This window comes from Neopsephotus bourkii, unplaced genomic scaffold, assembly GCF_033783945.1.
Source record: "Neopsephotus bourkii isolate Nb327-2 ecotype Australia unplaced genomic scaffold, CSIRO-AGI_Nbou_v1 NB_234, whole genome shotgun sequence".
NCBI lineage: Eukaryota > Metazoa > Chordata > Aves > Psittaciformes > Psittacidae > Neopsephotus > Neopsephotus bourkii.
The window spans coordinates 4,649,705-4,710,755 of record NW_026900744.1 but is presented as its reverse complement, the minus strand read 5'-3'; the positions used below and the strand labels follow the sequence as shown (position 1 = coordinate 4,710,755).

The 61,051-nt window shown below is 46.0% G+C and overlaps 1 protein-coding gene across 1 annotated transcript; it reads right to left on the bottom strand.

Moving 5' to 3' along the window:
* Window positions 1–1,480: 1,480 nt before the first annotated feature.
* On the bottom strand, window positions 1,481–23,741 carry DMBX1 (diencephalon/mesencephalon homeobox 1). Its single transcript, XM_061344725.1, has 6 exons — window positions 23,633–23,741; window positions 23,355–23,473; window positions 8,310–8,475; window positions 3,929–4,107; window positions 2,413–2,767; window positions 1,481–1,931 (listed from the first exon to the last, which is right to left on the bottom strand). The coding sequence occupies exons 1-6, from the start codon at window positions 23,637–23,639 to the stop codon at window positions 1,531–1,533; spliced, it is 1,227 nt and encodes a 408-aa protein (XP_061200709.1). The 5' UTR covers window positions 23,640–23,741; the 3' UTR covers window positions 1,481–1,530.
* Window positions 23,742–61,051: the final 37,310 nt, after the last annotated feature.

Here is a 61,051-nt window from a genome sequence, read left to right as displayed (position 1 = left end):
GCTCTGCCCAATGTGTTAGTGGCAAACCCAGATGATACCCTTAGGATTCAAACCTAGCACCTGCCACAGAGTCATTCTGGATGTTTGGTCCTAAGCAATACTAGAGATTAGATCTGGATGTCATCCCTGCCTAATGCTCAGGATGACAGCAGTGGGTTCAAAGGATTTATTTGGTTTGGCAAAAAAAACCCAACCGTGATTTGAGTTGGCAGAAACATTGCTTCTCAACAAGGAAAACCATCCTCGGTTGCATGACAAATCAGCCAATGAAAGCGTTCACTGAAATAATTGTAAAGATGGTGATTTTGGTTACCTGCAAGTCTGTCATTTTTGGCAAGTTCATCTCAGCCCCAGTGGCTTCAGACCCATGGGCTTTATGTTCCAGAAGGAATATAAAGCCCTTGTTTATCACCTGCTTTGCCTCCAGCATTTCAGCATTTTTCACTGGTTACGTTTTCGCTTGCTAACCAGTTTCTGAAGCTGCAAGGCTTGAGGGTAGAATTTGGTGATCAGAGCTTTTTTCTAGACGCAGCTTGCATTAATCAAGTTTTTGTCAAAGAACCATATAATTCATGGTGTATGAACACACCAGGAGTTCATACAAAGCTTTTATTATTCTCTGTTGTCAAAGTTAGACTGAAATGCTGTCCAAAAAGAAAACTCCATAGTTTGTAAATAGAGTTTACACTCCACTGAAGATCAATAAGCAAACAATCTAGATCAAAAATGATCCCATGAATTTGGCTTTCATTTTTCTCCCCAGCCAGCAGTATTTGGCTAATATTTTGTCATCTGTCTTTGAACAAGTGCTATTAAAAAAATACTTGCCTCATAGGAAGTGCTTAAACAGGAAATTCACCTTCATATTATTTCCCAGGTGTTACAAAATTAGCCTTAGCAGAGAAAGAAGTGGAGCGGTGAAGTGCATGATTTCTCTTTGTCATAGACACCTTTAGGATGCTGACCCAAGAAGTGCAATTAGCTACGAGCTGAGGTTGGGAGGATGGTTGATTTGTAACTCTGATACTAGCGACTAAAACTGAGAAGGAAGGGGGGAATAAAAGCAAAAGACGTCACAGTTCTGTAACACTGACAGTAACACACAGGTGATGGGTGCTGTCAACATTATAAACTATATACAAGACAAAGCAGGACTCTTTCTTTTCCCAAAGAACGCAACAACAACAAAAAACGGTGTATATAACACAGTTGGCACATTATTGTGGGGATGAGGAAAGGGGGCTTCTCCTGAACATTACAGACTCAACTCATGACAGTCCAGAGGACAGTTCATCTGTCTAAACATACATCCTCTCCCCCTTCCTCCTTAAATATTTAGTGAAGACCAAGCCAGTATCAATGTCTGATGCAATCATGGTGCTAAGAGGACATTAATAGATGCAGAGTTTTCCCTGAAAGGGAGCACCTTACTCCAGGAAGAGATGAGGGTGGGTGGAGGCTCAGCGAGTGACATGTGTAGTGCCAACCTCTGGTGCATCTTCTCATGGGCACTGGTAGCTCATCTGGCAGTCAGTTGGGTAGGGTGTCAAGCCCAAGAGATGCTGCATGCTGCTTTGCCCGGAGCCTTAGGTTCTCAATGCTTGTAGTTTTACTGTTCAGGCTTGGAAGGGAGCTGGAGGCCTGCAGGATGGGTGAGGACCAGACCTGCTGAGCGTGGGAGAGCGACTGGTAATAGGACTGACAGTGCAGGGAGCTCAGCGGAGCCATGTTGACGTTCATGCCCAAGTAGGGCATAGCAGATGGTGTCCCCATTTCGAAGGAGGAGTAATGGACCAAGTTGTTGGTGGCTGCCATGTGCTGGCGGAATTGCTCCTGCAGGCGGAAGAGGCTCAGGGGTGAGGATGAGTAGGAGTGAGTCTGAGCCAGGCCACTGCTGGATGAAGGCGTCACAGTCACGCTGATAGGGGACTCTGTAGCGGGAAACAGAGGGGATGGGGGTTATTTCTACAGGCTGGATGCAGGTGCTGACCCACTCCCCAGTAGGGCTTAGGCTGCACCATTGGCTTCTTTTTTGTATCAGAGGGGAAAATAAGAAGGGTTGTGTTAGCTCAGGAAAGCTAAACTTGTGTCTGTTCTATGCTTAGCATCTTACAGCATAAAAACAGGGGCTGACTTCTTTGCTATGAGGCTTTCTTGCTGTATTATTTCTGCTGCCGCTAGGCACTGGTCTCCTCAAGCTCTAACCTGAGGATAAGGTCTTTGCTCTCTATACGCTGCTGCTACAGGAGACAATGCACCTGTGTGGGTTCCATTTAGTGCTGAGGACAAGTCTGGGCAGCCTACATACAAGCACTCACACCATAGGGAATAAGGACCTATACCCAACCACCATCATCCCCCTTGGAAATGCCAGGTCCTGACACCAACCCCCATCAGGATGCTGCCCCTCACCTGCTTTTGGGCTTGCTCTCTTGCAGTTCAAAGCCTTGTTGTCCACACTAGGGCTCTTGTCCACTTTAACCTCATCCAAGGTGCTCTTGAACTCCTCTTCTCTGTCGGTCTGGTCCTCCGCCGCTGACTCGCTGGCCGACTGCTCCGACAGGGTTAGGTTGAGGTCCGTGCCTACCTCGCTCGGGAGGCTCTGGACCTTCTCCGTGTCTGGGGTGGTGGGCTGGGTCTCCAGCATGGGCAGCTCTGTCTTTCCCTCACTGTGGCTCCCTTCACAGTCCTTCTGCTTCTGCAGCTGCTCTTTCTGCAGGCTACGCTGCTTCTTACGGAATTTGGCTCTCCGGTTCTTGAACCAAACCTTCAGTGCCACAAACAGCAAAGGGGAAAACTGGTGAGAATCCTGATTAGTGCCAGATTAAGCATTAGTCACCCCAAGTAATGAGGTACTGCAAGCCCACTGTGACCAAATGGCATGCCCCTTGGCTGGATCTTAGAGCTCTACTTGTTTTCAATGCTTCGACACATGGCACAACAATATATTTTAGCAAATGACCGTTCTTTAAGACACTCCACTGGTGGTGTTCTTATTGGGTTTTTTTGTTGCCATTGTTATATTTCTAAATTGATCAGGCATTTGCATCCAACCAGAATGTCTCATATCTGAAACCGATGACATTACATTTGCTTACAAGACTGTGCTCTGTTAGTTCAGAAAACAGTCTGGTTATAGATGTACCAAAACTATGGCAGGAACACTCAAAATAATTCATTACAGACATATGCTGCTATCTGGGAACTGCATTTAAGGAAGGAGGAAAGAATCCGTGTTTTTCTAACCTCAATCAGTATAGTGGATTGGAAGCAATAATTCGCAAATCTTGTTAGTGTTGTTTGGTTAGTTAAATGAGGAAACGAGAATTTTGGAGATCAAAATGTCTCGACATTTGTATAAAAGAACTACTTTTTTTCACTACTTATCTACTTCACACTAAAGAACTTGCTATTTAATCTTCTAAAGCCCAGCAGTGCAAGAACCTTCCCACCAGCAGGTTATGAAGCATGTTGCACTAGTTGAAATTAAACAAAAAAAACCATACAACGCAAACCCAAACCTTGGCCTGAGATGTTACAAATATTGACACTGGTGGAAAAGAGCAGCTGGAATTACTTGGGTTTCTGCTCTTCTGAGAAAGCCAGAAAAGCCTTGCAAATAAATAAATAAGTAGACTTCTGTTGATGTTTCTAAAATTTCCCCCAAATAAATGTGAAAGAACAAATGAAAACCAGTGTGCACTTCAGACAATCCTAAATCTAAAAAATGTGCGTGTGAATTAAGGATTTCTTTAGCAGATGTATAACTACAGATGATTTCACCCCCTCTGCCTCCACCCTCCTCTTTCTTTGACAACTTCACTGCCCCAGAATCTTTAGTTACACTTGAAGGATCTTGAAATGCCCCTGGGATCCTCTCTATATTCTTTTAAACATCCCCACTCATAGACCCACACAATATCAGCACCTGGACTCTGGCTTCAGGCAGGTTTGTGCACATGGCCAGCCGCTCTCTCATCACCACATCTGGGTAGTGAGTCTTCTGGAAGGTCTTCTCCAGCGCCTCCAGCTGTTGGGCGGTGAAGGCCGTGCGGCTTCGCCTTTGTTTGCGGTGCTGGGATCCATAACGTGCCTCCAAAATGATGTCTTGAAATGTACAGCCGTTGGAAGACAAGAAAAGTGGCCAGTTTAATTATTGGAATTTGTATGCTCACAGTTGAATAAAGCACTGGTGAACACCAGAACCTTCCAAACATTTTTTTCATGGCTCTAGATCTAGTAAAACACATACACACATTTTGTTGGTTAATTGAGGTGTTGGAGGTGATAAAACCTCTCATTAGAAAGCTTGTTCTGGAGGGGGAACCTCTTTCTATGGCAGCTATAGAAACTGTTGAGACTCCAATGCTAAATTTGGTTGAAACAAGCCAATCTGCTCCAACAGCAGCAGAGCAGGACATACAGATGCCCAGACCTCACTGTGGCATAAATAAAGCCTCTTTCATTAAGAAAGACAAAATAAGGTGGGGATATTCACCACTGTAATCAGAAAAGGGGCCCGATATTATATGACATGCTCTCCTTAAAGCCAGAGGCTAAGCTTCTGCAGGCTTGATCATTGCCATGAGGTGCTGATCAGTGGGAAGAGTACATGCAGCTTGAACACAGCTGCCTCTGGCTCATTTTGTTGGCTGCAGCTGCCTTAAAAGACATGCATCTTCCCAGAAACCAGGCTGAGTTGGCTCTTCTTTAGTGTCTCATATGTAGCTCACTGTAGTTATCAAGGCATAATATTGGAGTTCTGTTCTGGGTTACCGAGAGCACTCTCCAGCATCTGGGGTGGAAACACTAGCCAGGACCAAGTCCAACTCCATTGACTGCACGCCCAAGACTCATGTGCTGGGCTCTTCTCAGTAGAGGAGCCACTCACAAGTCTGACTTTGCAAAGTGTGCTTGCAAAATCACAGGCAGAGAAGAAATTCAGTCTGGGGAAAATCTGAGGCCAACAGTAGAGGGCTTACTATTTTACCAGAGACGTTATTATTGCACAACAGTTAGTGGGAGTAGAAAGATCCCAAATCAAAGAAAATAAATTACTTTATTTAAAATGAAAGAGAGAAGAGAAGAGAAGAGAAGAGGAAAAGGAGAGGAGACGGAAAGGAAAGGCAAAGCAAAGCAAAAAAAAGAAAAAAGACAAGACCTTTATTATGCAAGTTGGGACATGCTGTGCTACAGCGTTGGAATGAAATAGTCTGGCGAGAAGTTTGTTCTCAAAGAGGAAATGCAGAAAGAGCAGTATCTGGTATCATTTTTAATTCAGTTAAGAATGTGACTTCCAGTAGAAAGGAGGAATGAACACCCTACAAAACAACCTAACAGGGAGGAAAGTCGGCATTATCAGCCTGTGGAGCCAGATGAAGGCTCTTGCTGCTGTTTATTTGTGCTTTTGTCATGAGCACTGTGGTATGAATCTAAGCAATAAAACAAAACCTGCTGTCAGGCCAGCCCTAGAACCACACAGCCAGGTTCCAAATACATTGTCTAAAGAGCGCAGCAAATCAGCTTTGCACTGCTCAAACATTCCTCTTCCAAACTTCCAGCTGTTTCATTCTAGGCCAGCATTTGCGGCGCCTTTCTGAGCGATTGCCAAAGCCACGTGGTTTTGGCAAGCTGGAAAAGACATGATCAGGCTAAAGGTCTTCAGCCAAATACGATATAGTGTTGGTTACCTACAAGAGACTTCTGTGTTCAAGGTATCGGAGCAACTCAGGGAGTTAAAAATGCTGCTTCTTTGAAGGTAAAGAGACCACCCTTGATGCATTCAGACGCAGCACACAGTGCATCCAGAAGAGAAGGGATGAAGAGGAGAAGGGATGTTCCAGCACAAGAAATTGAAGCTACTCTGCAATATTTTGCAAAGCTAACATTTGTGCTTTGAGTACAAGACACCAGGAGAAAGGACACTGATTCAACGCCCTACCTGAAGGCTGGAATATTCCCGAATTCCTAGAACAGAGGTTAGACCTACGAGTTCCCTAGAGGCAGCAGCTCATGCATTAAGTTTGGCCACTCCAACGAGAGCCAACCAGCAATTATTTTAATGTTTTAACTATGTTTTCAGGCTTTGTGCACTAAGGAGAATATAAATTGCAGGTGAGGCTTTGCAGTAACAATCAGAAACCTCGGTTTTCTGACTTAAGGTCATTTGCTTTTGTGCTGCTTTATTCTGACTGTCCCTGGAAGGCAAATGAGATGTATAACCTGCACTGAAAGATATTCAGAAGTAACAGAATGTGAAGCAGCTGCAAAAGAATCAGCTCGTAGGTATATAATGCCTACCCTGGCAATGATAAGCAGAGAAGGGGACCGTAGGATTTAATTTGGAAAGGCTTCCAGGTGGGTTATTAATTTTAAAGATAAGAGGTCAGGAAACCGATTGAATCTCCCAGTCAAGAACATGAGAATAGCTTTTTTATTCTTTTCTTTATCTCCCTCTGCTTTACCATAGATTGGGTCAAAGTCCTCCACGCTCTGCTGTAAATGATGCAGATGATGAAAAAAATCTGTCAAGAGGAAAGGGGCATTTTGAGACCAAAGGCCTGCAAGACATATTGCAGAGTTCAGGACCATCTACTCCCATCTGACCACCTACATGCTGAAAGGATGAGGGAAGCAGGGGATGGATGACCAGGACAAGGAAACTGCCCAGCTGTCATGACTCCATAGCCCAGTAGTAGAGCCAGGATTAGAGTCCAGATATCCTTGATCCCACTTTGATTCTTTCTTGATGAGGACAATGACTCCCAGCTCTGCTCTACAGCCCCCCAGAGATCCCACATGCCACAGTGAGCGATTTAAGGAGCTGTGTTAAGGAGGTCACTACTAGCAGCTGGGTTGGAGAACATTGTTGGCATGAAGATTTGAGAGTTCACTGATCCAAAGAGTCTGAGACCTTCATCACCATGCCTTTTTGGGCTACCCACCTAGAAGGACAATCCCAAAACTTCTGCATCCTTATTCTGGCTTAAGCCCTGACACTTAAATTTAATCCACTAGAGTTGTCTGAATATATGATTATTTTCCACCTACTCTGGGTTGGAAGGAGTCACTCCACAATTTTGTTTTCCTTTAGTATCAGACAACTTTAGAAAGGTATCTTAAAGCAGATGTGTAACTTTCAGACAGCCAGGGAAGATTATTCCATTCTGGGGAGGCCTCTAAAGTCACACCTACGGTAACTTTTTGCTTTAGCTTCAGTAAACTGGTTGTCAGGACTTCTCTAACACACTGCATCCAAGCCATGACCAAAATGGTGATGGTGCAGCTGTTGACCTTTTGCATTGTAGTAGCCTATGATGATCTCAGCCAGATCTGGGTGTTCGTGTTAGGCTGAAATCTAGAGCAGATATGTTTGCCCTACCATATCAAATAGTCTCAGGTCTCCATCAATTATGTTTGAACAATTCCACCTACCAAATGATAAAATACTATCTGGACTTTGCACTTCTTTATTATGACAATATTGACGCAGTTCCTGCCTAACTGTCCCATCATCAACAACACTGTATAAATAACACCCTCTTTGAGCCTAAAAAACCTCTTATGGAAGGCAAAATACAAAAGCAACAGAGAAGGTGCCAACAGGACCTGCAAGAAAGCATTACCCACGCCAGGGTCTAGGATCCCCAGGAAGAAATAGGTCAAGGTGAGACCCAGGGAAGATCCAAATGAAGATGATTTTCCAAGGTGCTTGGTAAGACAAGAAATAGAAAATAGTTGCAAGAAGGGACAACAACGAAGAACAAGCTGCGGCCTGGGATGGCAGGAGATAGCTGCTAAGGGATGCAGGTCCCAGGCCCCTCGATGGGGAAATCTAATTCACTGCATGCTTATATTCATTGTGCTCTTATTTTCCAACAAGAACATGAAATATTCTGCTATGTTTTTGTTCACCTGTTAAAACACATTCCAGTGTGGTTTTAATTCTCCCTTTTCAATCCCACATAGTGGGGCTGCATCCCTTATCACCCCCAGGCTCCCCAGCCAATCTGCAGTGAGGTGCAGCAGTCCACTGGCAGCCAAAACAGGAGGGCACGTATCACATGCAGGTCTTGGCTGTATGGCCAGCATTGAGGTGCACACTATGCCAGTGGGCTATGTCACACCACATGGCCAGTATTGTGGTGCATGCCATGCCAGTGGGCTACGTTGCACCACGTGGCTAGTATTGTGGTGTGCACCATCCAGTGGTCTATGTCACACTCCATATCCAAAGGAGAGTTTCACTCAGCACAAGCAACAGGGGTTCTTTTCCCCAGGGAACAGCAAAAGCCATAAGTTGTTCTTACCAGCCAGTCTCTCTGCCAGGGTGAGGGCATGCACGGAGGGCCTGTAGTCAGGGGCATGCTGGGCTTGCTGAGCTGCCTGCTGGTGGAGGTTGTACATGGCGCTCAGCGAGTTCATGGCGTGGAGCGAGTAACCGTTCACTCCATAATGCTGCATGGTGACATAAACCTGGAAAACAGCAGTTACAGGAGAGAGATGCTTAAGAATGTGCAATTCCAGTCTCCTGGTGTATCAGCAAAGCTTTGGAAATGCTGAGCTCAAACTTAAGACTGCTGCATGCGAGGCTCAGTTCCAACCTCCCAACTCCAACAGGTTCTGGGACAGGAATCAAAATACCTCCTGTAGACCTAAAGCAACAACAGCACCTGATTGGCTTCCAAGCTAGAGACAAGTGTCTGCCTATATCCCACTCATGATATGTTGAACAAAAGATGGGAAAGGATTTTTTTAATATACCATAATGATATTTATCTTATTATTGTGATTTTCAATGAACTTGTGATTTTCATCTCAGGACTAGCTGGAATTTTGTCCTTATCATTGCCTACAATGGGCTGTTCCTTAATCCCATCACTGTAATGTCAAATAACCTTTCTTACCGGAACTCATTCGTATGTAATTTGTTTCCATCCATTCTTCTCAAAGTTCCTCATAACGAAATACAAATGGTACAGGGAAAAAAACCCACATGTGGTGTAAAAGAAAATAAATCTGCAGCATAATAGGACCACAAATGTTATGACTAAAGAGGGAATTAAGGTTTGCAATAAATACTGATGTTTCATAGCTCAATAGCAAGGAAATTATTTCCAAAAACAAATGGCTTTTTTTTTTTTCTAGTGTGGGCTCTGCGTGAAGCTTCAAGCTGTTTTTCCTCACAGACCATCTGTAAAACTGAGCTCATATTGATCTCAAAAGCTGAGTGATGCTTCAAAAATCCCTGTTATAAATGAGTGAGGGCCTCCAGGATGCCGTTTCTGCAGCTTGTAAGACATCGGAAAGGAAGTTGTGAAATACTTGCCACAAAATGTAATTCTTAAAACACCATTTACATCAGCAACTCATCATCTGGGAAGTCCGTGCAATGAATGAATGAACATGCAAAGAAAGATGTCCAGCTGAACTAAGCTAAGGAAAGCAGATGGGTTATCTAGGCAATCTCTTAGAAACCACCGATCGCTGGAGGGAGGTGGTTCAACTCCTGTGATTTCAGGAGAAACCTGATGCATTGAACAGCAGAAATTTGCATAAACAACTATCTGCTGCTTTTTCTACACAAATGAGGAAAGACTTCCATTTTGTCCTGTGGAGGATTTACACCATGGAGGACAGACTCTCATTAAAGAGGAAGGAATGGAAGCAAATTGGTCCCACTACCCCTCCTGCTCTGAATTGCTGCTCTCTCCCAAACCACCTTGATGTAGGAAGCGCAAACATGGAGTGACTTTGTTTAACATCCAGAGACCAAGCTGTAGCTCCTGGGAAAAGCAGCTAAATTTTGTCCTATATGGTCTGGCAATGATCTGGGGCACCTTGTGGCTTCACCCTCTCAAGCATCTCTTCAATGTGGTACCCAGCAATGCAGAAGGAAGGTATACAGTTAGAGTTTGGTCATTCTGCCAGCTCAGGGATGGTCTTCATTGCTCTGGGATGGGTTTCTGGTTTAGACTGAGGGATTATATGATCCTGTGTCATAAGTGACAGCATTGCCTTTGGGATTGTCTTCTCAAAGAGGCTGCAGTAATTATAAACCAATAATTTGGGAATCTAGCACTCAGCCTCATTCCTATTTCCTGAAGTCCCTTGTGCTCTGCCACCACATCATTTCAGTGCCACGAGCACTGGTGGAAGGCAACAGATCCAGGTGCGTTTACATCATAGAGACCTGATACACACCCCAGTGCCATCTTCATCTGTTTTGTGTCTCCCCATTCACCCACCCTGGATTCACTCCCCAATCCCTTAGTTTTAGATTCAAAGAGAGATCAGTGGCTATCCAGTACCTACATAAAAACATAGAATATCTCAAGTTGGAAGTGATCCACATCCCACCTTGCTCTGCACAATGCCAGCCACATCCTTATGGCCCATGGAGAACATTACTGGTCACATCACTGACTACCACATCCTATGTAGAACTATAAGGAAAAAACCTACCTCCTAGCTGTCCTACAGGCTGACAATTTTTGTGTGAATAGCTGATATATTGAAAAATGCATTTAACGAGATGTATTGTAGCTAGTTCTGAAAAGCAGGGGAAAATCAGATCTGCTTTGTTTTATGGTATCCAGGCAATTACTTTTGAATTCAAAATGCTTAATTTCAAATTTTGCCCTAGTTTTTAGAAAAGCAAAGACAACCCCAAACCAAAATAATAACCTTCATCTATATCCTATTAAGGATTTATTCACTCTAAGAGGAGAGAAAGTCCATACTATTCTAAGCTGAACCACTGTGAAAACAGATATTTTTGGCTCACATGCTGGCCTAAACACAAGAATGCCATAGCTCTGCTCTAATCGAGCTTAGGGAAGATCTGAGCAATGCCAAAATTGTCTTTTTGTTCTCTGCTGAAGGTGAGGAGGGACTTCACATGCCAACAGATTGTTGGCATTTTAGTTTTCCCCACAGTGGGTTCACAGCGAGATTACAGCAGGGATGTTGCTTTGCTGCTGGTGGAACATGATAAGGGACCAGAACCTGACCCAGTGACATGTGCCATTGATGTGGCCACATCTTTCCATGATACCTGGGGAAGACCTGCAGGTCTGTGACCTGGACACTACCATGGATGCTTCTGGTGGTGTCTGTGGAGCAGCCTTACCCCATCCTTGGCATGCTCATTTCCAAAGAGCATCATCCCACCCCAGCCTATGGCAGCATAGCATTCAGCGCACACCAGTCTGGCCCAGCGGGCAGCAGTGCTCAGCCAGACCTCATCATCAGCAAGACCACTACAGCCAGCTGGAGAGTTGTTTGCTGCTTTGTTTTCGCAGTCCAGAAGCAGACTGGCTTTTCTGCCTAACACAGGCAGTGAAACAGAGGTTTGCAACTTCGTGTTGCCTCCTCCCTTCCCACCCCTTAACTAGTGAATCAGCTGGCTGGTTCCACCAGCTTTGGCCAGCAGGGTGGGGAGCTCAAAGCTTAAGTTCCTGCATGCTTTGTGGAAATCATTTGAGGACACAGAACCTACTAACTGCCCTGGGCTGCTGCCAGACCTCTGTCCTTAACAGACGTTGGAGAATCCACACCAGGGCTCAGCCTTGCCAGGAGACACATGGGAGGCCAAGTCTCTTTGACTCCCAACTCACAGAAACGCCTGTTTCTTTTCTACTCCCCCTTGCATGACGTTGGTTGTGTACCAAGCTGGCACACTAAGGGACAAATGAAGAGGGAGAGGAGAGGAATTTTCCCATACTATACAGTCTTCAGAGGACACTGCCAATGATGTTGTGTCTGGAGCTCAGTGTTTCCACTGAAACACTTGCTCCGGGAAGATTGCTGTTTATTTGATTGTTATAAGATGCTTTTGTGTGTACATGTGTGTCTGAACAAACTCTTCTGGGTGGCCTAGAAGAGAGTGCATCACATAAAGAATAAAGAAAATAAAAAGCAGGGGACTTAATGGTGGACTCAGGACGGGAGTCAATACCCATCACAGTTTGGTGATGACTCCCTGGCATGCTGTGGCGCAGACAACAGGCAGAACTTCCTACTCACTTGTGCAGCAAATGTATCATCCCAGATTCAGTATCAAAAATGAGGGAATTTACTGAGCGAGACTGTTCAGCCTCGTAAGCAAAGTTAACTGAGACCACAAGCAGCTCCTGTTTAACCATCAGCTCCGAGCACACTTCAACCCCAATAAATTAAATATTTAAAAGACATCATGCAGCAATTTTTTTAATGGAGAAAGCCATTCATCAAGCCACTGCCGTGTTTCACAAGCTGTCGAATAGTGCTTACACTGGTTAAAATAATCTTTATATTTCATTAAGCAACCAAATAAGCTGATCCCTTCCCACTGGCTGTATAGATGGTTTTAATTTTCAAACTCCGCAAATGCATCTTTTATGTCTCTGGGTGGCTGGAGGGCCTCAGGAACAGCCACAGCTGGGAGGAGGATGAGAGCAAAGTTTGAGCTTCTGCTCCATGGAAAGGTACAAGCTAAGAGCAGCTGGGAGAGTAAGGTAAGGTCCATCCCAAAAGAAAGGGGATGCATTGACCTGATTTTCTGCATCAGAGGTCATTGGAGAGTTGGGAGCGGTGTAGAAAGGAGTTTGGAGCTGAGAAAAGGTGCAGGAAAAACACTACGGAGTGAGGCTAGCCTGGGTTTGCCCCTGCCGAAAACAGAGGGCTGGTCCTGCGGTATTTGCTCAGCACAGGGGGATGGATGTCTCCCTGCAGCACCTGGGGCTGGTGGTTTCCTTCTGCATGGCCCCTCTGGACCTCATCAGTGACATTCCCGGCATCAAAAGACTTGCTCTTTCCCTGTTAACCATGTTTCGCAGCACCACGCTGTGAGATCTCTGCACCATGCCGTGTGCTGGACCCTGCCGGGGTTCCCACTCCTTCTGCCTTTGCAATCCTGGCATTACTACCTCAGTCCCAAAAACTCTCCTGTGGCTTTTACCTCACACTTAAGTCTTCGCCATGGAAGTCACATGGATGCTGAGACCATTTTTCTTTCTAAGCCTATAGGGAAGAGATAGGTCCTTCTAAGATCTGTCCCCACAGAGAGGACTAGGGGTTCCCGTTAGCTTTAACTGCTGCTGGCTGTGAGAAACCCAGGTTTCTGCATCATCTGCATTGCCTAGAAGCCAGGCAATATAGGTCCCTGCCCATCCCAGACTAATCCAGAGAGCAGATCACTCTTTATTCCACAATTGCTGCTTAATCTAACAAAACAATTCACGCATTTGCCAACCAGGACTGGGAAACCCATTATCCTGCAGCAAAGCAGCATTACTCCAGTTGCAACGTGGCTCCCATCCACCGCTTCCCAACACTGGCCTTGAAAACCTCAGGTTTCCATAAAGTCATATAGCACAAGAGTATTGCAATTTATTGTATACCACTTAATGGTATAGTATATAAGCAGAATTTGGCCATGGGTTTTAATATTATCAGCTTTGGCTTCTCAACTTTTGCAAAAGGCTTTAAATTTCCCTGTTTAACTGGTAATTCATTTTGTATCCAGACACATAATGTTGTCCTCAGACAAGAAGAGGAGAGAATCATGCATTTCCTCACCAGGTAAAAACTCCTGTTCCTACACTGCAGCTTGTGTATGTGTGGAACTGAATCAGATCTGGGAATAATAAAATGTCTTTTCAAAATGAGATATTGAAGTTTTCTTGTAACAAAACATCTCTATTTTCCCTCCTGTCAGGGAAAAACAAGAAGACAAAACCACAAAACCCAACCTGCAACTGCAGTAACTGCACCCAAAAATTTGAGATCAGAGGCATTTTCTGCTCACTCCTCTCCTCACTTCACTCCCTTACTCCACCTCTCAAGACACAATCACTCTGTACCTGGCTTCATCTGCCAGTCACACACAAGACCTTTAACAAAGAACTGACAAAACTCATTCAAGGAGAATCATCTATCACTGCATCCTGCAACCTCAACTGTCACTTGTGATGGGCAAAGAGTTTGTCCCTATGCTAAGATGCCCTAAATAAGGACATCAACGGCAGCTCCCTGTGCCAATACTGCTTTAGGGAAAAAACTTTAAACCAAGACGGTGGTTTTGCTCAAGTGCATTATGCAGTAGTAACACACCCTCTTCCCCCCAAATCTAAACTGAGTTGAGGTGGAGGAATTTTCTTCAATAGCATACTCTGACCAGTTTTCCCAGGTAGAAGTAAAATAATGCCCAGGGCAAGATGTGTGTCCTCCTCAAGCAAACACTTGGGTGAGAAGAGTTTGAGGCTGGATGTAGAACTCGAAGCTTTGCAGGGGCTTTGGCATCTTCTCTTTTCCCTTTAGTTGGTCCCTCAAAAAACTGAATGATCCCCCAAAGAGTGCTGAGACTAAATTCATTGACCTATACAAGATACTCAGTTGCCATCATGAAGAATGGGGTAATAAAACCAATGAGTTAAAAAGGCTTAATTTCCTAGAGAAGTCGAGAAGAGGATGCCAGAGTCTGCTTTTGAATGGTGGGCACTGTGGGGTGTTATGTTATCATCTCACTAAATCTGTCCAGAAACTGGGAGGGTTGGTGATGGAGTGGAGTTTATAAGGACTACTTCATGTGGGAAATAAGTTGTACTAAAAAAAGCTATATGCGGACTTTGGCAGCTCCCTGGTAGAGTGAATTTCAACATCATAGTTCATTAGTGATAAAGAGAGACTCGCTAGAGATGCATTTGAAATTTGGAAGAGCTCAGCACTGCCTTGAGTGCGTGCCCTAATGCAAGACACAGCTTGAGCATAGGGAAAGCATCCGTTAAAAAAGATAAATCATGAAAGAAAAGTCTGTTTCTCTTGTCTGGTGTTTGGGGTCCTGCAGGTGATAGAAATAAAGAGAAGCAGCCCTGTCACGTAAAAAGAAAAGTTGTGGTTCTCCAGGCCGGGAGCTGCTCAGGCGGTACAAATCACTACTCGTGTTTATGCAAAGCACAGGAACCCGTTGTTCGTTACTAATGGGGAATAACAGCAAATGGTTTGTGCTAACAACATCCCCCTTATTACCGCTGGCAATAATCATCATCAAAAATAAGATCACAACAAAATATTTCTCCCCCCCGCTCCTGGAGCTGTTCTGCTTTATGATTTTATGCTTTGAGTCCTTATTCAGAAACACTTTAAATCAGCAAGATAAATAATGCATCTCTGTCTCTGCTTATCTAACAGCCTACGAAAATAGGCTCACTCTACATACAGACATCGGTTTTATATGTGTTTGGTACTAAATGAATTACATACCTGGGGGTCCTGAATAAATGATCCTTGCAGACGTTTTCTTCAATCTTTATATATATATATAGATATATGTATCCCTAAATCTTTAAGATATATAAAGGTCTAAAATCACATAAAATAATAACCAGCCTGTTATAAATCAGTTTTGTTCCTCACGTGAGATTGCTGAATGTGTAAGGAAACAATCTCACTTTTGTAGTGGATGAAATATAAATAATTTGAAATACTGCAATACATCATAGCTTCTCATTCAAACGTCAAAGTCCGGGAGCAACATGCACCATAAAACCAGGCTTCCAAAGGACTTTTCTGATAACTGAAATAAAGGCATTTGAAAACAGCTCTCAAAACAACAAGATTCCCCATTTCTGGTCTTCCTGCAATATTTATACACCTCTGTAAATCCTGGATTTAAAAGCAGTCAATTTCTTAGTGCAGAGTGAGATTTTACTTAGATTCAGGTCTAGTTAAACAAGCCTCAACAAACTGAGAGCAAAACCTGACTGATTATGCCAATTCCTGCAGCTCATGTTCAGCTACTGCTGTGGACCTTGGTCAGCATGAAATGAAAAAACCTTCTTTATCATAAATGTTTTTATCATAAATGTTTATCATAAATTTTATCAAAAAAACATCAGTGAAAAAGATCTTTTTTCCTAAAACCAGGAGGTTTGCCAGCAGATGAAATTTGGAAATGCTTCCAGTTTGGGACAGCGCCCCAGTTTTTGGATAGACCTTGCCAAATAATTGCCTTGGTCTGGGCTGTGGTGCTGAAAAGCACAGCAATTGTGTTTGCAATCTCATCTCTTTGTACCAGGAACATAACAGCTTGTAAGAGGGTTTGTGAGTTTTATAAAACAAACCTCAGAGCATCCTGCTGAGGCAAGGAAGTTTTACTGTAGTGCTCTACAAACTCACACACCAGGTTGAAAGCAGCTCAGGTAATGGCCCTGGCTGACAGAGGTAATTCTCATCAGCTGCTGCGATTTTTGTTTAAGGCTTTTGTGAAACCAACATTCTCCCTCTCTGCCCTTCAAAGCCCCAGATAACAGAACCCAGTGACTGATTAGACAGTTCCCTGCGAAAGACGTTACAGGGCCTCTGTTTGTAAAGACTTTCTTCAAAGGGCAGGCTCGCAAGGTTCAAAATAAGATAAAATAAAGTAAGAGACACTCTCAAAGTCTACTTTTGAGCCAGGCATAAGTTTTAAGGCTTGGAGCCCAGCGATTTGCAGTGTAGAGCCAGGACTGGGATCACTAACCATCACTGTGGTGCTAAATCTCTTGCTTGCCGTACACATGACAATCAGTGTTTATAGATCAAATCAGTATAAACACACCTCCCTTCTCCCCTTCAGAGCAGTGCTCAGTGAAAGCTCTTGGCATTTATACTGAAGCAGAAACATTTTCCTGGGTAAATAAGAAAAGCTCCTAATATGGACATCACTTTGACTTTAGTCTCAAGATCTCATCCTGCTTCCAGCTTGGTAAAGAACAACTAAAATGATGCATTTTAGATTTCTTATGATTAACAGTGCAATTAAAGCCAAACCCTGCAGCCCAGATCGACCCTAAGAAGCTTGGAGTAGCTATAGTCCAGCTCCAACAGCATTGCTGCTGCACACTGCACGTCGGTGAATGTGGACCACAGCAACATCCCACTGCAGTCAGGCTCTCACATACCCGTGCTGCCCATCTGTTCCCACGTTTTGAGACCTTACAGCATCTCTGCCTCCGCACTGGCCCTGACATGGGGTAACCCTAAAGCACTTTGCAATCAAGTTACTGAATTCACAAACAGCTTTAACTGTTTAACTTGTGAGTTTATATGCAAGGAAAATAAAAAAGCAACCAACAAGTACTTTCCCTCCTCACTCTTTCCAAAACAAGTGCGTTTCTGGCTTGTTGTGTTTGCACGCAGTTTGTTTGGCTCAGCCTTTCCTCTCACTTCTAGGAAAACGGTTGTGCTTGAGAAGCATCATTTTGTTTGTCTTAATGCTGGTGAAGAGAGTTTTCCAAACCAGACAATGGGAGAGGTTCAGACTTCACAAACTCTGCTCTTCTTCAGGGCTGCTGGCAGCATGGGGAGGGCGGCCAATGGTGGCTCAATGCCTGCTCTCTGCCCCCAGTACAATTTTGCTTGCCGTGTATTTGTTTGCAGACTGCTTGCATGAGCAAACTGACTGACTTAGAGACAGGTCCTTGGAGCTGCTGGTGGTGTTCAGGAATCTCCACTCTCCCTGGAAGGTGGACCCATGTCCTGGAGGATGCTACTGGTCTCGTTAACAAGACAAGATCTAGCGTTCTGTGTCAAAATATGGTTTTAAGCCTTTTTAAGACATTTAGTGACCAGGATCCTCTGTCTGTCCTGAGTACCACAACCACAATACTGATCTTGCAATCTCACTCTGAGCCCTATCACGAGAGCTCAGGCACTGAAAGACATTCCTAGTTCCTCTCCTGCTGCTCTAAGGTGCTGCCAGCCTGGTAGCTGGACTGGCAGAAAAGAACGTGCACTTGCTCCCAGCACTTTCTAGTCTGATGCCTCAGCCGAAATGCTGGGTTTCAAGGGCAGCAACAGGGATGAGGCATGAAAGGAGGGCAATTTCTCCACCCACCATCACCATTCATCGAGTAAATGTCATCTGGAACCCTAAGTTCTGGGTGTTTAGCTGAGAGCAGCTAGATACACACACAAGGAGGAGAGCGCAACATGTCTTTGTGAAACACAATCGTTTGCACTGCATCATTGGAGTTTAACCCAGTTGGCACAGTATGACTTTCCTATGTACTCTTCCAGCTGGTTAGCTGAAAAGTGCAATTTTGCTTGAAGCTGATCTTTGAGAGAGCCAGCAAATTTCAAACGAGTCAGAAGCTGAGAGCCTGAACCCAAGATGTTTCTGCCAGTACAGCTGGACCACAGGTTTTCGCACTTAGATGGTGCTCGTAGCCCTCAAAATTACAGTCACAAAACACATGATGGCAACTGCTTCTGCTCAGACTAAGATCAGCTACAAGGCAAAATGACAGAAAAGTCCTACCTTAGTCAAAAAGAAATAATAAATATTGAAAAGCAGCTCCAGCAAGTCATGCAATTGTGGAGCATTTCTAATACCTCCAAAGAATTGAACCAGAAGTTTTAAGTTTTCCTTCTTTACAAGTGATAACAATAATTTTCTTCATAATGTTAAAAAAGCAATCTGAATTCAGGGGCATTTAGTAGGAAGGGCTGGAGAAGGGACAAGACTTGTGCCACTTTAAAACAAGGCCATGAACTGGAGTTAGCAGGAAAGATGCCAGCAGCTGGGGAGCACAGCAGGTACATGTAACACTTCCTTTCCCTTAAGCACTTGGAACCATACGCTGAAGTGCAGTTGCCAGGGTAAGCAATATATTTTGGCCACCAGCAGGTGATCTGTGCTTTAAAGAGCTGTGCACTGTAAAGCAGGCAGAGCAGCTAAATATCCACTGGGTTTTGTGGAAAGATGTGCAGTCCTTCAGCAGAAGCACATCTCACCATCTTGAGCTAACACACACTAAGAGGATGCAGAGCTGCTGCCTGCTCATTGCCCCGGTGTTAAGTATGGTTGGTGTGAAATGGTTGAAGACACCACTTTTCTGCAGCTCCCTTTGTGGGAGCAATGCATCTCCTCATCGAGTTCCCAAGCATCTCCCCCACACACACTTTAAGTTCTAGCATCTTGGACAGTTTTAGGGCAGCATTTCTCAAGTCAATGGTTGCTCTGGCCATACAGAGGATGTACTTGATCCTAAAAGAGTTCTGCCAGCAGCTGCCAGGAAGAAATCACATTTGTCTTGTGGTCCTCTCACAACTCCTGGCTGTAAACATCCATCTCCCACCCTTTGGAGAACTGCTGGTCCATTGTGGTCCCAGCCTTCTCTCCGAGACTGTCCCTGTCCCAGTAGCTGTATCAGTACTTGACCTGCTTTAGAAAATGTAAGGACTCTGATCCAAAGCCTGATGAAGTCAAAAGAGACAAAAAAAAAAGAATCCACTTCAGTATTCTGGAACAGAATGGCAGGAAAAGCCCCAGGATTGGGCTAACCTCAGCGCACCAGGAATTCATTCCTAGATATTTTGCTGCATTTCAGAATTCTCCACTGTCTTCACAACAAGCACATTTTGATGGATATTGCCCTAAAGCAGGGCAGTTAATCAACAGTTGCATAGAACTTGAAAATTTGAGCTCTATTGAATGTGCGTTCTTCAGTGGTTTTCCTACATGTGTGGTTTTGCCAAATGAAGCCGGGTAGCTGTAAGCATTTCTGTTCGAACATGAGTGGTGGCACTCAACACTAAATATTTTAGAAGGCAACTGACATTCACCAATGCTTCAGTAGGAGCATTTCCAACCTGACCAGCTGAATTTCGTGATGACCCTGAAAAAACACTGAAAGAATAAATGGTGTCTTAGAAAACACGGGATACTTCTAGCTAAAGGGTGCGCCCATCGCTTCACCGCAAAACTAGTAGGTAACCACATCAGAGCTTGGTCCTGCACCTTCTCTGCAGCGCCTTTGTTTTGGCAGGGCTGGTTCTGATAATGACAGAGGGAAGAGAAACTCTGCTCACCCCAGCTTCTTTTCATCTGATCCCCCTCTTTCTCAGCTAAACGTTCTTTTAAAGTGTAAAGACACAGGGAACAAAACCCACTGCAGTCACTCCCTTTACGACTATATCGTGCAAAACTTGCCTGGCCAGCCTGCCCTTCCCTCTGACCTGTGAGAGGTTCCTCCGGCTCTATTTCTTTGATGCAGGTAACGACCCTAGCACTAAGGAGAAGCCGCATCTGCACCAACTCTGTGAAACAGAGCTGTGTCTTCTGAGACGGTGGTAAGATCACACATGAGCAAAGGGAGAACATCTCATTTAAACATCAAGATCTCTTTAAATTAGCAAGGAAAGCTGGAAAGCCAATCTAAACTGGCTTCCTGTATACTGACGGTGAGATTGTGGATGTATTTTTGTACTGAGTACCTTGGTGTAATTTAATACAACCTCTCATCAGTCACGGGGTAACTCCGAGTTGAAGTCACTTTTACCCTTTCAGGAATTTTCTGCCCGTACGGTTCTTACTTAGAACGGAAAAACTGACCTTAGAAACACAGTCTGAAAGCCAAAGGGCTGTAGGTCCAAGTCTCGACAGCTGGGGCTAAGGAGGAACTGGGATTGACTTGCATCGGCTTGCGGGTGGAAAAGTGAGCGTGGAAGAGGAAAACTAAACAGTCAATGCGCCAGTTCTGAGATTATGTGCCATCTGAGATGTGGTCAAGGGAAATGCAGAGCGGTGAGAAACTGCAGATTCTCTCTGTGCTCCCCACTGCACTGTGAATGTGGACCAGGGAGGGTATAAAACCCGTCTTCCTCGGGGTGAGACCCATCCTGCTGTCCCTGGGGCAGCGGGGCAGCCTCGTCTGCAGTGGGGCACCCCTTGGGGTTCAGCCTTTGCCCCCATCGAGGACGCTAGCACCCACTGTGGACGTGAGACACCCCGGCTGCTATGGGTCAGGTGTCCACGGCTTACAAAAGCAGAGAAGGGAGGAAAAACAGCAACAGGGGTTGTTTGAGAAGCTGGGGAAGGGACTCTCTGGAGGTGAGTCCGCAGCCCACCTCGCTGAACCCCGGCCGGGTTGGCGATCCGGGACGGTCCCCTCCGTGCAAGGCAGGAGCGGATTCCACTCCTCATTTGCTTTGTGCAGCGGTGAGAGGAGAGGGAGAGTTAAAAAAACCCCAAACCCTCCAGCCCTGCCTTTGGGGAAGCGGGAGGCTACTTCAAACAAAACTGTTATCCATTAACATCCAATTATCACTTGGTCCAAGCCATTAATTATAAATCAGCCTCCTAATTGGGATAATTAGCTCTCTGCTACTTAATGTAGTATGACTGATGCTTTTGGAAAGAAGGTAATCAGTTCATTTGCTTAGCGTTAGGCGAACAAATCCAACTCTCACGGTTTAATTTCAGCCTTAAGCCTACCCCCTCCTCCCCGACCCCATCAACATTAAAAGCTCTTTGCAGCCCCATTAGTTGTTTGGGAATCACGGCGGGGTCGGGCTCAGGCATCTCCGCAGGGTTTTCGGGAGGGCAGCCCCCGGGCTGGGGATGCAACCGGGCCCGCCGCTTCCCGGGCCCTCGGGGAGAATTGCGGGGATTTAGGAAGGGGTTTAATTACAGGGGACGGGTTTGAACCCGAGCGCGACCCACAGGTGCTATCGCTGAGGAGGAATTGAGGGGCTCTGCGCTCCCCATCCCCGCCTCGCTTACAGGAACCGGTTGGGGAGAGCGGAAAAACTTTCTCCTTTTTAATTCTTCCCCCCCTCCTTTCTCCCCCTTCCCCTGGATGTCTCATTAATACCGGCTGCTCGGCGAGCCGCCGATAGCTGCGGGACATTATTAGATATTTATTACTGTCATTTACATGGAAAACTTGAGCTAACCAAGTGGAACTGGAGGGGGCCGCCGGAGGGGACGGGATGCGGCGAAGAGGGGCCATTTCCTTTTTTCCCCGCCGCTGGAACCGGACCCGGGACGCAGCCGGAGCCCGGCCCGCTGCAGCGGAGGGTGCGGGGAAACCCCGCAGAGCCTCCTCTGCTCCCATCGGGGACGGAGGGTTTGGGCCGAGCCTTCTCTGGGTCCCAGGCTTCGGTGCCGCTTTGCTCCGCCCGCGTTTCGTTTCGAAAGTGATCGGGAAGCGCATCCTACCAGGAAACGGGGATGGTGCCCCCTCCGTCCTTCCTCCTACCGCACCCGCAGAGGCGACCCTCGGAAAACCAAGGGCCCGGCTCGGGATGCGCTGACCCCCGCTCCTCCTCGAGGTCCTCACCAGGAAGTAAACGAAAAGAGCAACCGGAGAAAGCCGCCGGCAGCGGGGACCGCAGGGCTCCGTACGGAGAATTTCTTGCCCCTTCTTCCCACGAAAAGGGGCAACCACCGCCGGTCCCGCAGTTAAACCCCATCTACCCCGAAGGCGAAACTTCAAGGGCCCTGCTTTGGGCTGGAGGGGCCTGTGCCCCGTTCTCCCCCCGCGGCGGGACCCCCATCCCGAGGAGGTCACTTTCGCCCTCTCCTTGCCCCCTGCAAAGGGCACGGGTCCCCGGTGCCCCGGGCGGCGGCACCGAGCGGGGACACGGACTTTTTTTTTCACTCGAGTGCTGGCTGCAGAGGAACCCCCCCTTTCCTATCTGTTATCCCATGGCCCGAGGGGCGACTCTGGCGGAGATGTATGAGATCTCTTGCGGTAAAAATATGCATGCTGATCCCCATTTGGTTAGCCCTGTAATGGAGGTGTAAATAGGTTTCGACTGCGAAGCCCTTAATTTATCAAGCGAGCCTGACAGCGCAGGTCCGGGATTTATATACCTCTTGAAGAGCGAGAGCAAGGAGGGGGGCGGCACAGACCGGCCCCCACAGCTCCGTGCAGGCGGGTCCCCGACCGTTTTACCGTCTAACTACGCAAAGGGCTGGTGTAGGAGTGGGTAATTTTGCCCTAGACAGGTTTCGCAGCGCTGCCGGAATCTCGCCCTCTCTTACCATCCCTTCCGCGCTCAACTTCGAGCCGCACCAGAAAGAATAAACAACCCCCGAGCCACCCCTAAGCGGGTCCATCGCCCCCCCACCCCGTCGCTCTGACCCTCCGGCAAGCTCTCACCGGGCTGCGCGGCTTATTAAAACATCATTATGGAAACTGTGGGGAGAAAGTTGCACTCTTCCCCTCTTCAGCGCACGGCAGACGGAGGGATGCACGTCCCCCGCCTTCCGTCGAGCAGGGCTGCACCCCTCTTTTCCCCTGCCTAAATCCACACCGGAGCGCGTGGTTCGGAGTGAGCGAGGCCCTGGGCTGGTAGCTGGGGTTTTGCCTTTTTTACTTTGTGAAACTGTGAAGTACTCCGCATAAAGCAAAACTAAAGAGAACAGAAGGAGATGGGACTTGCGCTGGAGCCCGGGTTTCCCCCCTCTGCGGTGAGCGCATCCCCACCGGCGGCTCCCCCTCTTCGCAAACAAGCCCCAAACTCCCCTTATTTCCCCCCCGCATCCCCAACCCGCTGGACCCGCGCTGCCCGGGGCTGTGTATGGGGGGGGGGGGGGTTCTTACCTGGGGCGGTGGCGAAGCCTCTCCGCCCGCCGTGGGAGCGCGGCGCTGCGCCCCGTCCCGCCCTACTCCATCCGCCCGCGCTGCCTGCGCGCTGCCTCCGCGCCCGGCGGAGCTGCCATCTACCGGGAGGCAGCATTGAAGAAGGGATTTTTAAAAGGAGCTTCATAGCGACCCGGGAGCTACCCAGCAGGATTTTCAATGGTCCTCCATCCTGTCAATCAAAACCGGGGCTGCTGATACACCCCCACCGCCACCCCTCCACCCCCAGCACTTCTTACCAGTCATTTACTCCAAGATGAGGTGTAAACGCCTGATTAAATCCCTGGGAGCGGATGGGATGCCTGTGGAAGGAGGAGGGCTATACCCTGGCTGGAGGGGATGATGGGGCTGTAGGGCAGAGAGGAGGGAAACCATGTCCCCCACACACATCCCCTGCCGGAGCGGCCCCTGACGTTCCCCTCTCCCCCACGGCCCCTGCGCAGTGGGGCTGCTGGGGATAATCTCCAGCGTTAATTACAGACCCATCACTGCCGTTACCCTCCTCCGAGTGCCCTCTCTGTCCCAGCCGAGCCTGCTGCTGCACCCTTTGGTCCCTCTTCTAAATAGGGAGAAGTAGGGGGGGCACGACACAGAAAGCTAAAATTAGGCATAGCGGCGGACCCGTATCCCGTCCCGTCGGGACCGCTTCGATCGGACGGCTCTGCCAGCCCAGGGGGACGCAGCAGGGTGGGAGCGGGCAAGGAGGGGAGGCCGCGGAGCTTCGGAGGATCAAGGACCATTACTTAACGTTTCCCCCCACTTTTGTAGTATGTTTTTATACTCTATTCCTATTTTTTTCCCCTTTTTCGAGATGTAAAAGAGGAAAAACAGCTTTTCTTTTATATTTCTTTCACTCTGCGGGATTTTCGCAGGTACTTTCCCGGCCGGCGGTCGGGCTGGTTATCTGGCAGAGCTTACAAACTGGAGAGGTGGTTGTGTTTGCTTTTCAGCTTTGCCATGCCTTCCCAGCAGAAAGAGCAGTTTAAAGCCTTTAGAGAGATTGCTAATAGATGCCAGCTCCTTGCCTTTAGATTCTCTCCCAGCCCAGGAGGATTTAGGATGGGATTGGGAGACGAGACGCCATTTCAGGCTCCAAAACACCCTGTTTTAAAATGACTGCGGGTAAGAGGATTAAAACAATAATACCCTTCTCTTCTTGAAGGTTTTTTTTTCTTCTTCCCTCTCTCTCCCTCCTATAGAAAAGATTTCTTCTCCCAGAGCAAAACTGTTTAGACAGGAATTAAGGGAACAAGGAAAAAATAAGAGGGGGGAGAATACCTTTTAATTTGAGCTTGATATTTTGTACAAATTCTGGCAAAAAAAGAGGAGTTCGCTCTGGTTCAGGACGCCAGAAGGCTCCGAGTGACACTTTCTTATATTTATTTTTATTTTATAGATACATTTCCCCCCTCCAATGGTTCTGGAGGACCAAGTGATTGTCTCGGGAAAGAGAGGGAGGGGGTGAATCTATTGAAATCTATTCCAATCTCTTCCAGCCCTCGCTCCACCGAAGTCCCGCTGGCTCCCCAGGAAGGAGGGGAGCCCCCCGCACCCTCTAATTAATAACCACCCGCTTTCGGCTGGGAAACCGATTGGGTGAAACTCGGTGCTTTGATTGCCGCTACCACTTTTCGAGGGTGTATTTCGGGGCGCCGCGTCCGAGTTGACCTGGACCACCGTCCAAAGCCCACGGGAAATCACCCTCTTTGCTTTTTGGGGGTCACTCTGTAAATGAACCCCGCACCTCCCTTCCTGAGTTTACAACCGGCACATTCCCTTCTCCTCTAATCAACAACGAGTTGAAACGGGAGACGGCAAGGAGCAGGAGGGTGATGCTTCCCAAAATACCATCACCCCCCTACCAGCCCCCCTTCGTTCCCCAAAGCCTGGCTGGGAGCTACCCCGCGGACTTGTAACTCGCAGGAGTTGGGGCACAAACCCCAGCCCCGGGGCGCAAATATCTGCTCAAGCAACCGGCAAACTTTGGAGGGTTCCCCCGCTCCGTGCAGAGGGGCCGAGGGTGCTGTGCCCGTCGGGCTGGGGCAGCGCTTCGCTCCTGTTCTCCCTGAATTGTCGCTTCCAGCCCATGTACAAAATCCAACCCCACGACTTCACCCTTGTCTCGCTTTTCTGCTCGCGGAGCTATTGAGCACGGGAGATTTTATGATTGCTTCGATGAAAAATCCTTAGTTTTAATTTCCCCCCTTTTTTCCCCGAAGAAATAATAACAGTTTCTCTCTGCCTTCATCAAATCTTTCCGAGCTCTCCACAGCGACGGGATTTCTGCTGTTTGACCAGCCCCTCTAAATAAATGATTGCGGTTTAATTCAGCGCTTCTTCGCAGAAACGAGTAACTAGTGCATTTAGCGCAGCTCGGAAACATAACCCCAGTTTGTCCGCAGAACTGATTTATCACATTTCACCCCCCACCCCAAGGTATCGATATGGGCAACGCATCAGGAAATGCGTTGTGTCGCGATTACGGGGGTTTCTTTTCCAAAACTCGGGGAACCGAGGGAGGGACGGGGACTGGGCAGGAGAGAAGGCAGCCCTTGAAAGGGGGGAGTTGCAGCGGGGGGTCCCCCCGCGACCCTTCCCCCGGCCCCGTTCCCTCCCAAGAACCTCAGGGCTCTGCAAACTTGCGGCTGGTATCGGGTCCGAAACCCGAGCTTGGTTTGGCTGGGCTAGAACCGGCTGTTTCCATCCCTGCCGGTAAATGATGATGATGATTATGATGATGATCATGATAATAATAAGAAAAAGAGATAGAAATCGGGTATGTTTTGTAAGTTTTGCATCGCAGAGCGAAATGAAATATGAAAATACATAAATCTGCCACCCCGACTTGATACTGTGCTACAAGACAGGGTGGGGGAATTTGTTAGCTCACCAAGTGGAAAGGACATTTCAAGTTTGTGGGATATTAACGATAATATTTTGGCTAACTGGCTGGGTCTGTACATGCACCAAAAAATCTATTTCGAAGACCATTTTTAACGTCTTTTCTAAGTGAACCGGGATTTTCAGGTTTCCACGTTGCTCTAAGCGCTCTCACCTGCATGAGGGAAGGACAGATGATGTTTCTCATTGAAAAACTGCTTTTTGAAAAAAACTAAAATGAAGTAATGGGACGATCAGGGCATAATGTTGGAAGAAAACCGTGCTTTCCTCTTTTTATTTAGAACCACATGTAATTTCCCTACCTCGGGTATCTTACACCGCCCCCCATGCCCATGCACACAGAACTGTGTGTGCATTTGCACAGAAACCGTGGCTGTTTCCCTCAGAACAAGTGAAATCAAAGCCAAGCTGGTTATGTTTTAAACAGCTAATGCATTAACTCCCGCCTTCACTCCCTCTTTGGTTTCTTTGTGTGAATTTTATCACACCTCTTACCAAGACAGTAAACTGTGCTAGAGATGCAGGCACTCAGTTCTAGGTTGAATAAAGAGAAATAAAGCTCCGTCCTTGGAAGGCAGAGAAGGAAGAAAACTGCAAACACCGACAAACCTCCTTACCCCTGAATCTACGGCAGATGCAGTGCAAGACAATTTCTACTTGCCTCAAATTATAGTGGCAACAAGATCTTAAAGCAGCTACTTAACTAAATCAGGGCCACGTTGCTTGGTTTTGCTTTGGTTTGGGGGGTTCTTTTTTCTTTTCTTCTTTTATTTTTTTTTTAATTATTATTTGGTATGGGGCATCTTTGGGGGGTTTGAAATGTCCCAGACATTGTCCAGTACTTTGTCCCCGACGCCAACCGCATTCGTGTGAGACCGAAAGGGGATTAACTTGTGAACTTTTAAAAATCAGAACTTAAATGAGAGGCAAATCTAGGCCACAGCTCATTGTGGGAACCGTTTCTTAAGCAATTAAAGCGAGAAGAAATTCCTCGCAGCCTTTTTCCTTAAAGCAGCTTTCTGAAGGATTTAAGGAGGACTAGTGTCCGGTCCATCAAGAAAGATTTAAACTGCACAGTGATATAGAAAATCTCCACTTGCTCTTATTTAAAGGGGCACTATCACCATTTCCATAAGACCCTTGACATTGTTTCTTTAATCTTGTTTATAAACTTAAACAGATTTAAAAAGTTTTTTTTCTCTCTTCCCTGCCTCCTTTTTCTTTTTTTTTCCATGAATTCATTGAAAATATATTTGATGCAGTATTTGAAAAGAGACCAAAACAGGCTCACTTTTAAGGATTTTCTGTTACTAAAAGGTCTCAAGCCATAGCTTGCTACATTTCTCCTTTTGCTCTTGGAGGTTTGGAGGAAAGCAAGATTGGTGGGAAGAAGAATTTCTGTTTTTCTCCTCCGGGGCTAACTATGCAATAAAAGTTCTTTTCTCCCCAAATTAGGAGCACACAAAGCATCTTTCCCCCAAAAAATCGACCCAAACCTTCACGCAACGGTTGCAGTTTAGCACATTTTCCCTTGGCTGAGACCAGAGTTATACCCTAAGCAGCCTCCTGCAACGCCAGGTTTCTTTCTTTTATTCCTTTCCTTCTCTTTCTTTGCCCCGCTATACTTGTGCTCCCTCATTAAGTGCTGGTTACTGTGGCTAGTTCCCACCTATATTTAGAGGTCAGACAATATTTCTTACAGCTTTCCCAATTTGAGCTACTTGGCAAGGTTTACTACATAACATTAAAAAATACCTGCTAACCTTATTCCAGCAAAACCAGTTGTTCCCCCTTAAGTCTTAGAAAAGAGAAGAAAGAAAGGGGAAAAAAGGGAAAACGAACACCTTGGAGTCACCAAAGCTTTTGGTGCTTATAGCTAATTAATAGCCCTAATGATATTTTTCCAAGTCCATGAATACATTATGTTTGCAATCCAAAAAGCCTTATCCCCATTCAAGGGTACTTCAACATCTGCTCATTTAAGGGCAATTAATCATTTTGATATATGGTTTAAAATTGACTGCTTCCAAGGGACTTCTTTTTTATTTTTTTTGACAAGAATAACAAAGCAATTTGCCAGGAGCCATCTTCTGGACATGTTATTAGCAGAGCCTTCATCTTAAAGAGGGTTTAAAAAAAATCCTCAGATTTAGGTACCTGCTTTAAAGGGAACCCAACACCTTCTCTCTCTCGCTTGTTTTCTTACCCTTCCTCCAGTTCTTCATGTAGCCTTTCATTCCTCTGCTAAGAGTTAAAGGACTTTTCCATCTCAGACCTAAACTTTATACCTTGATTGCAGAGGCATGTGGGTTTATAATTGGAGAAGGTGAGCTGAATATCATGAAATAAAGACGAAGCTCAGCTCCTCCTCCTGTTTCTGCTCTTAATTGGGGCAATAACTAGCAATATGTGTTTGAATGACAAAGCTCTATATTCCCTCATTAGACTCATCCTTCTCTCAAAAGCAGCCAAGGGAATTTCTTGGTTTTATTTTCTTTTTTGTTTTGCTGTTAAGTACAGTTTATAACTGTAATAAGCAGCTCCTTAGTTTAGCCTGTTTTTTTGTGAGGAATCAAATCTACCAAGAGCATTAGGTGAAAACAGCCAAAGAGATCAATTTTTTCAGCCTCTGGTTCCTGGTAAAAGTGTTAGCTGAGAGAATGTAAAGGGGAAGTCTCTCCCGTGCAGGGAATTTAAAGTATAGTTATGATGGGCAGATCTGCTTATTTATTTATTCCTTGAATCCCAGCTGTGTTCAGAGACTCCTGCTGAACAGGAGGCCTTTTCTGGCCCAGGAGCTGCAGATGAAGTGAGGAAAAGGAGGGCATCCAGGGCAAAAGAGATAAGTAGGAAAGGTGATGAGAAAAGGCGAATAAATAGAGGAATGATGTGCCCAACACCACTTCCAGAGCCAGGAAGAAGCAGCTCTCTTGGCTGTGTCCCTGCCTTCCCATAACAATGGCCTTTGATGTCCAGCTTCCCATAGGGACACACTATGCCTGGGTTGCTCTGCGGCAAGGACACAGGTGGTTTTCCTCCTTTCTTTTCACAAGCTGCCTAGAAATAATCAGCAAACCAGAAATTTCACAATAATAGATCAGAAATGCTCCTATTTGACTGAAAATGTTACTTCATTTCTTCTCTGACTTGACGCACTAAAATTCCACTGGATGTGAGCACCTGGGATGGATTCAGAACTCTCTGTCCATGGCTTTCCTCTGGTCTGGGACCACCGAGCGCCCAAGCTATTCCTTGTCTTCATCCAGTTTTTATCCATCAGTTTAAAGCCAGGGAAATCTCATTGCTTGCTTAAAAAAGGTTATCTAAATGAGTGGAGTGGCTTTAAAAAATGCCCCTTTACAGAACGTTTGGATTTTCATCAGGAGTTCGATGAAGAGTCACTCTTCATCAGGGACTGTCTCTTCGTTAGCGACTGTAGTGATATGACAATGGGTAAGGGGTTCAGACTTACACAGGGGAGATCCAGGTTGGATATAAGGAAGAAGTTCTTTACTGTGAGGGTGGTGAGGCACTGGCACAGTTGCCCAGAGAAGCTGTGGCTGCCTATGTGCTTGGCATGGAGAGACTTAGCTTTTTTCCAGCTGGACCCCAATCCCATGTGAGTTGCAAAGGAACCTCAGTCTCTGCTTTGCTTACCTTTGCAGTGTCTTGTGGTTCAGGCAGCTGCCGTTAGCTGTGGGGACATTTTGTTTGGTTTTAGGAGCACAGGGTAAGTCCATAAGAGGACTTGCTTTCTCTGGGAATGCCGGGATGCACCTACCTGTGTGAGCACAGGTCAGGTAAGAAATTTGAGGCAGCAAAGGAGGTTCTGACCCTAATTCTCCTGAACCATTAAGCCACTGCAATAACCCTCCACCTCCCTAGGTGAAATCTAACTATGCACTGTGGGATGCTCTAAATCCATCATCACTGTCTTCTGTGGTTTATCCTCCAAAGCACTGATTCTGTTTATCCTTTGGGGAGACATTGTTTTTGCAGCTTGGTTGCATCTAAGTGTGGACCCAGGCCCAATGTGTATTGAGAACCGGGTTATCCCAGCCTCCCATCACTGAAACCAAAGGAGAACTTTGCCACTGGGACTAAAGGTTTGTCCCTCACTTAGCAGATCAGACCCAGAGCTAGACCTCCCTAACCACCTTTTCAGAAAGAAGTCCAAATATTGGTGTCTTGGACATCAGTGCAAGCTCTGCGTGTCCTGGCAGCAAGGCTGGATGCGGTTCATCTCTGTTTCAAAGGTGTAAATCCAAAGTAATTTATTCAGAAGCAATGATATTTATCTAGATTTACATCATTTAGCGCTAAGTTCAGTCCTTTGGTAACGGATGCTCAAGTGCATGACTGCATTTATTTTGTGCGTACCTCTGAGCAAAATGACAGATACGTTTCCTGGGGGATAAAATCCATCTCCCAGGCACACAGCCAGGCTAGCCATCTTTTCCATAGGAGAAACTTCAAGGACATGAGAGAGCATGGGAAAACGAACTCTCCCTCCCAGATCAGGAGCATGGCCTAGAGGCCACCTCCACCAGCACTTTGTGCAATAGTGTCTCCAACCCTTGTGTTTTCTTTTAAGCATCCAGAGGAAGCATTTCAACCCCATTTCCCTGCATCAGACTGTGGGGATGTGTTGGCTGGAAGCACCAGCCAAGCTGACCCACCATGATGCCGTCTCCTGTGTCACCCCACTGCTGCCATCGGTTTCTCCAAGGGAAGGAGCAGAAGGTGGGAATGGAAAATGAGCCCCACTTGTTTCTGGGTAACACATGACATGAAATATGTTAGGTAAACACCTTATTAGAAATGATTTGTCATCCCTCTGCCTCTCTCAGCTGCATGTAACTCTATCTCCAGACTATTATAGTATCAAATATATTTTACAAGAGTTTTACCTACAGGTGACTTGCTCTTTATTACTGGGTGTAGGCAAAATCAATACTTTAGTAACCAGAAGCTCATTTATTTTGCTTCTTGAAGCATTTTTCAACAGTGGGAGAGCAGCTAAACCCTGCGAAGCTATGATTAAGAACCACAAACTCTACCTGCCTTTCCTTCCCCCCTCTCCTAACCCATTTATTGACTTAAATAGGTAATTTCCAAACCCAGAACATCATCCTGAACAGCCATTGCTGGTGCACAGTTTTCTCTTTCATTTTATATTTTTTTCCCCCTTACAGAGAGATAATTCTTTAAACTTGGATAATTTCAAGGGGGAATCAACTTAATATAAATGTACCTGTCACTGGTTGAAATAGAAGCAGATTCTGGCCTTTCTATAAGGCCACTTCTGCAGTCCCACACTGGGGAAAAATCAGAAATTGCTCAGAACTGATAATGCATTCCTGCAGCTCCACAGCCCTGATGGAGTTCAGTCAGGCCAAATACCCCAGCTGCTTTTATGTGTTTATTTTACCTTCTGATTTGTTTTGAAGGTCATATGATGCAAAGATGTTGGAGAGAAAATGCTTGTGTTTAAGGAGGTTTGTCCCTAAGTTACAGAGCTTTGCTGCTGGCAAGTGCCCTGCAAGGAAAAGAAAATGCTACCAGGCTGGTGTAGAGGAGAGAGAGGCTTTTGCCTCCTCTCCCCATCCACGAAGGTTTTGTTATCGTGCAGACTTATGGTTCCTTTTGCAGTAGCTGCAGCCAACAGAGCACTTAATCAATAGTGAAATAATCTCAGGGAGCTGAAATGTCCATGTGTTATGATGCTTGGGAGGATGGACGTGGAGGGGGTGAAAAAGTGACATTGCTTGGATAAAAACCCAGCTTCACGTGAACGAGAAACAGATGACATCAATGCTCCACATCAGCCTGGGGCTTTACTCACCCTCCTGCTCAGCTCCTGTGTGCTGAGGAAAAGGGCATTCCTCCATGCAGCAGTGGGGAGGAGTGGCTGGGCACCAGCAAGTGTGAGGAGGAAACCCCTTCCTCCAGTGAAACAGCTCTCCAAGCACCTTTCACCACTCTGGGATGCACTTCCCACCCATCCCACCATCTCTAGACAATCTGACTGCTGCTGGTCCAATGACACCCCATAGCAAGGTTGCTTTAGGGTCAGCCAGCCCACCCAGTGTTCTATCCCCATCTCATGCTCCCTTCCAGCAGCAGGAGCAGGACACCAGCTTTAAGACACCTCCTATATCTGTAGGGTATAGTCTGTGCCTCCCAGTTTGTGAGCTGCTGCTGAGACTTTGTACCTCTGTTTCACCCCTACACATGGAGGGACACCCTTGGGCATCTTACCATCTCGCACACCAGGAGGAAGGAAAAGAGAGCAGGAGAGCTTGCTATAAGAACTGATGGGTGACTTTTGTGTCTGCCCTCCCCTAATATACCACCCATCCTGGGCGTAAATATGGACTAAAATATCAGCACTGAGAAACATTGAAAGAGAGATGGGTCCAGGTTTTGGGTCAGTCTATACTGAATTTGAATATTTGGGACTTTTTTAACGGTTGCAAAACATGTATTTATAAGTCAAGAGAAAGCAAATTAAATAGCACTTCCCAAAGGAACATTGATGTCAGAGAGCTGTAGTTCTGCAGTGTGGGCGACACTGATGTGGTGGTTTTGGAAGACTACACCTCCCAGAAGGCACCGTGCTTAAATTTACTTGACTTTGGTACATCAACAGAACCTGCCTGATCTGCACTTCAGCACTGGGAATGCAGCCAGGATAGGAAGCAGGAGCTGCAGGAGAAGTGGTAAACCAGGCTGTAAAGCCCCATATGCAACAGAAATACATGGAAATTCATGTTTAATTTTCTTATATCAAAAGAAAGGCAAAGCCAAAACAGAACAAAACAGAAAATAACATCACAGAGATGGCTTTTCTTTTTTTCCCTGAAAAATGAAATTCATTGCCTTTTCCAAAGTTCTGGCCTCCGTAATTGCTATTCTGCAGGAAGCAGGAAATCTCCAGTTTCTTTAGCAATACTTTGGACTGAAAAAGTGTCAAAACAGCTGGATTTTGCTGAATTTCTGGGATCAGTGTTAGGAACCTCACTTGGCTGATTTCAAGCCTGAGAGATGAAATGGTGAGGGGGCCATCTGAGGAATTATGAAGATAAAAGCACGTCTGTGTAAGGGAACAGGCTCACAGCAGGGCTGAGCATGGCTGGGGAAGACTGGTGGGTGACAGAGCTTGGCTCAGCATCAGTGACCAGTCACAGAGCCTGGCCTGTGGTGCAACTCCTCTGGTTTGGGGGAATCCTGCTTTATTCATATAACACCACTCTTATACTTGGGGTTTTTACTCAAATGTTGTCTGTATCCGTTAGTTGCAATGGCTTATAACAAGATAATTAGCTAAGTAGCATGGGGCTTTGAGCAACCTGGTCTAGTGGAAGGTGTCCCTACCCATGGCAGGGCGGTTGGAACCGGGTGAGCTTTACGTTCCCTTCTAACCCTGCCATTCAATGATTCTACGATTCTATGATATTCATATTCTCATGTTCAAATACGTGCACAAGTACATGCATATAACCTACACTCTCCAGACTGCATTACTTGTCATCTGGGAAGTCTTTTAATAAAGTCACAGGCCATCAGAATCACTTTATTTTCCGGACAAATCTAATATAATGGCCTGCTAGTGACAAGAGGGATTTTTAGGGCTTCTTTTTAACCAGTTCTATCTCTTTTAATGAAATCTGATTTCCTGTTTTGAAGAGAAGGGCCTGATTCCCTCACTCTGTGTGAGCAAGGATGCTTCTTTTGTCTTTCCAGCACAGCTATGCAGGGTCACACACACCGGGGTTCACAGGATGAGGAGCCCCTAGACCCCACAGCCCAGTGTGGTGCTGCATGTGTGCTCTCACAGCTTTGCTACAAGGTCTGTGGATACCAAGGCACCACTCTGTATCCCCCAAGATAAGTAAAAGCAGAGGGATGCAAATAAACTGTCACAGGATAGAAATAATTTGCCTGTCAGGAGTTTTGCTGGATTTGAGTTGGGGTTTGGTTTTCTTCCTGCTGCTTATCCCTGCTTTTGAAACAATCTTGTCATGCAGGAGGGGTTGGTAAGTGCAAAGCCCCTTTGTGTTTTGATTTGGTAGGGGTTCTCTGCCTCCTGCCAAAGAAAAACAGGCTGTTTCCTAACACTTGGAAAGCCTGTGGGTAGGGGAAATGATGTGCCATGAGTACTTGGTGCCTGGTCTTGATTTCTTTCTGTTTTATTTAAAGCTGTTTGCAAGGATATTGCTATATGGGGCTTTTTCACTTCTGTTTCCTCCTAGAGCCATGGCAGAGCTAACCCAGGACATGGCTCAAGCTGCTGGGGACATCTCGTTGTCACATGCCAAGGTTTAAGCATCTCCCAAAGGTGGGAATGCTGAGGACCACCAGCCCATTACACAGCTAGCCTGTGTCTGAATGAATTAGATGCTCTTGTCTCCCTATGCTGGACGCCAGAATGTCTGGAGCAGCACTGTGCCTTCTTTTCATCAGGGTTTGTTGATGATGGTCCAAGTTTCACCCAGGGGAAATGCTGCCCATGCCCTGCTGAGGTCTTGCCTTCCCCTCACCTTTCTCTCGCCAACCCTAGCCAGATTTAGCTCCTTATGGAGGCAAGTCACCATCAGGAGCCTGGGAGGTGGCTGTTGAGGCAGTCTCATCCCCTCCTCTCCACCATCCACCGTTCCCACTGAGCTCCGGCCATCTCGCATTCACAACGTGTCCGGCAAAGTTTGTGTCAGGGGGTTTAAACTTTAGTTTTGTGTGACCAAGGAATTCCCAATTCTGTTGCATGTGTTCCCCTGTCTCTCCCTCTCCCCCCGCCCCCCCCGTCTTTCTCTTGGCTGTGAAACAGCACAAGGAGACTCTTTGTATGCTCCTAATCCTGAAGCAACACAGCTTTAGCAACATCCAGGGATAAAAGCACCATCAAACCACAACTTTATGGGGGCAAATCTCCTCTAATCCCTCGCTTTAGCTAAACAAAGCTTCTTGCCCTAATCCGCTATCGCTTTAAAAAAAAGTAAAAAAAAAGTAAAAAAAGCTCAGATTTTGTTTTTAGTAAGAAGATGATCCAAAGGACTAATTTTAAGAGAGACTAACCAACTCTGACAGCTTTTAAAATAGACGACAAGAAAATAGATGCAAACTTCCCTCTCAATTCAAGGGGTTTCAGGCTATGCAATAAGAAAAATATCCAGGGTTTAACTGCTTGCCTTTAAGCTCACTCTTATTGTATTAAATGCTCTGACCAACTCAGATTCAAACCACCAGGCCTAAATGCCATTTGATCTTTAGAAAGAGAGTTAAAAAGTGTGCATATTATTCCCAGGAAGGCAGCCCAAGGAAAATCAATTATCATAAACAAGGATTATATTACACACGCTCAATATGGAAAAACAAACACAATGCTGATAATGGGCTGCTGAAGTGGTTCACATCTGAAGCCACTTTGACTGTGTTATAGTTCTTTATTAATTTAAGGCTGGGTGTATGTATGTATGGTAGTGAGGAGTAACCATGCTCTTAAACAGTCAGGCTGCGCTTTCACTGCAAACCTGAACCAAGCCTTGACTTTTCCTTTTCCTTCTTGAAGTTTTCTTTCTTGCAGGAGGCAGGAGAACTGTTACAGTCTGGACTGGGGGCTTCAGTGTCTTTGTGTGGTATAGCACTGCTTGGTGTCAGATGTGGGAAAATGCTGGGCTACGGGGAATGATGGGGAACCGCTGTGGTCCCCTGGGGACCCCACTGGTTTGAGCGTCAGCAGTGAGGAGGTGCCAGTCTTACTCCCATCTCATTCCTTGGGTGTTGCAGGAAAACAGTTAAACCCATTGGTTTCTTCCTCTGGTTTATTGTATCTCTGCACTTGACAGGGTGGGGATTTTTGGGTTTCTATCAGTATCTAGTCTGGCATCCAGCAATCTGCCTGGAGAATGAGGAGGATGAACAGTGGGGCTGTTACCGCATCATGGCTTCATCCTTACTTTGTTTCAGAGGAGCAGGAGAAATCTGCACCCACATTTTCCCATCATGTCTGATACAGCCTGAACACCTGATGTGAGGAGGAGGAGGAATTACCATGGCTTTGTCATCTCAGCGCCCCTGGGAAGGGAAGGAGGGATGGATGGGTTTGCCCAGCCGCCTGCTCCTCATTCTGCCCCTAAGCAGGGATGAGACCTTTTCTTGTCACAGATCCTTCCTTCAAGATGGTTGGGAAGCAGCGAAAAAAAAAAACACCACCAAAAAGAGTTTTTCTGCCCCCAGGGGAATTCCAGCAGTTTGAAATGTGGTTTGGTGCAAATCTCACTGGGAAGTCAAAAGTATCTGTGGATAATTTCGACTTCGTGACGTCAAAGGACATGAGTAAATACCGAATACGGCACGAACATGGTATTAAACAAACCTGAAGCTGCGGCAATATGTTGACATAACATAAAAGTGCAAGTTAAATAAAGTGAGGAAACCCCCCCACATGTGGGGAGAAGTTGCTGAAATGAAGCACTTTTGATGCTCAACATGTTGAGAGAGTCTGGGCAGATTCTTTGGGTGTTTTCCCATTATGAAAGGTTGTCGACCATGACATGTTTTCGACACGTGTTGGCTGATCACAGTCAGATGGGGACCACTTCTGCCTAAGCATTCAGAGCATCCCGCATGGACCCAGATCATAGGGGAGCCCTAAAGTCCTCCTTGCTCTTGCTCATCCCATCCTGCACCAATTGCCGTGGAACCCGCTTCTCCTTTGAGGAAAGCCACTGATGACCTACAGGATGCTCTACTTGGTGTTACCCCCTTGCTGGCATTGCACCCCACTGGGTACACTTGACCCACTGTGCATGTGTGAGAAAGAGTGTGTTTCCCTGCAGCCCCCGGCTGCTCAGGCACTGGAGCTTTGACCTCAAGCAGAGAAACGTGTATAATCTGTGGCTAAGCTCCCCCAAGACCCCTGGCTTCCCTCTGTCAGCCACAGTGAAAGGCTCCTTTTGAAGTCTGCCCTGCATTGCAGGGTGTGTTTGCCCATGGAGGGTGTATGAAACCAGTAAACACCATTTCTGGACAAAAATCTCCAAAGTCCATATCCTTTCAGCCTGAAAGTTTCCCTTTCTCATTGACCTGTGCCCAGAGGTGACTCCTGATTTGAATAGCAAATAGTAGCTGTCTTTCCCTCCACAGCTAAACCATTTTCTTTTCTTCCTCCCAAAGTAAGATGGGATCTTTTCATGATGCCCTTCAGAGTGACTGTGCCACTGTGGAGGGGAAGAGGAGGCAGCAGAGATGACAGATGCTGAGTGAAGCTCCCATCCTGTCTCATGTAAAGGTTCCCATGATGAACCTGTGTTTTCCCCCTGCAGACCCAGGCAGTGGTGTTTTGCACCAGGTAATGATGATTCTGCAGAATTGCCATGGCACAGGGCTGAGGTTTTTCAGAAGCAGCCTTTGGTTTGGCCAGCAGAGCACTGGACCATTCGGCAGAGGGTTGATTTTACAGCATCTTGTGTCCCCTGCTGATTTTGTTGTGTATTCAGCACCAGACATGGAATAAGGAAACACCAGTGGAGAAGTATTATCAATAGCAAACTTAAACACTTTGAAACCAAAAGCATCCCCAGAGCAAACATACACCTCCCCCATTACAGACCCACACTGCAGGACAGGGGTGAGCCATGGATCAGGGCTAACAGCTCAATATCAGGCCCAGGAGATCAAGAGTCAGGTGGAACAAAGCTTTCAAAAGGCAATTACTAGATTATTACCCCAATATGCTTTTCCTCCACCCTGGACTTTGGGAAAGCTGTGCTTGTCACACACCCTGGGGCACAGCGCTGAGGCTGGGGGCTCTGCCCATCCCAAGACAGGGTAAAAGGGGCTTGGAAGAGCTCAGCTGAGAGCTGTGGAGGAACTGGGATATTTTCTGTGCCTCTGATGGAGCAGGCTGGGAGGGTTTCCACAGGTCATTGGTACTCTGCCTTTTCACTGCTCTTCCACTGGAGCGGGACAATGGGGAAAGCGCCTTCATTTGCTTTTGTGCTAATGAAGTCAAACAAGCATCAGGGAATTTGCACCGGGGCTCTGGTTCTTTGGGTAAAGCTTACCCCAGAAAGCATCTGGTGGACGGAGGCCACCTCCTTTGTGTTCAGAAGCTGGGTAGCGAATGGGAGAGGGAGATTTTTGTCCCTAGATTTAGGTTTGAATCCATATTTCTCCCCTGCTCAGGGAGAAGTGGTGGGATGTGGGAATACCTGGCTTGAGCTCATTGCTGGTAATCAGTCTGTTGAAAAATAAGTTGCAAAAGCCTGCAGCCTGACCATCAATCCCGTTTGTCTTCTGCCCCTAAATCTCCAGCTCCAGGAGTCATGGCATGGTGTTGGACTCTCTACTTTGACTTTAAATCAAGCTGCAGAAAGGGACCTATGTGTAATTTTCAAAGCCTGAAAAACAGGAAGGAAATGTGTGGAGTTTTGCTTTATTTTCCTTTCTTATCTCTTGACTTAAAAGCCCAAGCTACGGACAAAGGCACTGAACAACCTGGTGGGGACATTTTGAGGTTTAATGCAATTACTCAGCGTGCCGAAATATTTTGTGGGATCGTAAAATCCACTCTTTTTTTTGTCTATATGAACCTGACTGAAATCTATGGAGTTCACTGTATCACCGTATCACTATTGCTGCAATAGCACTTCTATTTTTCACCCTAATAAACCAACTGGGAGCAGGGTTTCAGCTCCAGGTTTGAGTCTGGATCCCAGAGCTTTCTTCTCCAGCCTTTTCGACTCTATTGCTTTCCTTAGCATTTGATGTGAATAGTTCATAACCCCCCCTGCAAACAGCAAGCAAACAGCAAACTAGAGCATGTCCCCATTGCAGCAAAAGCTGGAAGAAATAAATTTAGCTGAAAAATCCCTTTCTTGGTTTTTTTTGTTATATTCCTTTCTCTTTGATAAGGCAAAAAAAGGGGGAAAAATTAAAATCCCTTGGTTGCAAAAATGCCTTCAGTCAAGTTCTCTCTCTTACTGACAGCTCAGTTCCAGCTACAGGAGTCTGAATGATATTTTGGCCATAATGCCAAGAGAAGCAAGAAAGCCCCTTCAGACACCGGGAGCTTTCACCCAACCAGAGCAGTAAGTAGACAGCTGAAATGTATCTTTGAACTCAGGCAGGAAAAAACAGTTTGTTGTGGTGTTTCTCCTCCTCCCCATATCCATCTCACTGCACTGGCACAGTGGGCACTGGTGGCATATATGCCCAGTGGCTTGGGGCTGTTCCTGTAGGGCAGTTAGGGATGGAGGATGCAGGCTTGGTGCAAGCTGGTGCTCCTCTTGTCAGGGTGTCTCCTTCATCTGGCCTGGTTGGTAGGACACAGTGAGGGATGCCTTTGGCCTTCTTAACTGTATGGGTTGTGCAGGTGTCCCATGACTGCGAACCTCCCTCTGGTCAGCAGCAACATGCGTTTCCGAAGGTTCCCATGGGTGGAAAGCGACTGGACTTCCCTTGGCCAACAAGCAGTGTCATCAGAGAGCTGTGATACCTTATGGGCCTAACTGTTGGAGGTTTGCGCCAAACTGAGGTTTAGCTAGGGGAGAGGGATCTGCTTTCCTTGCAAGTATGGGTCTTCCATGGTTTCCAGCTCCACACTGGTCCAGGTAAATTTGTCTCCTGCCCTACAGCTTGGATCAATCACACTAAGCCCTCACTTTCCAGAAAATGTGACTGATCTCATACTCCTGATTTTGGAATTAGGGACTTACACTCCTTGGCTGCTGACACCAAAACTGCAAGTTGGTTTTAATTGTGACCCTGCCTTGGAGCTACCCATGGATGTCCAACCCTAAGGCAGTACAGATTGTTCTCATGAATGTGCAGCCTTGTGGGGACAAAGGCAAAGAGCTGTGGAGTCTGCGTGGGTCCTCGCTGCATCTCTGCCCTAAGAGGATCTCTGAAGCATTCCCTCCTCTGCTCACCCCTTCCCTGTGTCCTCCTCAGAGTTGAAGGCAAGCCTAAGCAGCCTGGAAAAGATGCTTAGAAGGGACATCCTGGTGCCTCTTGACAGCAGCCCTGTGGCTGCTGGGGCTGTCTTACCCATGCTGGGTTTGGCAGCCAACCAGGATGCTCATTTTACAGCCCACGTATAGAGGTGAAGCCTCAGTCTGAAAAGAAGTGTGTCATACTCCCAAGGCTCAGTGAAAGTAGTTTTCAAAACTGATCTTTTACCCCTTAATCAAAGTCTTTATCCATATGTCTTAGTTGCTTTTAAACCCCAGCTGGAACCGTTTGCAGATGTCTCTGGGCTATTGGCTGACCCTAAGTAATAAGCACTAATGTTTGAGCTTCAAAATCACTTGCAAAGTTGCGGTCTGGTAAAGCCATCTGGTTGAAATCTGTCAGTATTTATTATCCACTGGAAGTTCCTCTCTGGACAGCTCTGATGCTGTGTTTCGTTATCATGGAGAGCTGATCATATTAAACTAATTATAGGGAATAGCTGATGACAAGTTCCTTTTTAATCTGTGATCTTTTCTTTTTTTTTTTTCAATCAGAATTAAGGTCATTCTCCAAGGCTTTGCTTTTGGAAACTCCCTGGCAGCAGTTGTTAGCTGGGTTTAAATATTTACAAATCCACATATCTTCTGCTGCTCCCGTTAGGAATGAATAAGCAGGGATTTGTTAACTGGGCTCAAATTCGCCATTGTTTTAGAGGTATTAAGTATTGTTTCCATGTACTGCTTACACCACGTGGGGTGGATAAGAAGGGCTTTCACACATTCAAGCTTGCCAAATCAATTTTTCTTAGTCAGTGTTAAGTTGCCTTTAAATCAACATAGTTTGTTTCCCATCCCTAGACTTGGACATGACAGTCTGGTCCCTGCCTGTGTCCTTAAAGGCACCTGCAGGCAGATGGGGCAGCTTGAGGGGCCAAGGTCAGGCAGCTCAGGGGAACCTCCTGGTCAAGAGGTTTGTGCCCCTGTGGTAACAACAGATGGACTGGGAAGAGACATGAAGATGTGGGGGTGGCTGATTTCAGCCCTTCCTCCCAGGTCTACTTGCTGATGGATGGCAGGTAAGATGGTGTACCTCCTGCCTGCCTTAGTTTCCCTGGAGTTAGACAGTCCCTTATGGGGAGGTAAAAGGGAAATATTGCTATTTTCCTACTAGGGTGGTAATCCATTTGCTTTGGATAACGCTTTGTTTTAATTGTTACCTGACTACAACCAAAGTTTGGAGGACACAGGTCTATCTCTTCCCATTGCCTTCAACAGTTTAATCTTGCATCTCCTGCTTGTGTTCAGCTGTGAGACCTGGATAGCAGCTTCTCTGCCATGATAGGTTTACTTCTCTTCTGCATTTTTCCTCCCATGTAGAGGAAATGGAGATGAAGAATTCATTTCTTAATGTTTGTGAAGCCTGGTGAGGAACTGCTTTCCAATTACCTCCATGCTTCAAGAATTACTTTCTTGTAATATGATGTAATTTATAGCTTGAGCTTACTGCCAGGTCCCTAGGATGTAACTTGGTATGACTGTCTCCACCCATGCAAACAGGAGCAACTGGAGTCCTTCCCTTAGGGCTTACTCAAATACACTATATTTAATAAGAGTTAATCCCTTTAACACAGTTGCTGGCCTTGCCTTTTAAAATTGGATTAAGACTGATGCACTATAGAGAGGTTTTAATGCCAATGAACTCAACCTGTTCTAGAAAATGGAAGTTGTAAACATGGTACGGATGCTAAGATCAGTCTAACCCTAGGAATTGGCCTCAGGAAGAGCTGCACAATGGCCTTTTTCACACCTTTAACTCAGCAGGACCTGAAGGCAAATCTGTAGACAGATGAGCAAAGCTGTGAAGAGTACAGCTGATTCTCTGCCACTCTCTCAGAGGCATGATTAAATGGCATCTAGGCAGACAAAACACTTCTAGAGCAAGTGTCCTGAAGAGGAAAAGCACCAACACTAAGAGACTGAAGAAGCCAAGCCCTAGAAGTGAACTTTAAACTTAGTAAAAGTGATGCAGATCTAAATTATTACTGGAAAGGAAAAGAGAAGCAAATACAGTGTGTGTGTGGTGATTGACAAAGGGTTGTGAGCCCCTTGGGTTAAAAAAAGCTGTAGAAGAAATAGCTCTTATTCTCCTAGAAATGGCTTTGAGAAAAAGTCCTAAGCTCCATTCTTTTGGGTTAATTTTCTGGTAAGTTTAGATACTCTTTTATCCCATATTTGGGGACACAGTATTTCACCTATACATTTTTCATGTAAGTATGCATTCAGATTTGAGCTTGAAGGCATCAATGAAGGTTTAGCCCTTAGTTCTCACTCAGGCTGTTTTCCTGAACTTTAATTTACTCCCTTCCACAGCACTGAAGTTTTCCATCTGATCTCTTTATCTGAGCAATGAAGAAAAAGAAACCAAAGTGACTGTATGTGTGCCTGGATCTCAGATGCTAATGCAAATGGGGCGGGATGGAGATCCCACAACACAGCCAGGACTTGTACACAGGGCTAGAGTCCTGGTACTGAGCAAGGCTGTACCGGTGGACAGAAGTGACTTGGCTTGATTTATTTCCTCCACACCTTTTGTGCTATGTCTGATGTCTTTTACTTTCCAAAGCAGTAAGGGGAGAGAGGTGTTTACTTAGCCCCCTCCGTTTACCCCATCATTTGTAATATAAAGCCATAAAATTAAACCCAGGATATCTTTACCTATTGATACGCATTGGCAATCTCAGATCCCTTCCCCTAAATGAAAGGGGCTGTTCATTGACACAAGCAATTGCTGGACTGCAATAGCATTTGGATGGGGATGTGGGGGGAGGAAGGAGTAAACAGACCTGGGGAGCTCCAGCTTGCTATAAAAAACAATGTGATGGATAGCCCACAGTGACCATTGGCTCCAGTGGCTGGAGGACAAGAGGAAAAAAGAAGCAAGCAAGGAAAGAAAAAAACACAGGACAAGCAATCTGCAACCAGCCTAGGAAGATTACTGCCATAAAAGCAATGCTGGAAGGGGCTAGTTATCAAGTGGAAAACAAGAAAGTACAACTAGCTCCCCAGTCACCAGATTTAGGGGACTCTGGTTGGAAGGTTCATACTCTGGTGGGCCATTAGAGCAGAAACAGAAATGGATGCAGTAATCCAGAACATATTGAGTCTCTAGGTTACCATGAAATATAATGCAAGGAGAAATGAATTATTTTCCAAGGGAAGCTGTAGAAAGCACATATATAGACTTTTTTTTTATTGGAACTGTGTTATCAACAGTCTGTCTTAATAGCCGAAAACAGCTTCTTATGTTTTTTATGGAGTTTTAAAGATCCCTCTGGATGTGTTTGGAGGGGCTGGATGGGGGGGCTGCAGAGGAGGGAGCGGGGTAAGAGGAGAACAGAGGTAAATGCCATCAGAGTGAACACGGTGCTGATTTCATTGGGCTGTCTCAGCATTTGTGTGCAGTGCTGCGTTATGTTAATTCTGCCTCATTCCTCGCACAGAAATAGCCATACACATCACCTCGGTTATATGTGGAGCCTGCTCAGCCTGGGTGTTTTCCTCTGCAAGAGGGTGAACCTGCACCTCTCAAAAATACAGATGGAGGTGAAAATATGTGACTTAATGCTGTTTCTACCCACCCTAGAGTACTCACAGGCCATGGTAGGAAGGGAGCTGGAGGAGCCCAAGGAGAACTAAACTCTTCCTGATTTGGGGGGTTTGGGATCACCTCCTTGTTCTTCTAAGCCCACATTTTATGAATTAAAGAATCTCATGAAATCCCTCTCGTGACATTGATGGGACTTTAAATGTTTGGAAGTGAAATTATTAAGGCAGATCTAGGAGGTTTTGACTGATTTTTCCGTGCACAAAGGCGGTTTTATAGTTTAACTGCATCCGCTTCTAATATTAACACTTCATGAAAGAGCCGCTGCTGATGACAGGAAGTTGTCATAAATCTTGAGATATTAAAAATAATGTGCAGTAAGATCTCTATTGCCTTGTCATCTGACTTCTGAAGCTCTGTTCTGTGTGGGTACCATGTTTGCAAGGCTTTTCGACAACCATGGGTAAAATAAGGGACAAGGAAGGGGTAGATTCCAAACAAGCTGAGATGCCGGTCTTGCAGGAGCTGAGGTTTGAAGAGACCAGAGCCAGGGATTCAAATCATGAGAGCTCACAGCACAGATTTTCAGTCACAGCAGAGTCCTTCCAAGAAAAAAATCTGCTGAGTTCCCATGATGGAGAGAGCACAAAAAAGCATGAAAATCACTTTGCTTTGCAACAGCCTGCCTGCGTCTGGAATTGGGAAGATGCCTCTGGAAGCAGCCTCCGAATGGAGGAGCCAGTCCAGTAGCCAACAGTGCAGGGGTATTGTCTTCGAAGTACAAAGCTGGACTCTATGGAGTAAGAGGAAAAAAAGGCAAAATCAAAAAGCAAAACACAGAAATCCCTTGAAAAAAGACTTATGTGGGTCAGAAAATGTGCTTGATATTCTCTGTCTGCCCACCTAACGTCACTGTGCTGTCTTCTGCCTGTTATTCTACAAAGCTGTTCAGCAGAAGAGCTCATTGCTGCAGTGTTTGCTCTGCTTCAGTATTAAAAAGAGTGCTTATCTTAATAGATTTCTCAAAGTCCAGCCTATGCTATACCAAATATATACAATGGAATATGCTAGCACTGTAAAGAGAGTCTCACTTCAGCCCTGTGGAGAGATGCTGATGGCAGGATGGACTAATATATACAAAGTGAATTTTACATTAGCGCAGAATGGTTTCAGAGACCAGGGCAGTGATCTGGCACATGGTGCAGCCTAAATTACCTTTTTTAAATAGCCAGTAATGTCCTGTCTCAGCTTAGCATCCACCTCATCAGTTGTGCCCTGCAAACATGTGGCCCTCTACACCAGCTCCCACCTCGGGAACCATCCTGCAGCCCTATGGATGGATGTGGACCCTGGCAAAAGCCCATTAGGAAGCTGTGGGATGTGAATGTCACAGTGTGCTGGGTTGAACAGGCAGGCAAGTGGCTGTGTTGTCTTCTTTGACGGGAGGGTATCCTCCAGCTGATGGGTATCCCAAGGAACAGAGATCCTGCTATGGCACGTGCTGGAATTTCTTTCTCCCTGTGCCAGTTTCCAGGTCTTGTGGGAGCATTTGGGGTGGTGGTGGGGGCAGATTGGCACAGATTTATATGCCACGCTTGTCTCTAGCTCTGACTCTGCTGTTCCGCCTGGGCTTCCTTCATTTAGAGTCCTTTGTTACAAAATGTAATGGATATCGCCCTAGGAGCCGTTTTCAATTGCTCGTGACGACGTAAGAAACAATTAGGCAAAGCATATTTTTGTTTATATCCTCACTGCCTCCTTTCCTCGGAGAGATTTAGAGATCCCTGGCTGGTCGGGTTATTAAAATGTTGCTCTCAGAGGCAGAATCTGAATGAATCTCGCAGGGTGGATTGGGGTCGCAGCTTCCTTAGGCTGGGTAGGGGCTGGAGAGGAAGGTAAGGGGAGAAACCAGAGTTGGAAATAACAGGAAAAAATGGAAATCCAAAGCATTTAATTTTTTATTTGCTTCAAGAAGGTTTCCAAAGCCTTTGTAAGGGCAGGCTGTAGGCTGTTGATCTACTGATAAAACCTGCGCTTCAAGCTGCGCCAGGCTTTGACCTGGGACATATTTCAGTGCTTGTGGCTGCTGTTTGGCAGATGATCCATGCAAGGGTGGATAGAGTGATGTGGGAGAAAGAGGTGGCAATGCTGGTCCTAGAGTTACAGGCTGGTGATGCTCTGGGAAGCTGGGGTTGCCCCTCCCAAGCTGGGCTGAAGGCTGAATGCAGTGGGATGTGCCTCAACATGGGATCCTGCAAGCGTTGTGGAGATACAGAAAGGCACTGAGAGAGAGAGAAGGCACCCTTCTGCCTCTTTTATTCCTTCAAAGGATGCTGATGGTGGATATGGGCTGCCTTGGGTGCTGTGCCACTTGGTCTGGGATGAAAAAGGGTGCTCTCAGCTCAGGTACCCATCAGGAAAGTCTGTCAGGCAGGTCCTCAACCCAATGGGAGCAAGGCCAAGGGAGACCCCCAAAAGGGAGAGGTGCTATTGAATGGGAGGATGAAAGGAGATAGCCCCACCAACTACTTGGGCAGAGAGGTGACAAAAGGTAACAGACACCTGCGACAGCATTGAGAGCAGTGGGATGCGAGTCAGTGTCTGAGTGCAAGGACAGGTTTTATGCTGGGGCTTTCATATAGAAGAAGCCCAGAAACAAAGACTGCTGTCACATGCACTATGGGCACACGAAGCTTGAACTGATTGAGCTGATCACCCCATCCTTCTGACATGGGAATGATCTCAACAGGATGTTACTATATGGCCTGTCTCCCTCAAAATGGCCCGCTTAATGGGGTTGCTTCAGTCATTGGGAAGAGGGCTGTCCATCTATTAGACTTGTTGCTGTGTTTGGGTAGAAATAGACCTTGCTTATAAACGAAAAACCGGCATAGAGCAGCAATGAAATACTCTTGCTGTCTGCAGGCAGACACAGTGCAGCCCCATGGCCCCATTAGGGAGGGCAGGCCCCTTCATCAGCTTAACGAGCCCAGCGATCTGCATGCAAACAAGGGCGGGCAGGGGGGAGCATTCATCACTGCAGAAAAGGGCTTGGAGATGCTCACAACACATGGCTTGTCCTTGGGAAATTGTAGCCTTAGGATAACATAGTATTCAGACCTTCATCTGGCACAGGGAATAAACTGGAAGCTGCCTTCTTCAGTGATTTCAAATAAATCTCAGTTACTGATACAAAAGGCTCTCAGGGGGTCATTGATAAACCTCAGTGTGAAACCCAAACAGCACAGCTACCTCCTGGTGAGGAAGGAGCAGGTTTAGAATGGGTTAATTAGAAAGATAATGAGCTAACAAGGCTTCATTTCTGTTCAGTGGCTCAATGAGGAATTCATTAGAAAGGCTTAATCTAACTGAACAATCCCAGGGCTTAGAGAGATTGCCCATTGATTGCCAGCCCAAACTGTTTATTTACAGGTTTTTGCTGGCTAAAAGGTCTCATTCCTTTATTTCTAAGGCCATTCAGATGTGCCAGAACGAGATGTGTGTCCCCAGTAAAAAAAGCAGTAGCAATAAAAATCTGGCAGTAAAGCCAGATGGGAAGGAAAAAAGGATCGATGTTCCTGGTAACACCAACCAGTTAATTCCAGTGTGTTCCTCCAGATGAGGATGGGGCCAGAGGAGTTTATATGTAGGGTTTGGGTGCTGCTAGAAGGTGAGAAGGAATGAAATGCTAGGAAAGTAAAGAAAAAGGAGCACAAATATCGTGTAAGTGGCAAACACCATTTAAGTGGGAGAGGGGCTGGAGCTGATCCCTCCAGGCTTTTCTGTGTTTCTCGCTTCATAGCATAAAATGGGTGTAATTTTGAAGGTCTTTCCAGGGGCTTTCAAACACCCTGGGGAACCTTCCCATCTTGGGGGTGTGAGGTCCCTCCACAGGGTCAGAGAGAAGCCAGGAGCATGCCACTGGAGGAAACCTTGGAATTAAATCTCTGCAGACAAATCCCATTTCCTCTCACTCTTCCAGCAGCTCCACTTCTCTCCCTCCATGAGTATTTAAAGCAGGAGGTGGGACTTTGTGCTGGAACAGCTGAGGAATGGGCACCTTTCCCACCACAGGACATGAGTCTCTAGCACATCAGGCACTGGTGAGATTCAGTGCAGCCCTTCATGGTTCGCTGTCATCTGGTCTTATGTTTTTACCAACTGAATCAATGCTGGTTGCACTGAAGGATTCCCATGTTGAGATCAGCCTCTTGATAGCACCGTTCTCCTGAGAACTGACAGTTTGGTAAAATTTCAAGCTAAAACCCCAATTAATGCACCTTTTGGATGATCTGACCCTGGTTTAGAGGGGTTTCCTTCACTGTTTTGTTGTGTTCCTGGTTTTTCTTTCTTGGGTTTCTTTTTGTTTTGGTGGTTTTTCTTTCATAGCAAAACAAAGCTGCGCGCTCTGCTCCTGAGACTAAACCAATGTGTTTGTGTCCAGGAATCTTGTACCAGAACTTCCACCAAAATGCAATTGTGAGGTCATGAGTTTGTTCGTGACCTCACCCACCCACCTAATCCTGCTTTGTTGTGACATGTGATGGGACTATTCTTAGTGGGAAAATCACCATTCTGAAAGAGAGGACGGGCTTTCTAAAGAGAGACAGCACCTTTGATAAGGCCATCTGCTATTACAGTCAGGATGATGAGCGAGGTTAAGGGCTGGAGGCTTTCAAAGCTCCCTTGGGCATCTTCCAGTGGTGTAAAAGTGAAAAAGAAAACACTACAGTGCCTTTAAATAAATAGACCTATAGATGATCTGCCTCCAGTCTTTGTAACCTCTCTGTGGTCGGTGAACGCAACCTGTCCATCAGAACCATTATGTTTGCACCAGTGAATGAGGCTGGTGGTAATTTCTAGATGGAGTATGGTAGAGTCACATTATATTTGCTGAGCTCTTTAAAATCTTGCTAGATTAATAGCCTCTAAGAAAAAAAAATCTATCTTAGTGCCACATTAACCACAGGCCACACTGTATTAACTGACAAAACCCAAATTGTTCTTTAATATTCCTAAAGCTGGTGTTAAGCACAATAAGAACAATTTTCACTTTCAATAAGAATCTGACCCTGGATTTGCCCTCTGCCCTGACCTGGGTCTTTCTCTACAACCATGAGGGACCATGTGGAGCCGTTCTGTGCTCCCTTGAAGTGATGATAATTAAAAAGCATTTGCTTTCAGGTTTTTTCTTCCATCTGATTTTCATCCCTTCCTCTCTGGTGTCTTTCCCCTCCTGGATGTGTAACTGGACTTTCCATGTATTTGTCTGCATCATGACTGAATTCTTCTGTTCTTCTGGTGAATCATAGCACACAGCTTTTATTTAAGGAGGTTTATTTATGGGAGAGAGAAGCACCACAGCCCACTGTTCAGTGTGTTATTCTGCTGATGTGCTTGCTGGCTGTGTGCAAGTTAGTGTCTGTCTTTCAGCTCAGTTTTCCCATGTTGTAAAGTCCGAACAGCAATACCTGTCTGGAAAGCATTGGATGGGGTTTTAACTGGGTAACAATAATTATAAATGCAGTGAAGGATATGTCAAAAGTTGGAAGACAATAAGTAGCAGGGTTTGTGTTTTTCTCCCCCCGTGCAATATGTTATTAAAAGGAAGAGCTTCTTATGTCTCTGGTGCTGATACCTGGACATTTATGTACTGAGCTTCAATGACCACAGTTAGTGCTTCCAAGTGATTTGCAAGGAACAGGAAACCTCATATTCAGGGTTTTAACTGATCTCCAGGTGTTAGGATATTTCCATCCAGTCATGAACCGTTTGCCATCAAGCAGTGTTATTGCACCTTCTGCTAAAGTCACTGCTGCTGGCTCTTGGCTGGGATCAGAGGTGCAAGTCTGAGTATGGTAACTCCTGGCTACTTGAAGTTGCAGTCAAAAGGGGAATATTTGGAGGGAATAATCAACCATGTATAATGAAAGAGACTTACAGAAACCCAGGCACCATCAGTAACACATCACTGTTTAATGAAACCTGTTTTCCAGCACCATATTGGCTTGGTAAGCAGTCATCTTCCTCCCTGTTCACCCTGTCTCTGCCTGCCCTGTTGAGCACTGGGGCACTGCTGTTATCCCAGTGACCAAAACAATGAGGCTTTGCATTTCATGTTTTGAGGACAGATTTCAGGCAGAATCAATGGGTTGATCAGTGTGGGGGGATGGAGGGGCAGAAACTCCTTAAGCCAGTCCAAGGAATGGCTGAGTCTCCCAGATTTAGGGCAAATGAGGAAATCAGGGTGTCTTCAGGCCAGAAATTTTTTTCTCTTCTATTTGGAATCAAAGTAGGTGTTGTGCACCTTGGGCAACTCTCCCCTGACATGTTGCGTGGGAGAAAAAGGACTTGTAGCACCTGATTTGTCTTCCAAAGTGGCTGGCAAATTCTCATGCTTCCAAAAATAAGCACAGAATACAGAGAGTGGTCTATGCAAATAGGTAAAATCAGAGAAGAGGAAAATAGCATCATTTGCTGGTTTATTCAGAGCGGAGCAGACAAACAGTTCTGCTGTCAATTTGGAGAGCTTCTGTAAGGGAAAGAAAACTCTCAGATTTCAGCATTTCTGACAGTCTACTGCTGTAAAACCCTTTAAAATCCTGCACCCGGAGCTCCCTTAAGAGCAAACCTATGTAATTCACTACCTGCAGTGACTGCTGCCGACATGTGTTTTATGGGCTTGGCTGCTGCAATATAAAATCAGTGAGTGGGTAGATTTTATTCTCCTCGATCAGAGGACGTGGTAATGCTGCACTGGTGCAATACTGCAGAATATTTATTAGCTCAGAGAAGCGCATGGGTAGATTGTTGAAAGCAGAATTGATGTCCCTAACTCGCAGTTTTCTTTGCTTTCCATTTTAGGTACCTGCTTTTGCAGAGAAATTGTTAGGGGGGGGTGGGAAGAGAAGAGTGTATTGTCTCTGTGTTTCCCATGCATTGTTTCCTATGAAAGCATCTCCCTGCAACCTTTACCTTCTGTTCAAACGGCCCCAGCCTGCAAAGAGAGAATGGCAGATTTGTGCTTTCTAAGCTCCAGATGGGGCTCCTTTCTTCTTCCTCTGTAAGTTAATGGTGTCTTGCTGAGACCAATTGGGCATGTAAAGATTTGGGCAAAACTCACAGCAGTGGTCTCATAACCTCAAGGCTTCACAGTCTCATCCCAATGTGACGGCTGGTCCCCAGTGGAGCTTGCCTGTGACTCTGATGTGGTGCCAAAGGAGATGGGGAAGGTTATGTTGATTACATCTGTTTACCAATGGTTAAATAAATTAAAAGCCCATTGCAGACCACCAGCAGGCCAGGGGCCTGAAGCTCCTGCTTCCTGCACAAGATCCCATTTGCTCTCTGGTATTGCCCTCTGTGTGTCAGTATTGCCAGGGTGACTCTGGTCAGGATGAATCTTCACAAATACAAGTAGATGAGATGTGAGATTCCTCCATCCAGCAACACCAACCAGCTCGGAAAGATCCTCTCATCAGACCAGGGTCACACCAGTGAAGTCAATGGGCTGTGCTGATTTGCACTGCAGGGCAGATGGCTCGGCTCCCTGCTTGCCCATAGCCTATGCTAAAGGCAAAGATGGGAAGAAACGTCTGTGGGATCTGCTCTAAGACCTTGATAAGCCCTCAAGAGCCTGCAGGAGTATTTAGTGCTTTGTTGTCACTGTTGGCTCTGTATGGGGAGGGTTTGCCCCTGATCATGGTCCCTATTTGCTGGGAAGTGTGTAAAGTCATTGTAAGGTACAGTCACTGTCCTGAAGAAAATGTAGTCTTAATAAAAGAGACAAGAAATGATTGCCCACAATGATGAGAGGCTGGGGATGAGCTGAGAAGAGGACATGGGTCACAGTTTCCACTTGGAGATCTGTTCCAACACTGTCACTCCAGCCCAGCAGGACCCTGGAGGAGCGTGAAGGAGGCCTGGAGGGTAAGTAGCCAGCTAGGGCTTCTCTGACTCTAATTTCTTTGATTCTCTGAGCTAAGCAGTCAGATCCCTATTTGAGGATTTTTTTATAATTCATTCCTAAGCAGCCAGATTACCAGCCATATGGACAAAGGGCAATAGAGAAAGATTATTAAGATTATTAAAACAGATTATTTTTTGCCTTTGGAGCAGAAGTTATGATGAGTGAGTAAGGCTTGAGCTTTTCATCACTCCTATCACATGCTGAACTTGTTCCCAGAGCTTCTTTATTTTGCATATAAGGGCTCATGAAGCCTTGTGCCTTTCAGTAGTTGCTCTGAGTGCCTTTAGGGTGCTTGGGGGTGTGCTGATGCCCTGTAAGACCTTGTCGATCAACGCACTAACGAAGTATTGGGTAAAATTCACCACACTTGCATCAAGAAAGTGCTCGCCTGTTATTTTAGGAAGGAAAATACCAATGAAGGAAATGTCTGCAGGAAGAACAGTTCAGACGAAGGGCAGAAATTGAGACCAAGGTGTTTCTTGGGGACTCTGGTCATCTTATCTTCTATCCATTGCTGTATGGCTGCTGCGAAGGGAAGCAAAGGAACAGTGAATAGGCTGGTTTGTCTGTTCATGTGTGTGCAGTCTCTGTAAGGAAAGGAATCAATTCCTTTTTCTTGCTGACCTGCTCCAGCTGGGCAAGTTTCCCTCCTGTTTTTGCTGCTGACTGGTTTCCATTGCAGTGGGAAGGATGTAGGCCCATTAACTCATCAACCCAACAGCATAACAGAGGTGCATTTCTCTGGATGACACAAGGGCAGGTATTTATATGTGAGTTAAGAACCACACGGTCATCCTGCCAGAACACCTGCAGATCCCTTTTGTAAGAAGGTTTTGATCTAGATGAACTTGCTGGAGTTATCTTGTAGATACCAGTGCCTGCCCTGGGCTTGCTGATACTCCCACTGAATACCCACAGGACTTAGGAAGTGAATGAAAGAGCAGATGCTTTCAGGGTAGACAGCTGGTGGCCACCAGGCAACAAAGACAAGGGTTTCCATACTTTAATTACCCAACCTGACCTCGGAGCTGCCATGCTTTCGCAGCAGAGATGTGTATTCTCTTCTAGAGGCTGGAAAGTTTCAGCATAGCTGCTATCAAGTGCTACCTGCTACCAGTGATGGTGAATGGGATGTACTCAAGACTTAAGATTTACCCATGCATCACTACATGTATGTGTGAAAATCACACGAGTACTGTTTGCTCTGATAGACACTTGTGTTGAAGGAGACACTTCTATGATAATTATCTCAAGAAAGAATCTCATCTTTGCATGTTCACCCTTTTGAACAGACTACCTGTCTTCTTTTGCATCATCCATCACTCTATTTGTGATCCCATCAGTGTATCCAGCTCTGTAGCAACAGAAGAACAGAGCAAAGCACTGAATCAACAGAGGAGCTACTGGGGTAGAGAAGCCCTTGGGAAAGCCCTGGCACAAGTCACTATAGAGAGACTTGCAGAGGTACCAGCCTCAGATGTTATTTTTGGTGTAAGTGTTCTTGTTTCAAGTTTTTTCAGGTGTGAAGTTTCCCTGTTCAACAGCCCATCAATCACAGAGGGGGACACCATTAATAAATCTGTCCATGCTTTTCCCTTGAGCTTGAGGAAAGAAAAACTCCAACTGTTAACAGTTATTATAGAAAATTAACTCCATGGCTTTAAACAAAGTCTCATTGCAGGCTATTTTTACATCATAAGGAGGGGGGGAAATATTACCCTAAGAACTACAATGATATGAATTTAAATTTCTTTCTAGAATACATACATTGGACTAAAGTTTAATCCTGGGAGTATGGGCAAGTTCAGTGGCTTCTTATGCTCTCCTCCTGCTGAATCTGTCTCCTTGCTATCTCCATTTGTTGGCTGGAATCTCCAGAATGGCATAATGGGAGTCACCAGCATTACATCTTAACAGCCAGAAAACCCTGCTGGCTCTTTCACCCTTCTAGGGTGACCCCATAAAAAACTTTCTCCCTCCTTCCAGAACTTCTCCCAGCATTTGTTGGCCAAGCTTGGATGTGTCTTTTAGAAAGCCTTCACTCCTGATATCCTGAGTGTTAGTGATGAAGAAGGTGAGTGATGGAGAACTCCTTCCAGCTCTTAGTGACACATTTCAATGGCTTATTAACCTGACTACTGGTGATTTGCATGTTCTTACTGGTTTGAACTTTGCTGACTTCAGCTGCCAGTCCTGGCTGTTGTTATATTTTTGTCTTCTGGATTAAAAAGTGCTCTACGGGCCACAGATTGTGATCCTGTCTATGGTACATGGGAAGCAGGAAGGGTTTCTCCATGAGTTAAGGTCCTGCTGTCTCAACATTCCTCTTGGAGTACAGCAGGATCCTGTGGGAAATTTGCTTGGGTTTTTCATATATTTATGCCTGCATAAGAACAACTCTCTCTTAGCTGGTGTGATCAATTTGCAAACATCAGAGACTCAGAATTAGACACCAAGGAGCTGTCATATAAATGAAGCAGTTCCTTTCTGCCCAACACAAATGCTGAGTGACTACAGCTCGATAGACTCCTCCTTGTTCCCATAACCCTGTGGTTGCCGCTGCACTGGTACTTAGCAGAGGTGTCCTCTTCAACCCATGTGTTTCCTAGGAGTTAAATACAACCTTCCTGTGTACCTCATCCTACCAAATCCCCCTGTGTAGTGTCTTTTCCTCCCCTCTCTCTCTGTCAGAAGCTTTCTCCGAGTTGATGAATCCACGCACAGCAGTAGGTTATATTCATTTGTCTTGTTCTCCAGTTCATTTATCACCAGTGCTCTGTTGTGGAGAATCCCGATAGGAAGTCCGCTTATTGTCCTGGTTGGCTGAAATGTGGCATTTCAATCAGCTGATTGCTTATGACTGCAACCTTACTGGAAAATCTAGGCAGCACCCAGAAGGATGGGGAGAGAGGTCTTCCTTTGTCACTCTTCTCGTGTGGAAGAATGACAACAGTATTCTCGTTTGTCTCCTACTGCCTGCTCTGAAGAGTTTTGCCTTGGCTTTTATTTTCCCATTTCTATTTCCCAACCAGTACATGTGGAATACAAAGGTTTCATTTTACCACTCACCCTCAAGCAGGTCATTAGCTAGGAGGATGGGGGGCTTGCAGATGTATGCTGATGGAGGAGTACATGCATAGACACTATGGGATCTGTAGAGGGTCCTCAAGCATCATATTGGTATCCAGGGGAAGGGATTAGGTAGGGATTTCATAGGTGTGCCTGATAAGTGAGGCATTACAAAGAGGATTTAGAGGTGTGACACGATCCGCTTCCCATCTGTCCTTGTCCCCAGGTCCCACAGGATTGCTCAGAGGATCCCCATCTGTTTGCAGTAGAGCATCTGGCATCAGACTTCAGGTGGCCATGCCAGGTCTGGCAGTGAGAAGGGAACAATTAGTGCCATCCTGGGGTGGTGCTGGGGCACCTTTAGGGTCTCCAGCCCAACCTCTTATCCAGAGCTGTTGCCAGTGCTGTGTCAGGTTGGCCATGCCTGTGTCTACCCAGTGCTTCAATACCTCCAAGGATGAAGATCCCTCACCTCTGGTGTCCCAGTACTGCATTTCCAATATGGTATTTTATTGTTTCCTGCTATCCCACATGAACCTCCCAACCCACATTTGTGGATATTGCTCCATGTTACACTGTTTGGCACTGTTAAGAAATGTTTTGGCTTTGTTGCCTTTCTAACCACTTCCAGTTAGCTTTAAGTAGCATTAGATTCCCCCTCTTAGACAATCAAGCTCAACTTCCCCTGATCTTTCTTGTAGGGCAGGCCCCAGGTCCCTTTTCATTCTTGACCTGCAGATCCTAGACTGGGTGTTTCCAGATGTGGCCTCACCATCGCTGAGCAAAGGGCATGAAAACTTCCCTTGATTCCCCTGCCGCAGTCCCCCTAATTCAGCAGTACCTACACTGAAAGATGGGCAAAGTCCATCAATCAGCACTCCATCACTGCCTTAAGTAGGGGAGAAACATGGAACAAGTGACTTTTTAAAGTGCCTTCCACCCTAACTTCTGTAAGCACATCACATACACTGTGAAACCATCCCAACTGTCTACAAAAACATGTATAGGGGCATGTACAGAGCTTCTCATGGGCACGTTGTAAATGGGTGTGATTTGCCCTGATTTTCTGTAGCAGAAGTGGTGCCTGCTGGTGGTTTGGTTTATGTATGCAGCATATTTCCCCCATCACAGCCACACCAAGAACCAAAGCACATGCTACCTGCAGGTTCAGGCTTGCGGACGTGTGCATGGATTTAACCTTAAGTGTGACAATACAGAGGATTGCATACTTAAAAATAAAGAGCTATTCAATAACACATCTCACCATGCTATACATGTGGACTCTACTCTTTGATAATTTCGCCTGCATCCACCCTTTCAGCAGCAAATGACTTAGCAGAGGAACGGGATGCAGCCTGAGCTCTTCCCCATCACCAGTCAGAACAAATGGATTCCAGTAGCAAAGCACACCGTGGCTTTATCATTCTTCTGACAGGTAATTTTCTCCCTGGTGAATATATCCGAGGCTTTCACAAACCACTCCTCAGTGGCTGGAATGAAGTTGTTTCACTCCTGGCAGCAAGGAACGAGCCCGGCAGTGGCTTTGGCTTGTTGCACTGTGTCTCTCCAAGCCCCACGTTCCTGAAAGCCTGGTGAGATTCTTTATTATCCCCTGATTATGTCGTATGTCCTCACTTGCCTGCTATGACCATCAGGCATGTTATTTATTACACTGTTTTTCCACCAACCTGTTGTGGTCCCTTCTCTTAGGCATTTCACACACCACTAGGAGATAATATTCCCTCCCAAGAGTGCACAGTAGAAAGGCTTACTCAGCTGCAAAGTCAGGTAAGTGTTGCTCCTCACTTGCTAGCAAAACCAAAATTCAGATGCAACAAGGTGTGCTGTTGAATGCAAAAAAGCCGATGCAGCATCCACTGCAGGGAGAATCAGCACCACAAACTGAAATAAGCTGGTAGGGGCATATTGCAAGGAGGAAATTGAGCCAAGGAAAGAGGGTAATGGGTCTGGGAAAGAACTGGAAGCTCCATCCGAAAAGCTTGGGCTATATGGTCAAAGTGAGGATGGAAACCTTTCCAGCTTTCACATGAATGTGAATGCAACCAGGCTACCACCAATGAGGTCTTCTGGGAGGTTTCAAATCACCACAAAAGGTCTTAAAATCCCAACATCCCAGGTCAGGGTAGAGAAGAGGTCCTTCAGGGGCAGACCTGCAGAGTCATTCGGCTTCAGTGTTGGGCTCATGGTGCTTTATCAAAGCAAGGGCTTGAGAATCATCCCCAAGTCTGGCAGCTCAGGAGGAACCCAAACAACAAACAAGGCAGTTAAGCACAGTGATATTTATAAGGGAAAGTGTTCTTTTCTTTTGAAAAACTCTTGGGTTTCTCTCTCTCTTTTTATCCTCCTCCCTCCTGCTCTTTTAGTTGTCAGTCAGGCCAATTCCTTGAAATGGCACAACTTGTCACACGTCACGAGCATAGGGAAGGGAACAGATGGATAGATATGCAGGGTGGGATGGGAACAGAGCACAACAGTCACATAAGGAGCCTTCAGCTAAAGCAAACCTGATTCTGAACTGGTGGTTATAGAAAAGACCGATGCTTTTTGTTGAACATTGTTCATCTAAACATTTTTTTCCACTGGGATTTCAGTAAATCCTCTTTGGATTCAGGGTCTGGCATACTGGAAGATCCTATTCCCAGCAAAGCTGAAATGCTGAGGCTGTGCGGAGCTGGGCTAGTGGAGCCTGATCCTGCCACTTTCAACACAAGGCCTGAGGAAACCCTTCCCTTCGGTTGTCACCTTGCTCGCCTCTCTGCATCTCTTCAATCAGTCCAGATGGGTCTGACAGCATCTGAAAGCTTTCCTCCCTCCAGGCCTTTGTGGGTCAGTGCCCAAGTCTCAAACTTGCTAGTAATGAACCTTATAAAGAAATAATGAGCTGGAAAGACAGGAAGATAGGGAGGATAAATTCCTCCAGACATTTGGTTTATTATTGCTAATTCCTTTTTGCTGTGATCCAGACTTGCAAAAATTGCTTTTCTGAGAGAGTTGCTTTGCCAGTTCATAGCCAACTCCATTGGTTCCCTCACTGCAGTTTGGTAGATTTAAAACCTATACTAAAACACAGGAATCCTGAGCAATTCAAGGGTCTGAATTTCACCACCTAGCAAAGCCATTGAGCTGGGCCATTCAGTGCCTGGGATGCAGGTAACAACTAGTTATTTCCTGAACAAGTCGAAGAATGGCAGACACATTTTTAGCACCAAGTTTCTGGTCCAGGAAAGACAGAGAGAGGAAATGATGCTGGGGAGATCTTGTCAAGTCACTGCTCTCCAAGGTCCAGCGTGAGGTGCTGGACGTATCTCATGGTTGGCTGTAAGTCTCTCATCCATTGCCAATAGCAATATATTGGTGTGGGTAGAGCTGGGGGATATTTCTTCCATCTGAGAATGCTGATTTTGAGGCATGATTCTAAGCCAGGGCCAAGAGAAAAATGAAAACCAAAATCTCCCTGAGGAGAGAGTGTAACGTAGTTACCTTTGTTCAGGTGTAATGAAATATTCTGCTTTACTTACCGTTTTAATTTGAATTACCAGGATGCATTTGCTCAAATGCTAACATTCAAAATTGTAAAGCAAGCAACAGGGAACTGAGAACAGCTTGAATCAGGAGGGGTGGAGGATCCCATGATGTAAGTCAGATTTCCTTTCTCTCTCTTCCTTTTTTAACTTGAAAAAGATGTCATTTCAGCTGAGCCATTCCCCCGGATAGGCAAATGATGAATTAATTAGGGAGAAGGGCTCTGGGACTGACTGGCAGAAAGCCTTCTCCATGGATTGCATCCTATCTTGCAGAGTATCTGGACCATGACTTGGCCCATTCTTGCAGCAAACAAGTTCGTGGCACAGCTTCTCCTTCCCCAACAATTACCTGTGATGGTCTGGGTGTTGTGAGAACAAGAGCAAATCAGTGGGGCAAAGCCTTCCTAGTTCTGTATCTTACAGATTCCCAGGGATGCAGAGGATTGCTCAGTTACAGTAACTGAACTAGAAATGTTCCTTGTAAACCGTAGCTCAGCTAAAACCATGGTGAGCAGCTTTATACAGAGAGGTTATTTTACTTGGGGGTTCCTTGAAAGTTTCTGGGATGGGTTTCTCAGACCTGTCATAGATTTCATTTGTAGAGGTGTTTTCTACCAAGCCCCTTACTAGGACCTCTGATCTTTTTGCTTCACAGCCCAGCAAAACTCTCTTTGGCAATGCAGAGATACAATCCCTCCTTGCCTCCATGCCCGTAGACCCAGGAACTACATCAGCCACATCATGGGTTGGCAGCATGGCCCAGAACCTGCACCTGGGTCCATGCTGAACCACTTGTCCAACCCAAGTTCTTGCCTTAGTCATTTAGGCAAGCAGCAAACCCATTTCAGTATGTTGTGGTTGTAGAAGGGTCTGAAACTGCCAGCCTCTTCCTTTTCACACATACCTGTCTCATTTGCTGAGGCAGACTTCAAAGGGAGGAAGGTTACATTTCTGTGACCAACACAGGGGTAACTACCAGGGTTTGCACCATAGATCTACCTTGATGGAGGGAATGCCAAATGGCAGGAATGATGCCCAAGGGACCGGCTGAGTGAGAGGCAGCGTATTCCTCTTTGCAGCTCCCAGCTCAGCTGGGAAAGCTGCACTGGTATGTCGGTGGTCAGAAGGAGCCTGGGCAGAGGTCAGGCTGGGCTCTGGCACTGAGTCCCTTGCTCCTTGTTCCCCACTCCCAGACCTCCACAAGCCCCCACTCTCCAGGACACAGCCCCAGCCCTACGAGCCTGGCCAGCTCTGCTCAATTTGAGCAGATCTATTTAAAATTCATCTGGGAGATGGGCTCCGGCTTGTTACAGTGCCATTGCTGGAAATGAAGTCATCACCGGAGACTATTCCTTTTTACAACTTTAGGTATATAGAATTCGTCTCGATTCAATTTATTTTTATATAGTGTCTTTAATACACTGTCTCTCCAAATGCTTTAGCAGATAGAATTGGAATAATGAGATAACGCTTTGCAGAAGTGTATGCAGCTGCTCTCAGACGGGCAGCAGGGTAAAGCAATAGATGGAGATGGAGCAGAGAGAACAAGGTGGAGGCAGCGTAACTTGGAACTTGCTATATTACCACTGGGTAATATAAGCAAACATTCATGCCGACTATTACGGTGAGTACAAGGACTGATGGATATGAGGAAAAGATTGTAGTCAGGTGCGCTCGAAAAGGAGGAATTAAGGAGCAATTTGAACTGAGGAAAGATGGCTCTACAGGAGAATGCATTCAAGGGGAGGATGTTTTCAGAGAAATGGATCAAGCAAACCTTGATTCTGTCTGTTTAATGGGAATGGAAGTCTTGTTTGCTTCCCCATCACCACAATATGAAGCAGAGCTAGGAACAGCATAGGTACTGCAGCTCCACTCCAAAGAAGTGCTTAAATCACTGTGTTGCCCTATCGACTTCCCTGGAAATGGCAAAGCGTGCAAAGATGCAAATGCACCCAGCTGGAAATTTCTCTCTGAGTCTGTTTTCCCTGGATAATGCTCATATGAGAAGCGCAAAAGGTTTTAGAGGAGAAAAACTGATCAGAGGGAAAACTGTGTTTGAGCCTTACTTGCACATGAGTGACAGAACAGACTGTTTTCATGGCTTGTTCTGTTAAAAATAAACATCACACCAAAACTATTTGGTGAAAACTGTGACCAGAACCTGAAAGGAAGCAATATCATCCACCTCAGCTCACTTTCTCCCAGTAGGGAAGAACAGCATGAGGAATTTCAGCACTTTTTTTGTCTTCATTACAGGTTGGACTGGCAGAAAAATGAAATCATGGGGTTTGCTGTATACAATCCTGTCACCACTCAGCCACAGTGAGTGATGGGAGGAAAGTCGAAAAGCTTCCTGGATTGGGATTTCTGGGCCTAACCAGTGATGACTGAACTGAGGGTACTTTCACTGGGACTTCTTAAGGGCCAAATCGTGATTGACAGGGAAAGCCGCAGGCAGACAGAGGCTGCTAGTCGGAGATCAGGTGACGGGATGCAGCAAGATCGTGGTACCCTGTGGTACCAAACGGTTTTGAAATGCACCTGGAAATGAGTGTGGAGACAGGGTTTGTGCCAGCACTGTTTGTACAGAGACAGTGTCCCCCTTGCAGCTGTGC

Coding starts and splice junctions, on each gene's coding strand:
- DMBX1 (XM_061344725.1), bottom strand. Junction 8,476..23,354: donor AGGCTTCGCCACCGCCCCAG/GTAAGAACCCCC, acceptor GCTGTTTTCCAG/GTTTATGTCACCATGCAGCA. Junction 2,768..3,928: donor TGCCTGAAGCCAGAGTCCAG/GTGCTGATATTG, acceptor GTGGCACTGAAG/GTTTGGTTCAAGAACCGGAG.